This window comes from Xiphophorus hellerii, chromosome 21 (genome assembly GCF_003331165.1).
Source record: "Xiphophorus hellerii strain 12219 chromosome 21, Xiphophorus_hellerii-4.1, whole genome shotgun sequence".
In the NCBI taxonomy this organism is placed as follows: domain Eukaryota; kingdom Metazoa; phylum Chordata; class Actinopteri; order Cyprinodontiformes; family Poeciliidae; genus Xiphophorus; species Xiphophorus hellerii.
The window spans coordinates 5,544,197-5,616,285 of record NC_045692.1 but is presented as its reverse complement, the minus strand read 5'-3'; the positions used below and the strand labels follow the sequence as shown (position 1 = coordinate 5,616,285).

Here is a 72,089-nt window from a genome sequence, read left to right as displayed (position 1 = left end):
GAGATGGAGGAAACAGATAAATAAAATTTATTGATGAACAGATCAACAGTAGTGAAATGTGAGTAAGTTCGAGCCCCCACTGGATCCGGGGCGTCAGTGATCTGAGGACTGGAGAGATGACAGGTAAGTGGGTAGTAGGAATTATGGGGAAGGAGGAATGGAGCGGGCTTACTGGGAGAGATGAAGAGGTTTCGCCAATGAGGTAGTCGTAGAGAGGCTGGAGTCCGGGTTCTTGCACAAGAGAGGGGTTCTGATGGCGGGGAGTAGCCGAAGGGGGGCATGTCGGAGGGCGGGCAGGTAGTCGGACCGTAGTCGACCGAGGGACGGTTCCACGGGAGGAATCCTGAGAGAAGGTCAGAGGAAAAAGGTTCAGATTAGCAGAGTACACAAATTAATTCTCAGAGAACTACGCTCAGAGGGGCTCAGGGTACCAAAACAGGTATAACACTCCGGCGCCGGCAAACTGGCCACCCGCTCCTCTTATGCTGGTGTTGATGAGGCTGACAACGCACAGGTGCGCGGTGACCATCCTCCTCCAGAAGCCTCCTTGTGGCTCCCCCTGGTGGACAAAACAGCTCTCTACAAAAACTCCAGCCTCTAACAAGAAAACTGCACACTGACTGTGAAATGGCTTTTCCTTTTATTTTTTTTTAAACCAAAGACAAAAGCATGTATGATGAAGAGTTTTGTTTTCTTCTTCCACCAAAGTGTCTTTTGTGTATGCTTTCATTGTTCAGCTGGGCCGGCATTTAATCTAAATTAAATTCTCTGATGAAATTCTTAAGTGCTACAATTCTTGTGCTAAAAAAAAAAACTTAAACCATTTGAGATTTTATACGCCCTTCGCATAGACTTTTGTGCTGCTGTGCCAGTGAATATGCTACTGTTGATGCACAATAGGTTGCAAAAATATTCACACATCTTAAACTTTCTGGATTTTGACACGGTACAATCACAAACGTCACTATTATCCATTTGGATCTTGTGTTACACGTTAAAACAAAGTAGTGCCTCATTAGGAAGTGGAAGAAAAACAAGGATGCAACGTTTTGAAATTGTTTTAGACTTTTAAAAAAAATCTCAAAAGAGACGTATTAATCAGTCTCTAACAACTTCGTAGCGTCTGATGAGCTTTGCAGATTTCAGATGAGCTTTTTCTTCAACAACACTTCAGATCAGGAAGAGTAATGCAGTGCACTAGTTGTGTAATACTGTGCTAATGCACTACTACTTCCATTTTTCTTCAGATAATGAACTGAACATTGTTTAAACCTTAGGATATTCTAGATACTTAGGACCTAACCCTGCTTTAAGCTTCAGCAGAACTCTATCATTGACTGCTGTGTTTCTGTTCGCTGGTGTTCTCCAACAAACCTCTGAGATGGACTGTTTTCTAATTACATGACTTCTGAAGGCAACTGGTTGCACTGCGTTTTCCTTTTTAGTGTCACAAAGTATACAAATGCTTGCCGACCTCTTATTTGTAGAACATTTTGCAACCTGCTACTTTCTGTTGGTTTATTATTCTATAAAATCACGATAAAAAACATTAAAATGAGTGGTGGGAATGTGGGATTTTTTTTTTCTTCTTTAAGTTCAAGAGGTATAAATCCTTTTTCGAGGCACTGCAATACTCAGTTTAATCTCAAGCACAATAAATCCCAGATTTTGAATAATTGTTTGTTTGATCTCTTCTATTTTTGTATGAAACAGCCACAGCTTTCATCACGTTTGTATGGTTTAAAACCATACAAACGTGATTAATGCGATCTTTTAATGCGATTTTTATAGTTTTCAATCAAGTTTTGTATTCGCTGCTTCTCCCAACACCGGTGTTTTGATATTCTGCTGCCCCCTGGTGACAAAGAATGATAACCGCAGCCTCATGTTTTATTCCCCCGCCTAAAACATCAGCAGGCTGATACTCTGAGGAAGACAACATTAAGACATGACGTGCTTTTCATTGGTTGAATTTGATGCTGTAACAAGGGTTAATAAGAGTTTTAAATGCAACTTCTTTTAAAGTTGCTTTCTACTGACTACTAAAGCAGTCAGTAAAAGGGCTTAAAACGCTGCTAGTGTTTGAAAAGTGATGATGAAAAAGGATATTTTTTCATATTTTTATCCAATAAAATCTTCTGTTGAGTTCTACTGTGTTTTATGAAAGCTTTCCTCTTCTTTTAAAGTTTTATATATATATATATATATATATATATATATATATATATATATATATATATATATATATATATATAGCTTCAACTTCAGCTTTAAAAGAAGATATATATTTATATATGTATATATGTGTGTGTATATATATATATATATATATATATACATATATATATATATATATATATAGGCTTGTCAGATTAATAGTACCTTTCGAAAATAACTTTTTAGCAGGTATTAAACATGCTATGAAATATAAATATGTTAAAACATCTAATTAATCATATAATGTCTTACTTGGTGATGGAACTACTAACAAAGAAACTTTTCAGTCATATTCTAATTTATGGAATGTGTATTTGCTGAGTATATTTGCTTTAATATAGCAAATATTAAAGACCCAAAAACCTTGTTTTGGCTCTGGTTTGGGGCTGTCAGTGAGTAAAGTGACCATCGATGTTACTGGACTCTATAAAATGTGGCTTAAAGCTGAGATGCTGATGTTTGGACATGTAAAATGTATATATTCTCTCTGCATATGAATCTATAAATAGTTTGGTTTCTGTCAGTTCTGTAAAGATACAAGAGAGAACCAAAGCGAATTTCTCTTTTACATGACCAGTACTTTAATTTTACTTTGCTGTAAAAATAACCATTAAATGGTTTCAAATTTAACAAACTCTATGCTTTAGGAAATATTTCGCCCTATTTGATGTTTGATCTGAATTGATTAGCTACTTAAGCACCTGAACTTCTGATTATCTGTCAGAAAATGTGTGCAGTTCACCTTATTTTGTGTTAATTGAACCGTCACTGCGTGTGACGTTAAGCTGACAGGCTGACATAAAAAACACCCTGTTTTCACCTGGACAAGTTGCATCATTTGTTCATAGAACGTGGCAATATTCAGATCAATCATCAAATAGGATGAAATATTTCATAAAGCATAAAGAGCCAAAGTTTGTTAAATTTTAAACCACGACTCCTGCTAAGTAAAATTAAATGATGGGCCATTATAAAGAGAAATTGGCTTTGTTCTCTCTTGTTTCTAGAGCTGACAGAAACCAAACTATAGATTTATTAGCAGAGATAAAATATATTTTACATATCCAAACATCAGCATCTCAGCTTTAAGCCACATTTGATAGAATCCAATAATAACTAAATAAAGAGTTAACTGCCCCAACCAGACCCAAAAAAGGTTTTGCGTCTTTATTATTTGCTATACTAAAGACACATCATATCTTAATTTATTGCATTCTCATGTAAGTTTTGGCTTTATTCTTAGCACTAGAAAAGAAAAGGTCGTCCAGTGACTGTGGGTGCATCAGCACCCCCCCACCCCCACGCCCCACACTTCATCCCCACCAACTTGCAACACAAAGTTACACCCTTAGCCTAAAAACTTTTCCTGAATAGTCAAAATAATCGGGGCACCAGGAGAAAAACTTTGCATCCAATCCAATCATCAATCCATTCATCCAATTATCCAATTGATAGTTGTTACCGTCCCTCATCCTGAGCAGTCAAGTAGAGAGGAACAACTCCCTTTTAACAGGAAGACACTCCAGCTTAGAGAGACTGATCATATTCTATGACCTGTTCAAAATTAAGACGACTAAGAAAACAGAAAATATAGAAACATTAGGACTGGAAGCCATTTTATGAGGCCATGTAAGGAGTGTGTGCTAAAAAGAAACGCATTAAGAATCTGAACTAGATAAGTTCATATTCTTTGTATCTCTAACAGGCAGTGAGTGAGACACAGAGCTAAATTTAAAAGACACCAATTGACCTAATCACTTTTTCCCCGAAGGTAGGAAAAACCGGAGCACCCGGAGAAAACCTATGCATTGAGTTTAAAGTGTGTCCATTTAAAGAATGTCTCCAAATGTTAGTGAGTGAGAGACTAAGGTAAATTTAAAAGAGACCAATTAGCCTAATCACTTTTTCCCCGAAGGTAGGAAAAACCGGAGCACCCGGAGAAAACCTTTGCATTTAAAGAGATGGGATGCATATCAGGAGGCATCCTAACCAGATTTTCTGGCTCAAGAACTCAATGGCCTTGGATTTGGAGGCACCGATCCTCATCCCGGCCACTTCGCACTCGGCTGCGAATCGCTCCAGTGAAAGCTGTAGATCACGACCTGATGAAGGCAGTAGGACCACATCTTCTGCAAAAAACAGAGATCTGATCTTAAGGCCACCAAATCGGATCCCCTCAACACCTTGGCTGTGCCTAAAAATTCTGTCAATAAAAGTATTGAATAGAATTAGTGACAAAGATTAGCCTTGGCGGAGTCCAACTCTCACTGGAAACGAGCCCGAGGTACTGCCGGCAATGAGGACCGGACTCTGGTCTGTTCCTGAGCTTCTGTAGCTCAGGATCAGATCACCAAGGTCCCAACCTTCAGCTGCCATCCTTTTGACTCTGCACCCCACCAGTTTGTCTCCCCCAAAGGTGGTGAGCCCGTGTGAAGAGGGAATCATGTCTCCTCTTCGGCTGTGCCCGGCTGGGCTCCATGGGTTAAAGCCCAGCCCCAAGGTGAATACGCCTCTTCTATGTGATGCTCACAAATGCACCTCATAATATTTTGTTGCCTTTAACCTCTAATGAGGGAACTTTAATGTTCCCATCAACTGTGGCACGCCTGCCTGATTGACCACTGTTTCTTCTTTGCTCAGGTTCCCTGAGGACAATCTTCCTGCCTGAAAGTTTAAATGATGGCATTTCAAGCTTCTTTTTGCTAGGGGGTATTGGGCTATGGTTTAACTTTTCTATCGTTATGAGCTTGTCTTCTTTGAATTCTGGATCTAACCTGCCTCCACCCAGAGGCAAGGTTCCTTTATAATGAACTGACTTTCCCTCAATGGACGGTAGAAATTTGGCTTGCTGTTCGTTGGTCTGTGTTTCATTTTTAGGTATTTCCGGAGCAGTATTACCTTGTACCTTTGTCTCTTTGCTCTTTATGGATTTATTTAAATCCTTGTATTCCTTCTTCTCCCTGTAGTGCTTAGTATTCATCGTAGACACTTGTTCAGTGAGTTTTTTAATGCACTCTTGATCCCTATGTCTGTTTTGAGTTAGTGCCTGTATCTGACCATTTAAGGACTGAATTTTCTCCTTCAGCCTTTTCCAATCAAATTCTGTGCGGTGAAAATTTCTTTCCTTACCCATGGCTTCTTGCTGTCGTCGTGAGTCTTCTTCCTGTAGTTTTAAATTTTCTTTCTGTTGTGAGGCTGGGAGCATTGAGCGGCTCTCGGCCTGCTTCTTCAAGGGTTTTTCCTCCTGGAGAGCTCTTGCCTTCTGATATGTTGCTAATACCCTGTTTTGCACTTTTTTCTGAAATAATACGGTGTCAGAAAACGTGGCACTTGGTTCATTCTTATATTCATCTCCCACCAGAGTTTTTGAAAGTCTATTCCCAGGAATTTTCATTTGACTCTTTGCCTCATTCAACTGCTTTTCCAGATCTTTTACCTTGCCCTCAAGACTTCTGGACTTTTCTTTTTCTCTCTTAATTTCAGTATTCTTCTGGTCAACATAGTTGCTCTTTTTGTACAATTCCAACCGAAGTTTCTCCACTTCATTTTCCTGCTTTTCAACATCCATTTTGTTGGCTGTGAGTTGAGACATCGCTTCTCTTTTTTCTGCCAACGTCCTCTCAAGCTGCAGTTTTGAGTCCATGAGGTCATTTAAAGAGGTTTGAAGGTCTTCGAATTTAGTTTGGTAGTTTTTATTCACAGTCAACAACTGATTCCTGTGGGACCTCTGGTTCTTTATCTCTCTTTCTAACTGTGGGATTGTCTTACAGTTCAGGTTGTTGTTTTGTCTTTGAGACTCATCTAGCTGTTTCTTGAGTGAATCAATGTTCTGATTTAGATCCAAAATTTCTTCCTGAGCTGCTTTCAACTCTTCCTCCACTGCGGTTCTACTCCGATGCTCCTTAGCTATTTTTTTAAACCTTTGTATGAAATCCAGATTCACGGAGATCAATTCATCTCTACTCATTTCTTTAATTTCGCATTCTGTTAAAAAATAAGTCTTAATTGGCAGCATTTTGGCTGTTCGACTGATGTATCACAAAAGCTATGAAAAAATGCAATGTTCAATTCAATATGGAAAACCCAACGTCCGAAACTTGACTTCTGCAAGTTTGATTCAGACGCTGGATATTCAAGGCATCTGTTCCTTGTGATGTCATAAGGGACAGTTGCCTTGTCCCTTATGACATCATCACACTTTGGCATCATCAGATTACATCAGTGGAATAATGTCATGTATGCTATGTTGCCAGGCAACAGCAAAGCCAGCTCACTTTCCACCATATTCCTGGGAGGCTTACTGTGTGAAACGATTCTAAAATTCATTAACTCTTATTTGAGGAATTGTTTAAGAGAAGTAGTACTGCTCAGCACGCCACGCTGCCAGAACTCTCTATTCCTGGGAGGCTTACTGTGGAAACGATTATGAGTCTTACTTCCGGCGCCCACCGGACGTAGCGGCATTTTACTGTAATTTGTAGGGTTTTTTGTTCATCTATATTCATGATAGAAGTTACATCTCTCTTTTCAGTTACTGTACAATGTTTGGTAAAACTTGTTCACGGAGACGCTGTCTGCCATCAGAGAGCTGCTCAGTTCAGAGGACAGTTTGTGAGTTTAATCACGGGGAGCGACAGGAACACAGCGTTAAGTTTGGTAATGGAGTGACGGTGAATTAGCAGCGCTGCTAGCAGCTCGTCTCTCTGAAGAACCGACTTTAACAAAGAGAAAAGCAGAGAAGCTGGTCAGAGTTCTGAGCTGCAGGTTTGTGCCAACAGTGTAAAACAGCAGAAATACATAATATTAGCTTGGTGTGATGTGAATTTGAGTTTTCATTTGGATTTAAAAAGTCATAAAGTTCATGATCTGAATCTTTATCATTATGTTTGGGCCAGCAATACATTTCTATAGTACAAAAAAATATATTTGGATTTATTTACCCCATCACAACCAGAACGTCGAGGTTCTCCGTTGCTGAGTGTCGCTGCAAATAAGCGGAGAAAAGACCGCAGCTGTCCGTAACCCGGAGAATCTCTCCACTGGACCTGAACCGAACCGAACCACACATTAATCTGTTCTAGAGAACAACTTGCCACTAGAAAGGGCCGTAAGATGCCCCTGTGGAACTCGGGTAACTGCTGTGCTCTAATAATTAGACCAAACTTAATTTGTGGCAGCAACAGGTGTGTTTTGAACGTGCTCCCGAAACCAAAAAGACAGTGTTTCTGTGATAAGAGGTAGTTTTCATAACCTACCGACAGATAAGGAAACAAAAAGAATTCGGCTAAAAATTCTAAACTTGGAGAGAGAACCCAAAATGCTTTATGTGCTCGTTTCATTGTGTGGACAAAAAGCCAATGGAAGAAAACCCTCATAGGCATCCGAAGCAATTGAGTCAGTGAAGTAGCTAGATATGCTAACATTGAGTGAAATAAATGAAATTTTCGTATTCAACATTATAAGCAAACAAAAAAAAGCTCCTTGAATAGAAAAGAAAAAGAAAACTAAGTTAAACTGATTACCACAAAATGATGTTGAGCAGCAGGTCCTGTTACAAAGTCTACATCTCCACCTTAGTCAGTATAGGTACCTTCCAGTCCGATTTGGCGTCCATCAGTAGGCCACCGTCCCGGCTCCCCTGGCTTGATCAATCTGCAGCCACAGACGATTTCCCTCCTCCCAGGTTTCTTTGGGTAGCATTTTAGCAAACCGGATGCCCAGTTCTTTGCAATAAGTGGATTTTTTGGTCTTCTTCCAGATTTCTTCCTTCAATAATCTTCGTGTAAATAGCACAATAACGGTTCTGTGTTTGTTCTCCATCCTTCGTCCCAGTCGATGAACAACATGCACGTCCCCCTTCAGCCTTGATGCAGATTCAGGAACGATGTGCTTCAGAGTACATATGACTAAAGTCCTGATGTCTTCATCTTTCTCCTCCTTCAGACCTTTTATGCGAAGGCTCCATTTCATTCTGTACCTTTTCTCTGAGCCTCTTCTTAAGACCAGCATTCTCCTCTCGTAGTTTTTCACTTTGCTTTTCCAGCTCTTTACCTTTTGCGGCCCGTGTATTTTCAGGCAGTTCGTTTTTTTTTGTTTGAAATGAAAAATGAAAAAACGAAACTAGACTAGTTTTTCGTTTATTAAACCAAAATCGGATGACGGCTCGTTATCCAATTTCCCACTTAGTGAACAAAACGAAAATGGAAAAACCGGATAACGAGCGCTCAATTTCGATTTTCATGACAACATTTTTGACAAGATATCTGACCCGGAAGTTCTCTCTGTCAGGCTTACACAGGGTCCCTATCACACATAGACTTTATACAAGCTGCAGAAAGACGATCTGCCAAGCGCAAGTCAGTTTAAGTAATGCTCCTGTGAGAAACAAACAATACCGGACACCTGGCCTCCGAGAAAAATGGTTATCCTGAGTTTTTATTTTGAAAAGCCAGAGCGCGAGGGCGAGGCTTTCCACACCATCCTGCAGTCGTAACTCCCTCGTCTCTGGACCAGCAAGATGGCGTCCATTGCAATGTGCAACCAGCACCGGTAAATAGAGGTAAGTACCCTATTAATTTGCCACAAAAAGTAGTCCTTATAGCTTCGTCTATCAACTTAGTTCATCCAAAATTAGGCTTCTTTGAAATACGCTCCGGAGTTTTCGGAGCAGCGTAGCTCCGCTGACGGGGCCAGGCGGCGTGTGTTTTCCCCGCTAACCTCATTTCGCCAAGTCCCTCTGTTGTTTTCCGCTGCCTGTTATCGGTTCGTAGCGGCTCAAAGTGTGATATGAAGAGTTTAATGTGTTTGTAGGCTATATGGACCGTTAGATACCTGTATCAAAATAAAATACTCTCTTTTTTTTTTTAACTTTTTTATTCAGATTTTCCAGTGCATGTCACATCTCACACATCTTACAGTGTAGAAGACTGTGTGCGTCTAAACAGGCGCTAAATCCAGATTTCTCATCAATCGACTCTTCCTCGGTCAGAAGGACTAGGGCAGGGGTCGGCAACCTTTTCTACTCAAAGAGCCATTTGGGACCGCCTCCCAATAAAAAAAAAGCACTCGGAGCCACAACCCATTTTGACGTCACATATATATATATATGACGTCAAAATGGGTTGTGGCTCCTATATGCTATGTACAAAAATCGATATTATGTTGCGTTTATGAAATCAACGAACTGCTGCAGAGAACACAAAATTTTATTTCTGCATGTAACAAAACGCATTTTACACTTTGTCAATGCTCAATTTCAAACAAAATACCCTCTGTCTATTTGGGACTTTGTACTTAAGAAATAAAAATCGAAACTTACCCAACCCGCACTGAAGGAAAAATAGAAATAGAATGCAGTCACCTGTCCTCATCTTATTCAGGAAATAAAAATCAAAACTTATCCAAATATTATCCACCGGCACTGAACGAGCCAAGCTAACCAAAAAATGCGCAGTCTGCTTCTGTGTCCCATCGCGCGTGTGCGGTCACCTGTCCTCCTGAATTAAAAAAAACAAACTATTTCACTTAACAATATATAGTTATGTATTTATATTTGACTGTTATATTCCAGACAACCACGCACACATATGTAAAACAATAGCTAATTAAAATATTTATTTTACCTGGTTAATGTGATTTTTGCTCCTGAACCTCGCCGCACAGCGTCTTCACGTCAGGGCTGTAAGATGTCACCTTCAGCTTCAAACAGGAGCGTAAGCTGACGTCTGTGAGGCGTGAGCGGTGCTTGTTTTTAATAAAGTTCATGTTGGAGAAGACCTGCTCACAGATATATGTGGATCCAAAGATCCACATATATCCGCATACCTCTTCATGTTGATGTAGCTGTCGGGGATGGCATTCCATGTTTCGAATACAAGTTTGTCCTGTTTGGGAAGGTTTGCAACTTCGCTCCATTTGTGATTCTGAGCGAGAAAGGCCTTCTGATGGCACACATTTTCAAGATCAGCTGTCAAACTCTTGAACTTTGACACCCAGATGTCTTTGTCGGCGATGTCGGCCAGTTCCATCTCTAGATCAGGTTGACTTACACCTGGAAATGCAGTCATATTCAACAGGGATGGATCGATGCTTAGAGGAGTGACAGGGAAAGATAGAGTGTTTTTTTCCTCTCTGAACTCAGAATCGTTTCCCAAATGATGCTTGCATTGCAGTAATTGCAGATTGCAAATACTGCGTATTTATCACATTCCCACCTTGTTGGTATTCTCTCAAAGAGGGGAAGTGATGCAGTGCGACTCGCTGTAAATCCTTGGCCAACACTGTTAGCTTGCGCTCGAATCCCAGCACCTCTTCCAGCAGGTGCAGAGCTGTGCCTCCTTTCCCCTGAAGAGATGTGTTCAATGTGTTCAGGTGCGCTGTCATATCGACCATAAAGTGTAGCTTTTCCAGCCACTCTGGCTGTTCCAGCTCAGGAAAGGTGAGCCCTTTGTTGCTGAGGAATGTTTTCACCTCTTCTAGACACGCTGCAAAGCGTTTCAGCACTTCCCCTCTGGACAGCCAACGGACTTTGTTATGCAGCAGGAGATCAGAGTACTTGGTGTCCATCTCATCTAGTAATGAGCGGAACTGACGGTGATTTAAACCTTTTGCCATTATTTTGTTGACAATCTGAATGACAACATCCATTACTTCTGTGCATTCCGGAGGAAATGTTTGCGCACACAGTGCTTCCTGATGCAAGATACAATGGAAAGTCAGCAATTTTCTATCCAGTGACTAATGGAGTAAAGTTACAAAGCCCTTCTGCGCTCCTGTCATGCACGGTGCCCCATCAGTAGCTACTGACACCAGGTGAGTGGTCTTTATTTCTTTATTTCTCAAACAGTCCAATACAGCCTCACATATGTCCTCCCCCCGTGTTTGGTCTTTTAGCGGTATTAAATCAATCATTTCTTCCTGTGGCCCGGTAGCGCTCACGTATCGGCAGAACAACGCTATTTGTTCAATGTCATTTTTGTCTTTTGACGCATCACAGGCGATTGAGTAGGCCAAAGCTGAATTGATATCTTCAATCTGCTGTCTGGTGACGTTTTCTGCCATCTTCACAGTTCTGTCCTGGACAGTTTTGGCAGAGAGAGGCATGTCTTTTATTTTCTGCAAAATTTCATCTTTGTTTCTGAAGTCCGAGAAAAGATGTTCTGAAATCTTAACAAATGTTTCTTTGAGATAATCTCCATCTGTGGCATTGGTCACACTGACTTTCTTAGAGATGAGAGAGCAATGTTTATAGTGATACATTTGTTGTACCTGGTGTTTGAAAGCCAATGTCTTTGAAACGTTTTTAAAGTTGCACATAACATGTGCAAGTCTTTTGAATGGATTATGCTTTGCTTCAAATCGCATGCACCAAAGTTTAGACAGAGGTCCAAAACGAGCCATTATCCTTGGATAATGTATCATAAAATGATGTTTCGGTGTGAGATTTTTCTCATACAGCTGCTTGAAAAGAGTATGATGCTCAATTATCAATTGTTTTAGAAACACAGCAAGCCCTTTGGTAACCACTGGTGCAAAAATAATGCTGCAGATCTCATTTAATAAAACAAGTAATTTCCAGTGTTGACTCTTTCTGTTCACAAGATCTCCAAGTAAAAAGGGCAAGGCGAGCAAAAGACACCACATTTGAGAAGCCGACTGTTTTACAGGATTCTCGCTAGCTCTCAGATTCAATATGACACTTGGCTTATTTTTTACATTTGCACTTCCATAATGAAAACCTGAAATTCTGTCATTCAGTTCTTCCAATGTAATTAACTTTTCCACGTGAATGAAATGTTGCAGCATTAGTTTAACCTCTAGGGGGGCTACACCTTCAAGAACATCATGCATGACATCAACACTTGAGTTTTCTGTTACATGAAAATACCGCAGCTTATTCAAACAAGAGTCTCCTTTCACACCTGTTTTGCTAGGTTCATGTAGTTCAACATGGTCCTGATCATTTTGTTTTGTTCGCAGCTCCACTTTATCCTCATCAAAGATACCCTGTGCATCTGCTTTGTCAATCATACAAAAGTGACAAAATTTATTTGAAGAAAAACTTTCCAAATAACCACCAAGAGTATGCAGTGCAAGGTTATCTGCTGTTAACAAGCAGACAGTCCCATAAATGTGATGGTTTTGTCCATTTAACTTTAATGTTATACCATCATCTTCAAGAAGTTTCAAGTCCTCTAAAAGTGGCTGCAAAATCTTGTCAAATCCGTATACCTCTCTGTCAATTGAGTTGAACAGAAGACATAAATGAATATTTGCAAGTGTTGAATTGCAGCTGGTTGGTAAATTCCTTATGGTAAAATACATAGCTCCAAGCTTATGTATTTTTGTTTTTGATCCCAAAGGGTTTGCTGTCTCCAGATCGTCATAGTAAAGTTGTATTTGCAAAGCATTGGGAGACTTTTGAAACCGTGGATGTGTAGAGAAATGTGAGCCATCACAATAGTCACGCAGATTATCGTCTGTGCTCTTGTTCTCCAAAAGAAAGAGGGCCTGCATTTCTTCATGTTCAAATAAAAACATTAAGGTTTCAATTATTGATATGTACTGGAATGTGTCTGCGACTAAAACTTGGTTTATTTGACCATTTTTTCTTGCTGTATCAGATCTGTGACCTAAAAATATTTCCTTTGGTTTGACAAGTGAAAACTTCGCAAAACATTTTTTTATTTTATATTGTGTGTCAAGATCATCAAATATGTGCTTGGCATCTTCAAACTCTTTCATCAAAGTATCACTGTCACCAGGTACTTGCAAACTATTATTAAAAAAAGAGGTAATTTAATGCTAGCTTTGGACAAAAAGTTTTGGCTCTTCCTCTTTTCTCCCCGAGTCCTTGGCGAGTGACGTTATCCGTGGGCGACGTGCAGCGACCGCGTGCTGCTAAAACGAAACAACAACAAAGCGTGTTGACGTCACAGATCGCAGAGTTTAATTCCATACAAAGCAATCACAACAAAGCTGCAGAGGAACAGAGATATGCATTTTCTCATAAGAATAAAGACACACAAGGGGAGACAAACGAACATAGAACACAGACAAAAAAAGCAAAAATAGCGGCCGCTCTCTCTCTGGATTTTTTCCTAACACGGAGTTTTAAACTAAAGAGGTGTTTCCCTATTTAATATATGCAGTCAAGGCGTTCCTCATGCTGACCTATTAGAAACTCCCTCAGCACTCAGAGAACTTGGAAACTCCCCTCATTATGGCAAAGGTGTCTGTTTTTTGTCCAAGCAAAAGGGCGGACCACTTAGGTGCTCATCGCTGCCTGATACGGAAGATCCCTGGCGCCAAACGTCCTAAGATGAGATTTCACAGACACCTCCGAAGTCCCCTCTCCCATTGGAATGTAAATTTTATTGCTCTGTCTGCCAGCGGGGGAGGAAAAAGGGCCCTGCTTGTTTAAATGTCTGCTATTGTCAGCTCCCACATGCTCCACAGAAAACTGTTCCAAATAAAAGTGTTGGCTATACCTTTACACATGTCGTATATTAGCTGTATTAAACACCAAAAAATAATCATTTTTCTTAACACTATTCAACAAAGTTGTAGTTGATTGCTGCAACCTGTCTACAGTTCTAGTAATTAGCTCCTTTGCACAGTTCACATTTTTCATGACATCAGAAAAAGTTACATTTGAAGATGAATACATCTGGGAAACAAAAGATGCTGCACAATTACTGAGCTCAATGTAATTTTCTGATTGTGGAGCTGCAACCATAATATTGGGTGTATCCAAATTATCAGTATGAGTTTGTTCTCCACTGTTTGAACCCTCGCTTGGGAACAAGGATTGCACAACAGGCATATCTTTTGTACCCATCTTAAAATGTACTCTGTGTAGATGCCTAGTAAATGAATTCAAGTTATAATATGTTCTTGGACAATTTTCCTGAGCACATCTAATTTTTATATTCTGTCCATCTGATAAGCAGTGTATTTCACGGAGGTGCCATAGGAGATTTTTCACCTCTTTGAAACCAGTTTGTCTACATTTTGGACAACAATACATTTCATTTACAAGCTTTAAGTTGTGCAATCAATTCAATCACCCTTGTTTTTCTTTGTGTGGAGAATGGAAGATCGTAGATGTACTCAAAAAATGTAAAGACAGGTCCGAGTTGGGATGGATAACACAAGTTAAACACCCAGTACAGCTTAAAAAGCTTGTCCACAGCACATGTGAGTCCATCGTCCAGGGGGATGGTGACTTTGTCATTTTTTGCAACGATGACATACTGCTTTGACGACCGCAGATTACCGATGCAGATGAGCTGGGGCTGATGGTTTGTTGATGAAGTAGCAGAATCATTGCAGAGGGATGCTATTCTTGTTCCAGTCTTAGAAACAAAAATTAAGAAATAAAACAAAACACATTTGTTGGTGAAATAATCAGGAATTCAATGTAATTTCTGTTTAAAATAATATTTGTCAAAGGATAAACACCTACCGGCACAAAATCTAGAAGGTGTGTTATTGTATCCTTGACGCTACATTGTCTTCCACTAACATGGGGCAGAAGGTGTGTTAGTACCACGAGTGTTCTGTAACAAGCCTCCTCTGAAAGTGAACAAAAACCAAAACATTAAAAACATCTTCTTATTACTGTGATACACAGTAAATGTACATCAACCATAAATACCTTCAGTCATGTTTTCAAATCCTCTCAAAAGAGTGCTGAGTCCAGGTTCCATGGCAGCCACAACTCTAAGTTTTGGCATGATGTTGGTCTCCCATCTACGAAGGAAAAGGTCTGTCTTTTCACCTGTCAACCTTCCAAACTCAGAGTCCAGCTAAAACGAGGCAAAAAAAAAAAAAAACACCCACAATTTTTTTTTTTAGAAATTTCCAAGTATAACATAGTTGGTTGAGTCAAATAGCAGGTAGGAAAAGGAACAAACCTACCAGACTCGGCATGTCCATAAATCGTGGATATTCACGCAATATTTCTGCAAGTGTGGGCGATTCCCTTGTAATCCATGCTCTGCGCTGTGTGAATGTTTTTTCCATCCCAGACTTTATTACTGAAAGGTTTTCCGAAGAGGGCCGCAATCTCTTGATCAAGGTTACCCATTCATTCATGGTATTATCATTTTCGGTCTCGGTTGCACTGGATGTTTGTGCATCCTCCGGGTAACTGGTTACTTTTCGCTTTCTGTAGCGTCTTTCATGTTGTTGTAGATTCCGCCGAAGGTTACGCAATTTTATCTCAATGAATCCACTGTGGGATGCTGGATCATAGAAATGCTCCTGATAAAGAAAAAAAAAATCTATATATTTTTTCAAATTCTGAAGAAATATACCAAAAAAAAAAGCAACTGAACCCGTTACTTTGGATCCCTATTGAAAAATAATATATTATTTCACTTTTTTACTTACAAATCCCTCCCCTTCTCCAGCCACCTGGATACTCAGAGATGGGAAGATGGTAATGATGCTCTTCGCTAAGGCTAACTTGTCTCCACTAAGAGGATAACTGGAAATAAAACAACTTATTCTCAATCATTTGCTCAAGTTACTCACACAAAGATCACATTTCAAAAATCACATTTAGATGCATCAGTTCAGAGGCTGTTAAAGTGTAAAAATCCACATTTATAGAAAAAAATGGCAAAGTGTCAACAAAAAATAATACTTACTAACCACACCTCTGAACTAGGTCTCCCACGCACATTTTCACTATACATTTTCTTGACTTCCCTGACAGGAAGCCTGTGTTTTCATACTACTCCTCAAAGATTTGTGGTGCTTTTTTCATTAGGAGCGATTTTAGAGGCTCACTGTCTTCTCCTGTATGGGTCTGACCGTCTTCTCCTGAATTAGCATGGGGCTGTAGAGAGTAACAGTTATGTTTAATATCATCAAAATAACCTTAGAGAACCTAATAACGGAATAGGAATTTGGTTTGTGTTTAAATTAGCAAACTTATCAACCACAACCAATTTCTCACAATTTATTTGTGAAATCACAAATAAATGGCAATGAAACTGAGTCACTCACAATAAATGAGGTATTTTTTAAAAAGTGTTTTTATTATATCAACATAAGAACATTAAGGTAATATTAATTTGTCCAATACAAATAGTACCTGGTCTGGAATTTGCTCCTCACGAGACACTTCTACCAGGGGCCCTCCAGTTGATAGAAACACGTAGAATCTGTCCAAGTCCTTAATTTCAACATTAATGTCAACATCAATGTACTCCAAGAAGTCAGAATTAAATTTCTGTAGCCTGTCCAGCAAAAATCCAGAATGGTTGGCAAGAATCTCCTCAACAAGATTGCTGGCAGTTGAAACACTGAAAATGTTTTTCGAAGTCTCTTTTTCATTTTTGAATGTTGTTACAAGAACTCTCGCCATTTCTTGATTGTCAAATGAGAGCTGAAAAGATAAATACACCAAAAAATACAATTAGAATATTTAAATTGAGACCATATGCAAAAACAAGCTCTCCTTTGTTGGAGTTCATTTGAAGACTGTTACAATCAAAAAAATGTACTCGAGAAAGTTTAACCTGAGAGTCATGTTTTTGGACTGTGGGAGGAAGCCGGAGGAAACCCACGCATGCACAGGGAGAGCATGCAAACTCCATGCACCCAGAACCCAGAACCTTCTTGCTGCAAGGAAACAGCTCTACTAAATGCGCTACTGTGCAGAACTGGTTTTCTGTAAGAATGTCATACAGAAAATTTTTCCTGAACTCTACTGTGACTTTTCAGTAGTTGATTTTATGTATACCAATGAGTTTTAGCATAAAAGATTAAATCTCACAGCCTGTTAGCTTGAATGTTTTAAGTACTAGCATAAAGAGCTGCATTTTTGTGTACAGTGCCCACTAATCCAATGTTTTAGTTTTTAGCCAACAGGTCATGTTTAATGAATGTACTAAATCTGGTAGCATTGCGGTTGAAATTAATGTAAAAATTTTAGCACGGCTGCATCAGTACACACGTGCATCATGCTAAACACTTTTTATGGAACGTTACCATGGAAGTTATGATTAGTTAGCAAGTAACGTTCCAATTACTTCTACGTTGTTGTTTTTTTGTTTGTTTTTTTTCGCCACCGGAATTTTACCGCAGTTCAATTTAAGGACGTCCGCGAACAGCCCATCTTAATATTTCAATTAATTTAGAAGTACGCCGTTAAATACAACCACATACATTTTACTTGATCAAAACTCCGGTATGACACTCAACGTCAGTTCCACTCGAAAGTGCTAACATGGCTAACATCTTACAAATACTTCTATGTCTGTTTTGTTTTTTGTTTTTTTCGTCAGCTGAGCTTTAAGGTAGTTCGCCAACAGCCCATCTTAATTTTTGAGTTAAAACAACAGTAAATATTACCGTGTCAGACCAACTTTCCGACATCTCCGGAGGACTGGCGCTTCCACTCGAATATCAACTTCCGTTAAGAGCTCCAACCGTTAGCGTCTCCTTCACTGCCAAAGTGAATTTACAGAACCGTTAACTTACACGTTTACTTACAGAAAAGTTAACAGCTTTATTGTAAACTGTTAACTTCCAGTTTACAGGAAAACAGGCATTTTAGATTACAAAGGCTTCCGATTTTAATTTAAAGCTAAATTATTTTACAATATTACACTTATGTACAGATGTTTTCCCGAAAATGAATTAAAGGTGTTATTTAAAAAAAATACGTTTTGTCTATATTTTATATCTATATTTTTTGTCTACATTGCATCTAAAAATTCTCACTGCAATATTCATCATGTATTGTACATTTATTCCAAAGCTTCAACAAGCTCCCTTTAACATTTAATTTTAAAATTTTACCCTCTTCAATAAACTTTGGACAAAAAAAACAACAAAAAAAGACAACTGTAACAAATGATAAAATAGTGACTCCATCTCACGTGCCACAGTGAGATAATTAACGTTACAACTTTGCAGACCCTGTAGAAGCACAAAAAAAATAACGTTTTTTCCAACCACTGAGTCCTCAAATTCTAGACTATATTTATGTGTTTAAACAGATTTAAAACTTACCGAAGTTGCATTTCATAAGATCTCCATATTTGCCTCCTGCGTGTGTTTGCTTACTCCGTGCGGGGAATAAAAATCCAAACTTGATCCTTCATCTGGTGGCCACTTGTGCTGATTTGAGGTTGTTCTTTGATGTTTGATTTGATCAACTTTCCTTGCTCAAATATATTTTCTAATTAATATATGTAATAATTGTTATTTATTGTAAATGTTAAAAAATTAAAAATGAATAAAAATTAATAAATAATAAAATAATAAAAAATTAAAAAATAATAACCATGTATTAAAATTATGTAAGAATAGTAGTAATTTAATGAAAAGTGATAATCAATCATTATGTGTTGATTTACTCCCCCCAAAAATACCTCTGCATCATTTTAAAAATTATTAAATCTCATCACAACCCTAAATTAACAACCACAGTTTAAAAATAAATTAAAAGGAAATAAATTAATTAAAAGGAAAATTTATTGAGATGAATTACCATTTGAATGGCAGATTAATCAGATTCATGGTTGTGTACCTGACAAACACAAACTAACACAATTATGTGTTGAAATATTCAAATAAATATTCAACACATACTGCGTGTCATATTATATTCATTTTAACACACAATGTGTAAAATTAACACAAAATATGCTTTTAATTTAATAACACATTTTTTGTGTTATTTTTTAACACATCTGTTTTTAGAGTGTTAGTGTTAAAAGAGGAATGATAAACTTGACTAACCCAGCTGCGCCTCAGTTTCACGTGGTCCACGTTCTTTAGGTGTGTCTCTTGAAGGAAAGCTATTTGTGCCCCCAATCGTTGCATATGATGTAATACCTTACTACGCTTCACAGGATTGTTGAGCCCCCCTGCAGTTAAAGCTGGTGAAACGGATCTCTCGTCCTACCGCTGTAGCTGGTGTCAAGTGAAGATCAGCCATAGGTCAAAGTAAAACACAAAAGTAAACGAGAATCACCCTGGTCAACTGAAAAAAAAGAGACCCAGTAAAACACACACCCCTGCCACCTGAAACCCTCCCTAAACCAACCCATTCGCTGAAGCATTCCCCCAAACGGGATGCGCGAAAACCCATCAAAAAGAAAACAAAAAACAGCATCCAGCTTACTAGAGGCTGAAAAATGAAAGTAGTCTTAACTACTGACTACTCTCCTGGGAATGTGATGTAAATATAACAATATGTGAAAAATGCACCATCTAGAGAACAACAGGTTTGTAGAAACATGAAATATATTATAAGGCATGTAGAACTAATGTGCAATCGGACACACAAAGGCCCCCTTGTATCAACAAGAACAAGAAAATAAAAATACATTTCCAAACTAGGAGTTAAATCCACAGTGTATCCAGAGTACTCGAAAGGCACTGTTGAGAACCACAATGCATTAAATAATAATTGTATTGTACAGAGTATTACAGTTCCCAAACAAAGTGTTATCCCATCACTGGGTAGCGGCCCCTCTGGAATTCAACTGTGGCCGGAACAACCACATTTTTAATGTTTTTCTCAACAAAGTCTGCAGCAAGGGCTGGGTCCTCAAACTTACCAGTCTGCCCGTTGGGAAGAGTGATCCGTAATATTGCAGGGAAAAGAAGCCCAAACTTGATTCCGGGGCAAGAGTGGAGTTCCTTCTTCACTTTCGTAAACCATGCGCGTTTTTTAGCAACTGAGGTTGAATAATCGGGGAAAATGAACACACGTTTTCCTTCATAGAGTAAGGGAGACGACTCACGAGCCCTCCGTAGAATTTCACTCCGTTCTTGAAACAGGTTGACACGGACTACGACCGGGCGCGGTGGGTCCCCCTCTGCTGGCTTGGCCCGCGATGTGCGATGAGCCCGGTCAAGGGCAGGCTTAGAGTCGAGGCCGAGCAGATCCTGAAGCAGCTTCGATACAAACTTCGTCGGCTGTTGACCTTCGGATCCCTCCGGTACGCCCACAAGGCGGATGTTATTTAGTCTGGAGCGACCCTCCAAGTCTTCACATTTCTTGGACAGTGTGTCCACTAATACATTTAACGATTTAACCGAGGCCTCCATCAGTGATGGGATTTTCAGCTCCTTTTCGAGATGCGGCTCTAATGGCTCTTCTTACTGTGGAGAGCCGGCTCTTTCGGCTCCCCATATATATTTTTGACATTATTAATTAATAGCTTAAACCTAATTTTATAATATTTTGTTTCATTATTGACATTGTTAAGCACTTATGATAGGGTGACCAGACGTCCTCTTTTTCCCGGACATGTCCTACTTTTCAGACCTAAAAAGATGTCCAGGGGGAATTTAAAAATCGTCCGGGATTTTGGTCAACTGCCTCAAAACACATTACATAGCTTACGGTGCATTGTGATTACATTGCCACTCCGTTCCACTACTCCATTCCAGGTTTCTTTGTATGGCAAATTAGTCACGCCCTTCTCCCCAAAACCAATCACGTTGCATTATGTGTGCGAGTGTGTGTGGGAAAAGTAAAGATAGCTGAGTTGACTTGTACACCGGCCGCAAGACTAGTTAAACCTTAAGTGTGACAGGCGATAGCACATGTGTGTCCGCCGATTCTACGGCAAAAATGCCTAAACGAAAGTGTACGTTTACGGAGGAATTAAAGAAAAGATTCCCGTGCTTTCGTCAAGGTCGTGATCCCTATGAGGCGGAGTGTTTGACGTGTAAGGCAGGCACTTATGTGTCTGTGGCAAATAAAGGTGCCAACGACCTGCAAGTGCACGTGAATTCAGCAAAGCACGCGAAGCAGCCAGGGGCGAAAGCTCTTCGGCTAAAGTCACAGATTTCTTGTGACATTTCCGAAATGTCCTGTTTTTTAAAATTTCCTTCATTGGACCATTAAATTTACAGATACTAGGGCACTGCGCACGGCGCTGCGTGTCACGTAATCCCTGAGCCGCGTCAGTGCGGGCAGCCCTGTTCTTAATCAAAAGGTAGATAGCGTGGCTGTCAGTGCGCCAACAACATGCCAAAGCACAAATGTATGGAGTTTCCCCGCTTTTACTATTTACTTATTTACCATAGTATGATACCTTCAGTACTTGTAGGTTCTGCAGAATAAGAAGTTCCTGAAGTTGTTGATGATGGTCCTGGCATATCTGGGTGTATTTCTAATACTCCCTCCCTCCTGAAGGAAAAAAATGTTATTTATGTGATAGGAAATGACATCCAGCTATATTACAGAATCAGTGATAGAAAATGTTTTCAAATATTTTATAAGGGCTAAATTTTTAAATTAACTGTAGTTGTAAAGCTCTTTTTTACATGTTGTCTGAATACTCGTACCATTTTTACAATACATGCCCTATTCACATAAAAACATATCCGTCTACCTTCCTAAAGAAAAAAAAATTATACACTAATACCTGTCACAACATTCACTGGCATGATAAGGAAGCACAGACTTCAAGAAATCCCTCTGGCAGATAGGGCAGCACTGCACAGAAAAATATTTTTTCAAAATAATAAAAATAAAAATATATATTTTTTGCAAGAATATTAGACGTTATTTGCTTTATTTTGTAAAAATAAATTACTTCGTGTGCAACTTTTTTAACAGGATCCTACCTCTCTTTCTTCCAAATCTTCAATTGTGTCTTCTGGCTCCTCCAATGTGTCACAGTCATCCTCATCAACCTCTATGGGTTCAGTCTGATCAGTCCGATTCTGTTTAAATTGGGAAACATTAATGCCAGTATTGCCACAGGCATGTGTGTCTGTGTATATATATACATATATATATATATATATATATATATATATAGAGAGAGAGAGAGAGAGAGATTAAAACCAAAGAGTTCAACATAGTAATGTTGATTGATTAAGTTATGGAGGAAATGAGGACAACTTACTTTTTTATTTTTTCTGCAAGACCCAGCATGTAACGCCAGCATCTGAAGAGGCATTGTTATACCACAAGTGACACAGGGCACCTGAGGCATTTTGGCAAACTCCTCCGCATCACATGGAAGTGGACTTGTCTCCAGTTCTTCCTGGAGGGGTACCAGGAAGAGGACTATTTTCCCATTATTTGAAGCAGAACGGAGCAGCTTGCCGCTGTGCCCTTCAGCATCCATTGGGATTATTGACAATTTCCTTTGACCACCTCCACCTGAGATAAAATAAAGATATGCATTTATTGGTGTAACCTGAACATTTTACAAATCAAAATAAATATGAACAATCTTATTAAAGAGGAATCATTTTAACCTGATGCTTTATGGAACATCCATCTTCCCTTCAGTTGTTTAAGTTTGATAAACTCGTCCTCCAACTGACTGACAATCTGTTATATATAATGCATACTACTATAAGAACACCAATACAATATAAATTATACATGAAATATTATGAGTAAATGATAATTATTGTCATTTATTACCTCCTCATGCCTGCTGTCGTCAGAAAAAGAAAGCACCCTTCTCCCTAACCCTGCATGTGCTAAGGGAAGCTCATCAGAACTTTTGGGGGTTAGATTGGTGGGGCCTGGCAAAACGTATATTCCAATGTTGGAGATTTTTGTAGAACGAGTTGAGGCGATAATCCTCTGTTTGCCTTTTTTCAGGTCTGACTTTTGAAACAGATTTGGAAATTGCCTTTGAGAATAAAGATAAAAATAATATTTTGAGACAAAACATCCAGTCAAGGCAGAGTCCATAAAATAAAAAAAAAAACAACAATGAAAAAACATATATGAAATAAATACATAACTGCTATCTACTTCGTTTCCAATGTTAAAAAGAAATTCAAATCTTACCGTTTTAATGCCTGGTTGACCCGTGTTGAAGAATTTGAAGCCAAAGGGCCAGAATTGTTGCCGATATTAGGGCATGAACTTGTTGAGGGAGAGCTTGTATTTCCCACAAGTTCCCTTGTGAGTGCTGTAGCCAAGGCATGAGCCATGTTTCCAACTATCTGCTTTTGAGACAACAAATAAATCTCAATTATATAGACCAATCAACACCTGAGTTGCTAAAAGTTTTGGAATCATAAATATAAAAATATCTTGTAAATCGAAAAATGTATGTTTTCCACATTTCAGTCAGTGTTAAATTTTTCACTTTATAAATTGCATAGTTGAAAAAGGACATATACAAATTAAATATGGAATATTTTATTAATTATCTGCCAGATAATTAATAAAATATAATTATAATAAAAGACGTCACCTAAGCCTACATTATTGTCGGCATCATAAAAATAGCTGAGCATGGTGATAAACGTAGACATAGCTGTAATGGGCCAGGAAGATACTGTTTTAAACTGTACCGATGCGTGATACTAATCGAGGACTAATAGTAGCTTAGCTAACGTAGACATGAGCTATTGCTAACATAGAAGGGCGAGAACTTTGGGTCGAACTACTTGAAACGTAAAACGTAATCTGAAATAATCTAAAAAATACGGTCAGTAAAACGTGCAAATTTTAACATCCACTTACTTCGGACGGTAGACCACGAACACGATCACTCGGCTGACCCGCCATTCTCTTGTTTCTTCTCTCAGTTTGAATGAATGCTTTTCCCAGTCAGAGCGGAATAAACTTCCACCACCTAGTGGTCGAATTTTTTACCCAAGTAATTACAGTTGTATAGGTCCCAAATGCGGATTCATATATAAACAATCTTATAGTATTAAAAAGTAGACGTGGGTGTAATGACATATGTATTTTTCTCTCACAAAAATATGTCTAAGCCACGAGACAAGTAAAGAGAGAAATACGTATTGAATTATGGAAAAAAGAAACAGTTCCGAAGAAAACTCAGATGTCCCAGCTTTTACTAGCATGTAAACGCACCATCTACACACAAATCTTGGAGCTTCCACCGAGGCGTGAAATGAGTCTCAAAAATAGTTGTGCACTCGTAACCGGATTTGTGTGTAACTGCAGTTTTGTGTGTGCGTACCAGGTGATTTGTGTGTACTTTTTCAACATGTATTTTATTTTTAAGGTTTACAAATCTTGTTACACACGCACAAATCTTTTTACGCGCACACAAATCTTTTTGACACTATTTTCACTCCATATACAGACGGCATGGAGTAGACGTGATGTCACCCACCACAGCAAAAAGATATACTTCGACCAAGATTACACCGCAAACATACAGAAGAAAAGCAAACAGGTCAGAGAAGTTATCAAGCAACTTTGGAGTCTTGGGTCTAAATGGCCGTTTTGGTCTAATTTTGAATTTACCCTTATATTTTCACCATAAAAACTATTTACCTTACCTTGTTTGGTATCATTATTTTCAGAACATCCTAAACTTTGTGATTTTACAGTGTTTGTTTCATTTTGACAAAATTTATTATCACATTGGAGCAAAAAACACACACAGAAACAAAATCCGAGTAGAAAAAATATTGATATTTTTACTATAATATTCACAAAAATGTTGAACAAACCATTTTTACAGCCTAACATGAAAAGTTTTTGGGTAAATTTTAAGAACTTTTGTACAAACTTAGTAAAAAACAAATTACTAGTCATATTTTCACCATATTGTGGGTAATTTCCCAGGCGTTTTTTTACAACTATTTACAAAATATGTCAATATCTCCATCACAAATTTTCTCCAACATCACAATGTCTCACCCCCCACCCCACTTTCAACTATTTACAATATTTGCAAAATGGGTGCCACAAGACAAAACAAATTACTTGTGCCACTGTGCAAAGCAGTTTCTGTCAATCAGAAGGCACAATGGCACATCACAGCCCTCACATTTCCATTGCGTGTCCTTCCTGACTTTGTTCACCCGGAGGCAGTGTCTGCACTGCAGTCTGCCGTTTCTGGCATTTTGCTGAGCACTAATGGGCACAGGAATGTGTTCAGCTGCCTTTCTCCTTGGAACACCTGCCATGTCCACACTATAAAGCTGACTGGCCATCTCCACATTGAAGTCTTTGTGTGTCATGGGCTTCACTCCTTTGGCTTTGCACAACTCTTGGTGTAGGATGTAGGCATTTGCTGTGGCAATGTCAACCAAATGCATAAGCACAGTCTTGTACCAACGATAAGTTTTCCGTTGTGCAGAGTAATACTGGATGAGTTGATCAGACAGGTCAACCCCACCCATGTATTTATTGTACGCCATGACTGGTGTAGGACATGGAATGTCTTTCACAATCCAGCGTTTCACTTCATTCTTCACCCTCCTTTGCACCGTCTCACCTGAAAACGCAGGATGGATAGTTGAGCAGACAGACACCTCCCGTGTGTCCATCCACTTCACAAAGACCACTGGGCCCTCTCTGATCCATCTCACTGATCCTCTTCCACTTTTTTTAGTGAGAGCATTTGGCCTCCCTTTAGGGCATCCCTTCCTGGATTCCCTATAAGTGCCACAAGCTCCAAACTTTTTGCTGGCCAGGTCCTTGAACAGTGTAGGACTGGTATAAAAATTGTCCATGTAAATATGGTAGCCGGTGCCAAGATAAGATGGCTGAATAAGTTTCATTACCATATCATAAGACAGCCCATGCTCACTTGCAGTGTGAGTCTTGCCAGTGTATAAGCTAAAACTCACAGTGTAGCCACTGCTTGACTCGGCCAACACAAAAAGCTTTATTCCCCATTTAGTTGGCTTGTCTTTCATATACTGGGTCATGCCAGTTTTTGCCTTTGTTGGCACCATCCTTTCGTCAACTGCCAGCTCCCTCTTTGGTTGGTAGTAAGCCTGACAGGCATTGAGGATGTCATCATAAACAGGCCGCAGTCTTGATAATTTGTCGTAGCCTGGTGTTCCCTTCTTTTTGTCATTTTTGACATCCTCCTCAGGATTACTTGGGTGCAAGTTCCACATAATGGTCCTGAACCTGTCCCTTGTCATGACCTTAGCTGGAGTTGGAACAGACAAAAAATGATTTTGTCTCCAGTAGTCCTGGACACTTGGTAGTTGCACCAAGGACATATAGATCAATAGACCAAAGAACCTATACAGCTCCTCTGTGTCTAATTCAGCCCATTAAAAAAATTTATATTTTTTTCCATTTGCTTGATTTTTTGCAGCATATCTGTTTGTGTTGTCACAGATGGTTTTGACTGTATCAGCTGCCAAAAACAACAAAAACAGCTCACTTAGACTGTGGTTGGACATCAGATCCATCTGTGGTCCTGGTGTTCTCCTTGGTTGAAAGCGGCTTACAACAGGGGCTGCATCTGCGTCCTCTTCAGTGTTCCACTGTCCAGCCCGTGTTTCTGGTGCTGCCTCAGTCAGAGGAGATCTGGATCTTGTCCGAGTTCGCTGCGCTCTCCGTGGTGTCCTCTGATGTGTGGGCCTCAACTGGACAGAGCACGTGGGAGTTTCCTCCTCCTCCTTCTCCTCCTCCTCCCTGAATAGAATGGAGGGATCACCAAGCTGGAGATGGAAATTAGCATATAATGTGTTTCAGTGTGCATCTACTCCGATTATAATAATTTACTGTACATATCCCATGCCAAACAAAGAAATAAAACAAGAAAAAAAAAAAAAAAAAAACCTCATCGTCAAGCTCAAACTCCGAGTCCGAACCTTCTGGCAGCGCGCCTTCATCCTCTTCACATTCGTACATGTACTTCAGGGCTTGCTGCGCAGTCATGTAGCGACTCATTTTGACACACACTAAACACTAAAAACCGTCTACAAACACTACACACAAACACTAATGCACACTAACTAACACACGTATGATCTAAAAATCTAATACAAAACACTACTTCCAAAAAATCTAATACAAAACACTACTAGTAAAATCCGAAATCTCAACAGCGCACCGTTCTCTTCCGCCACAAAACTCTCTCCCCGCGCTGCTGTTCCGATCTCAAGTCAAAATGCCCAAAAATGCTTTCTGATTGGTTGCTTCGGAAATGTGGTGCACTTGGAGGAACTCGGAAAAATGGCTTTCATGTTGCATTCGTTCACTTTTTGGTCATAAAACAACTACTGATTGCACTCAACATGCGTAAAATGCGCACTACGCTATGGCTAAAATGATCGATCATATTCCTGGTTTTATTTGGAAGTAAATATAAAACAAAATCAATATAAAAACACTACTTTTACAAAGTTTGAAGTCTCTACTGTCCAACAGAAATGAAATGCACACTTCTCATGGCGTCTTTTTTTTATACAGAAGTCTTTTAAATGCATGACGTCATGCCCGCCACAGGGCGGGCGTCGACCTCAAAAGACACAAACGTGAGAGCGGTGTCACCTTTCCCAGCTCAGCTGAAAATACACCTGGACTCCGGTGTGAAGACCTTCGCAACACTTGCAAGAGCAGCCTCAACACTGGAGAAGATGGGAATTCATGTCAAGATAGATGAGCGTGAGAGATACCGAGAGGAACTGCTGGGTGAACCCTGGACCACGGTGCCAGGAAAAGCAGGAGAGGAGATGCTGAACGTGGCGGAAATGCGGGCGCTTTTACAAGGTGATGACTAAATCAAGGATTTGAGAGTAATATGTGGACGATTAAATCTGATCTTAAAATATCACATTTGGGATCAAATGACTTGAAAGAAGGCTAGTTTAGTAAAAATATGATACAGTTCTGAATACCAGGAAATTTCCTCACCACGGGAACGGTAGGATGATTTATTTGTTTTATTTTATTTTATGTATACTTATTTTTGGAAAGGCAAGTCCGGGAACAGACTTTTGTTGTTGGACTGCTATTACACAGCGTGTCCAGAGGAAGGGACTCTGTCACACTCTCTTCGCTGCCATGGAGATCGGTTTTAAGGTCGCATTGGTATTTAGTTCAATGTTTGGAAGTCTGTTTACTATAAAGTTCAAGTATGTTCTAATGTTTGTAAACCTTACCTTTACTAATTTAACAAATGTGCAATCACATCGTATAAAATACATATTTCACAATAACATCGATACTTACAGGATTAGTAATATAAAAAAGGTACTCATAATTAAAAGGTACATATGGAAAAACTAACAATCGTATCATATAATGTCCATGGCTTAAACCACCCAATAAAGAGGAAAAAAATCTTTAGTCAACTAAAAAAGATGCAACGCTCCATTGCCCTACTACAAGAAACCCATTTAAACGAGTTAGAACATAAAAAATTAAGACGGGACTGGGTAAATCAAACATATAGTGCATCATATGGAAATAGGAGAGGAGTCTCTATTTTATTTAACAGATCATTGGCCTTTTCTGCAGAAAAAGTCATTCAGGACAGGATGGGGAGATTAGTCTTGGTGCTGGGTCGGATGTGGGAGGAGGAGATATCTATTTTAAATGTTTATGCTCCTAACGAATGTGACGAATCCTTTTTTAAAGAAATAGCTCATATAATTGCAGAGAACGCTAAAGGCATAGTAATAGTTGGAGGAGACTTTAACGCAGTACAGGATGGCAAAATGGATAGGACACCGGCAGAGATGGGGGGACAGAGCAGAAAAACAAAAATACTTAAAAATATGATAACTGAACTGGGACTGGGGGATCCATGGAGATCTAAAAACCCAAGCAAAAAGGATTTTACTTTCTTTTCGAAAATTCATAATAGCTATTATTAAGGAAGAATAATTTAAAATTAACTTTGGACAAAACGTTTGGCTCTCTCTTCCTTAAATCTTCCGGGTCCTCAGCGGGCGGCGTGCAGCGAGCAGGGAAACAACAACACTGCGCGTTGACGTCACAAAATCACAGAGTTTAATCCCATACAAAGCAACGCATGAATCAATCAACAAAGCTGCAGAGGAACAGAGATATGCATTCTTTACCTTATACAGACAAAGACAGACAAAAAACAGAACATAGACAAAGACGCGTCTTTGGAGAGAGCCGATGCAAAAAAAGCAAAAATAGTGGCAGCTCTCTGAATTTTTTCTCCTGACGCTAAGTCTTATATTAAAGGTATGTCTTGTCTTTTTAATATATGCACTTAAGGCGTTCCTCTAGTTGACCAACTGGAAACTCCCTTAGGCACTCAGAGAAACTTAGGAACTCCCCCTATTTTACGGCAAAGATCAAAGGGCCATCTGGTCTCTGGTAAAACAAAAGAGCGAACCGCTTCGTCCTGACCCCCTGTGGTTCCACGGCCATCCTAGCAAAGAAAAAACATGAGATAAGACTTCACACCATCCCAGATGCTGGCCTCCGGCAGGCCTCCTCCAAGCTCAATTTATTGCCCTGCAGGAAATGCTAATTTTATGGCCTCCTATGCTGTGGCCGCTTGCCCATCTGGCTTAATTTTGAATGCTTAACACAAACCTGTTCAAACTAAAGAAATTTTGTTCAAAATAAGAGTGTTGACTATACCTTTTACACATGCCGTAAGATTAACTGTATTAAGCACTAAAAATAATCATTTTTCCTCAACAGTCCCCCTTTTGAGCTCTGAAAAAAAACAAACCTCACAAAACATTGATTAAGCCTCCTAATACAGAACCAAAAACTATGTATTATACTAATAAAAAAGAAAAAAGAAAGAAAAAAGAAAAAAACCAAAATAAAAAAAACCCCAAAAGAGTAGCCTAATTATATAACACTATTCAAGGATAGACTTCTTCTGCATACCTCAAAAATACTTTTATAAAGTAATTGACTGTGGTATTGAATCAATAACTCCGAGTGATCATGCTCCAGTTACCCTACAATTAAACTTAAGTAAAGATACCCCCCTTTAGATACTGGAGACTAAACGTATCATTGCTCACTAATACATCAGTGATTCAAGAACTGAAACAACATTTGATTGAATATTTAGAAATAAATGATAATGGATCAGTAACTCCACCTATGATGTGGAGTGGAGCTAAGGCAGTATTAAGAGGAAAAATGATACAGATATCTTCCAGACTTAAGAAACAACGCACGGAAGAACAAACAAGACTTGAAAATAAAATAAAACAACTAGAAATTGAACATAAGCATAAAGGAGGAGATGACATTCTAAAGGAACTAAAAGAGATTAGAAAAGAGCTTGATGAAGTTCTTACATACAAAGCGGAGGGAGCACTGAGGTTCTCCAAACAAAAGTTCTATGAGATGGGAAATAGAGCCAGCAGATTGTTATCCTTCCAGCTTCGAAAAACACAATCAGACAGAATAATACACAAAATAATAGATCCCTCACGTAAAACAACCTTATTCCGCCCGATAGAAATTGCCAACGCCTTTGCATCCTTTTATATAAACTTATATCTGGAACCAAACCAAATCAACAACGAAGTAGAACACCAAATTGAGATGTATCTTACTAGGCTAACACTTCCTACTCTATCTGAAGAGGAAGCGGCTGATATGATATCAGATATAAGAGAAACAGAAGTACAGGAAGCAATTAACAAATTGAAAAATAATAAATCTCCAGGGACTGATGGACTCCTGGGGGAATTCTAAAAAATGCTTCAAAAACATCCTATCACCAATACTAACTAAAATCTTTAACTATGCACTTAAAAAAGGTGAAATCTCAAACTCCTGGTCTGAGGCCATCATCTCAGTTATTCATAAGGAAGGGAAAGACGCAACAATTTGTGAGGGATACAGACCGATTAGCCTGTTATGCACAGATCTAAAATGATTAACTAGTATTCTAAGTAAAAGGATACAGAAATATATTAAAAACTTAATTCATCCAGATCAGACGGGTTTCATCCCAAACCGACATAGTGTTAATAACATAAGAAGAACCCTGAATATTATAACACAAGCCAAAGAAACCAACCAAGAATCCATGCTAATTAGTTTTGATGCACAAAAAGCATTTGATACAGTTAACTGGCAATTCCTATATAATACATTGTTAATTATGGGCTTTCACCCACAATTCGTGGACTGGATTAAAATAATATATATGAATCCTAAATCACGTGTTAGAGTTAATGGATTTTGCTCCAATTTTTTTATGCTTGAAAGAGGGGTTCGTCAAGGAGATTGCCTTAGCCCCCTACTCTTTGCATTAAACATTGAACCTCTGGCGGCAGCGATTAGAAGGAACAAGCATATTAAAGGCATTAGAGATAAAAATAATACGGAACACAAGATTTCACTTTTTGCAGATGATATTTTGACCTACATAAGTGACCCGGCGAATGCTATCCCTTCACTCATGAAGGCCATAGAAGAATATGGTAAACTTTCGGGTTACCAAATCAATCAATCCAAATCTGAAGCGATAGTATTACACGGTCAATTACCCGTAAAATTAACTGATAGATTCAAATCTAAAATTTCTAATCAGGGATTCAGATACTTAGGAATTTTCATAACTCCTCAAACTTCACAACTTTTTAAAACTAACTATGGAAAACTAATGGATGAGATCAAGACAGACCTTATGAGATGAAAGATTCTACCCCTTTCATTAGTAGGGAGGGTTGAAACCATCAGAATGAACATCCTCCCAAGACTCCTATTCCTTTTTCAGACATTACCTATAAAAATACCCATGTCCATATTTAATACTCTGAATAAATGGCTCTCGAAATTTATCTGGCAAAACAAACGTCCCAGAATTAGATTGAAAACTCTTATGTGTTCTAAAGAACATGGGGGACTAAACGTACCAAACCTTAAAAAATACTACTGGGCCGCACAAACTAGATCAATAATAACATGGATACGCCAAGATGAAGAATCAATTTGGTATAAGATGGAACAAGGTGACTCCCAGGACATGCTTCTTGATACTGTTCCAGTTGTTAGTCAAAACACATGAACAAAGAATAAAATTAATAACGAATGGGTTAAGTTTACTCTATTAACATGGGCAAAGATTAAAAAGATACTAAATCTACCCAATTCCTTATGTAGACTTATACGGCTCAACCATAATTCTGAATTTCTTCCTACATCTGGACTACAAAACTGGGTTGAAAATGGATTGATTCTAATAGATCAAATGTTTGAAGGTGGAAGCCTAATGTCCTTTCAGCAACTTCAACGAAAATATAATCTTCCAACCCATGACCTGTATAAATATTTACAAATGAGACACTACCTGCAGAAACATAAGGAATGGGAAAACATACAAATGCCCCCCTCAAACATAGAAAAATTCTTTCTCTCTGTAATAAAAGGAAATATAACCACCAAATTCATATCCTATATTTACAAAATATTGCAAGAGGAAGTAATCACAGATACAAAAGATATCAAAGGGAAATGGGAACTAGAAATGAATATCATAATTAATGATGAGGACTGGGAAAAAATGTTTAGGGAGGGTCATAGAATATCAAATAGTCCAATGTTAAGAGAATATGAATGGAAAATCAAAATTAGATTTTTCAGGACTCCTCTTCTTATAAGAAGATAGATATATCTAGATTTAACCACACTTCTGATAAATGTTGGAGAGGTTGTGGGCTAATTGGAGACTTCACTCATATATTTTAGGACTGTCCAAAATTATCAACATATTGGAAAGGAATACAAAAGGAAATTAATAATTGCCTGGGCATTACAATTCCCCTAGAACCATCCTTTATAATACTAGGTATTTTCCAGAATAAAATCCAAGATCACAGTAAAAAAAACATCAAAAAAACCCCCCAGATCCAATGAAATCGTTTTATTTTCTTCCATCCTGTTGAAGTTACTCATTTCCTGTGTGCTCTATGCACACAGGAAATGAGTAAGATCTTTAAGATCTTTAAGATCTTTAAGACTTACATCTTAAAGATCTTACTTGCTCTCGCAAAGAAAATGATTACGGTCTCATGGCTGAAGCCTCAGCCCCCAACGATTTCCCAATGGAAGAATAGAGTGAGGGAGGTTTATCATATGGAACAAATTACGGCAAAACTTCAGATGAAAAGTGATATCTTTATAGAAAAATGGTCCTCAATTCAAACATTCATTTCGAACCACAACTGATGGAAATTACGATTAATGAATGGGAGATTCCTCTTTGTATTTTTATTTTTTATTTATTTATTTTTACTATTACTATTGTTTTTTCTTGTCTTCTCTTTAAGACCTTGGACAAACAAACCACTTTTTTAGAACATAACGTGAATTTCTACATGTAACCTGTAGTATGTAGTAAAAGTCCGTCTGTTTGTTTAGCACTACATTACCCAAGATGCATCTGTTCTTTTGTGGTTCCGTTTCACGTAGCTGAGTGGCTTGTTTTTCTGTGCTACTGTGTGGCTCGGTGGCATGGAAGTGGCATCCGCTGACGTCCACCATCTATCTATCTTGGGTCCTTTGTGTATGAAACCTGTGTGCGTTTTTATGATGTAAGTGTGCAGTTTCATGTTCTATATTTGTGTTTGTGTCGGTTGTTGGCCCAGGAGGTGATGGCGTCCTCGTGTTTCTCTGGCTGCCGACAATGCAGGCGTTTAATTATGATAGCTCAGGTTATACTATACTTTACCAGATACATATTGTTATTGTATTAGTATATGAGGGAATTACCATTCATTTCATGTGTTCTGACGGTTTTTGTCATTTGTATGTTTGTTGCATTTACCTGACTGTTCATTTGTAGTGTTATGGTGCCCTCCGGTGGATTTCTGTGGTGCTGCAGGCCATTCTCGTCCTGTATCTACGTGTATCTGTGTTTTGCTTGCATGGGTATTAATATGTACCTTTATTGTTTTCTTTTTCAGATAACCACACCCACACATACACATACACACACCCACACACACTCATATACGAAACATCAATAAACTTCTGAGCTGCACCGTTGGAGTCGCCCTAGTCCTGACCGAGGAAGAGTCGATTGACGAGAAATCTGGATTTAGCGCCTGTTTAGACGCACACAGTCTTCTACACTGTAAGATGTGTGAGATGTGACATGCACTGGAAAATCTGAATAAAAAAGTAAAAAAAAAAAGAGAGTATTTTATTTTGATACAGGTATCTAACGGTCCATATAGCCTACAAACACATTAAACTCTTCATATCACACTTTGAGCCGCTACGAACCGATAACAGGCAGCGGAAAACAACAGAGGGACTTGGCGAAATGAGGTTAGCGGGGAAAACACACGCCGCCTGGCCCCGTCAGCGGAGCTACGCTGCTCCGAAAACTCCGGAGCGTATTTCAAAGAAGCCTAATTTTGGATGAACTAAGTTGATAGACGAAGCTATAAGGACTACTTTTTGTGGCAAATTAATAGGGTACTTACCTCTATTTACCGGTGCTGGTTGCACATTGCAATGGACGCCATCTTGCTGGTCCAGAGACGAGGGAGTTATGACTGCAGGATGGTGTGGAAAGCCTCGCCCTCGCGCTCTGGCTTTTCAAAATAAAAATTCAGGCTAACCATTTTTCTCGGAGGCCAGGTGTCCGGTATTGTTTGTTTCTCACAGGAGCATTACTTAAACTGACTTGCGCTTGGCAGATCGTCTTTCTGCAGCTTGTATAAAGTCTATGTGTGATAGGGACCCTGTGTAAGCCGGACAGAGAGAACTTCCGGGTCAGATATCTTGTCAAAAATGTTGTCATGAAAATCGAAATTGAGCGCTCGTTATCTGGTTTTTCTATTTTCGTTTTGTTCACTAAATGGGAAATTGGATCACGAGCCGTCATCCGATTTTGGTTTAATAAACGAAAAACTAGTCTAGTTTCGTTTTTTCATTTCAAACAAAAAAAAAACGAACTGCCTGAAAATACACGGGCCGCAAAAGGTAAAGAGCTGGAAAAGCAAAGTGAAAAACTACGAGAGGAGAATGCTGGTCTTAAGAAGAGGCTCAGAGAAAAGGTACAGAATGAAATGGAGCCTTCGCATAAAAGGTCTGAAGGAGGAGAAAGATGAAGACATCAGGACTTTAGTCATATGTACTCTGAAGCACATCGTTCCTGAATCTGCATCAAGGCTGAAGGGGGACGTGCATGTTGTTCATCGACTGGGACGAAGGATGGAGAACAAACACAGAACCGTTATTGTGCTATTTACACGAAGATTATTGAAGGAAGAAATCTGGAAGAAGACCAAAAAATCCACTTATTGCAAAGAACTGGGCATCCGGTTTGCTAAAATGCTACCCAAAGAAACCTGGGAGGAGGGAAATCGTCTGTGGCTGCAGATTGATCAAACCAGGGGAGCCGGGAAGGTGGCCTACTGATGGACGCCAAATCGGACTGGAAGGTACCTATACTGACTAAGGTGGAGATGTAGACTTTGTAACAGGACCTGCTGCTCAACATCATTTTGTGGTAATCAGTTTAACTGAGTTTTCTTTTTCTTTTCTATTCAAGGAGCTTTTTTTTGTTTGTTTATAATGTTGAATACGAAAATTTCATTTATTTCACTCAATGTTAGCATATCTAGCTACTTCACTGACTCAATTGCTTCGGATGCCTATGAGGGTTTTCTTCCATTGGCTTTTTGTCCACACAATGAAACGAGCACATAAAGCATTTTGGGTTCTCTCTCCAAGTTTAGAATTTTTAGCCGAATTCTTTTTGTTTCCTTATCTGTCGGTAGGCTATGAAAACTACCTCTTATCACAGAAACACTGTCTTTTTGGTTTCGGGAGCACGTTCAAAACACACCTGTTGCTGCCACAAATTAAGTTTGGTCTAATTATTAGAGCACAGCAGTTACCCGAGTTCCACAGGGGCATCTTACGGCCCTTTCTAGTGGCAAGTTGTTCTCTAGAACAGATTAATGTGTGGTTCGGTTCAGTTCGGTTCAGTTCGGTTCAGGTCCAGTGGGGAGATTCTCCGGGTTACGGACAGCTGCGGTCTTTTCTCCGCTTATTTGCAGCGACACTCAGCAACGGAGAACCTCGACGTTCTGGTTGTGATGGACTAAATAAATCCAAATATATTTTTTTGTACTATAGAAATGTATTGCTGGCCCAAACATAATGATAAAGATTCAAATCATGAACTTTATGACTTTTTAAATCCCAACGAAAACTCAAATTCACATCACACCAAGCTAATATTATGTATTTCTGCTGTTTTACACTGTTGGCACAAACCTGCAGCTCAGAACTCTGACCAGCTTCTCTGCTTTTCTCTTTGTTAAAGTCGGTTCTTCAGAGAGACGAGCTGCTAGCAGCGCTGCTAATTCACCGTCACTCCATTACCAAACTTAACGCTGTGTTCCTGTCGCTCCCCGTGATTAAACTCACAAACTGTCCTCTGAACTGAGCAGCTCTCTGATGGCAGACGGCGTCTCCGTGAACAAGTTTTACCAAACATTGTACAGTACCTGAAAAGAGAGATGTAACTTCTATCATGAATATAGATGAACAAAAAACCCTACAAATTACAGTAAAATGCCGCTACGTCCGGTGGGCGCCGGAAGTAAGACTCATAATCGTTTCCACAGTAAGCCTCCCAGGAATAGAGAGTTCTGGCAGCGTGGCGTGCTGAGCAGTACTACTTCTCTTAAACAATTCCTCAAATAAGAGTTAATGAATTTTAGAATCGTTTCACACAGTAAGCCTCCCAGGAATATGGTGGAAAGTGAGCTGGCTTTGCTGTTGCCTGGCAACATAGCATACATGACATTATTCCACTGATGTAATCTGATGATGCCAAAGTGTTATGATGTCATAAGGGACAAGGCATCTGTCCCTTATGACATCACAAGGAACAGATGCCTTGAATATCCAGCGTCTGAATCAAACTTGCAGAAGTCAAGTTTCGGACGTTGGGTTTTCCATATTGGATTGAACAGTGCATTTTTTCGTAGCTTTTGAGATACATCAGTCGAACAGCCAAAATGCCGCCAATTAACACTTATTTTTTAACAGAATGCGAAGTTAAACAAATGAGTAGAGGTGAATTGATCTTTGTGATTCTGGATTTCATTCAAAGGTTTAAAAAAATAGCTAAGAAGCATCGGAGTAGAACCGCAGTGGAGGAAGAGTTGACAGCAGCTCAGGAAGAAATTGTGCATCTAAATAAGAACATTGGTTCACTCAAGAAACAGCTAGATGAGTCTCAAAGACAAAACAAAAACCTGAACTGTAAGACAATCCCACAGTTACAAAGAGAGATAAAGAACCAGAGGTCCCACAGGAATCAGTTGTTGACTGTGAATAAAAACTACCAAACTAAATTCAAAGACCTTCAAACCTCTTTAAATGACCTCAAGGACTCAAAACTGCAGCTTGAGAGGACGTTGGCAGAAAAAAGAGAAGCGATGTCTCAACTCACAACCTGCCAAATGGATGTTGAAAAGCAGGAAAATGAAGTGGAGAAACTTCGGTTTGAAATGTACAAAAAGAACAACTATGTTGACCAGAAGGATATTGAAATTAAGAGAGAAAAAGAAAAGTCCAGAAGTCTTGAGGGCAAGATAAAAATTCTGGAAAAGCAGTTGAATGAGGCAAAGAGTCAAATGAAAATTCCTGGGAATAGACTTTCAAAAACTCTGGTGGGAGATGAATATAAGTATGAACCATGTGCCACGTTTTCTGACATCGCATTATTTCAGAAAAAAGTGCAAAACAGGGTATTAGCAACATATCAGAAGGCAAGAGCTCTTCAGGAGGAAAAACCCTTGAAGAAGCAGGCCGAGAGCCGCTCAACGCTCCCAGCCTCACAACAGAAAGAAAATTTAAAACTACAGGAAGAAGACTCACGACGAAAGCAAGAAGCCATGGGTAAGGAAAGAAATTTTCACCGCACAGAATTTGATTGGAAAAGGCTGAAGGAGGAAATTCAGTCCTTAAATGGTCAGATACAGGCACTAACTCAAAACAGACATAGGGATCAAGAGTGCATTAAAAAACTCACTGAACAAGTGTCTACGATGAAAACTAAGTACTACAGGGAGAAGAAGGAATTTGAGGATTTAAATGAATCCATAAAGAGCAAACAGACAAAAGTACAAGATAATGCTGCTGCAGAAATACCTAAAAATGAAACACAGACCAACGAACAGCAAGCCAAACTTCCACCATCCATTGACGGAAACTCAGTTCATTATAAAGGAACCTTGCCTCTGCGTGGAGGCAGGTTAGAGCCAAAATTGAAAGAAGACAAGCACATAACGATAGAAAAGTTAAACCATAGCCCAATGCCCCCTAGCAAAAAGAAGCTTGAAATGCCAACATTTACACTTTCAGGCAGGAAGATTGTCCTCAGGGAACCTGAGCAGAGAAGAAACAGTGGTCAATCAGGCAGGCGTGCCACAGTTGATGGGAACGTTAAAGTTCCCTCATTAGAGGTTAAAGGCAACAAGACATTATGAGGTGCATTTGTGAGCATCACATAGTAGAGGCGTATACACCTTGGGGCTGGGCTTTAACCCATGGAGCCCAGCCGGGCACAGCCGAAGAGGAGACATGATTCCCTCTTCACACGGGCTCACCACCTTTGGGGGAGACAAACTGGTGGGGTGCAGTGTCAAAAGGATGGCAGCTGAAGGTAGGGACCTTGGTGATCTGATCCTGAGCTACAGAAGCTCAGGAACAGACCAGAGTCCGGTCCTCATTGCCGGCAGTACCTCGGGCTCGTTTCCAGTGAGAGTTGGACTCCGCCAAGGCTAATCTTTGTCACTAATTCTATTCAATACTTTTATTGACAGAATTGTTAGGCACAGCCAAGGTGTTGAGGGGATCCGATTTGGTGGCCTTAAGATCAGATCTCTGCTTTTTGCAGAAGATGTGGTCCTACTGCCTTCATCAGGTCGTGATCTACAGCTTTCACTGGAGCGATTCGCAGCCGAGTGCGAAGTGGCCGGGATGAGGATCGGTGCCTCCAAATCCAAGGCCATTGAGTTCTTGAGCCAGAAAATCTGGTTAGGATGCCTCCTGATATGCATCCCATCTCTTTAAATGCAAAGGTTTTCTCCGGGTGCTCCGGTTTTTCCTACCTTCGGGGAAAAAGTGATTAGGCTAATTGGTCTCTTTTAAATTTACCTTAGTCTCTCACTCACTAACATTTGGAGACATTCTTTAAATGGACACACTTTAAACTCAATGCATAGGTTTTCTCCGGGTGCTCCGGTTTTTCCTACCTTCGGGGGAAAAGTGATTAGGTCAATTGGTGTCTTTTAAATTTAGCTCTGTGTCTCACTCACTGACTGTTAGAGATACAAAGAATATGAACTTATCTAGTTCAGATTCTTAATGCGTTTCTTTTTAGCACACACTCCTTACATGGCCTCATAAAATGGCTTCCAGTCCTAATGTTTCTATATTTTCTGTTTTTTTAGTCGTCTTAATTTTGAACAGGTCATAGAATATGATCAGTCTCTCTAAGCTGGAGTGTCTTCCTGTTAAAAGGGAGTTGTTCCTCTCTACTTGACTGCTCAGGATGAGGGACGGTAACAACTATCAATTGGATAATTGGATGAATGGATTGATGATTGGATTGGATGCAAAGTTTTTCTCTTGGTGCCCCGATTATTTTGACTATTCAGGAAAAGAAGTTTTTAGGCTAAGGGTGTAACTTTGTGTTGCAAGTTGGTGGGGATGAAGTGTGGGGCGTGGGGGTGGGGGGGTGCTGATGCACCCACAGTCACTGGACGACCTTTTCTTTTCTAGTGCTAAGAATAAAGCCAAAACTTACATGAGAATGCAATAAATTAAGATATGATGTGTCTTTAATATAGCAAATAATAAAGACGCAAAACCTTTTTTGGGTCTGGTTGGGGCAGTTAACTCTTTATTTAGTTATTATTGGATTCTATAAAATGTGGCTTAATGCTGAGATGCTGATGTTTAGATATGTAAAACATATTTTATCTCTGCTAATAAATCTATAGTTTGGTTTCTGTCAGCTCTAGAAACAAGAGAGAACAAAGCCAATTTCTCTTTATAATGGCCCATAATTTAATTTTACTTAGCAGGAGTCGTGGTTTAAAATTTAACAAACTTTGGCTCTTTATGCTTTATGAAATATTTCATCCTATTTGATGATTGATCTGAATATTGCCACGTTCTATGAACAAATGATGCAATTTGTCCAGGTGAAAACAGGGTGTTTTTTATGTCAGCCTGTCAGCTTAACGTCACACGCAGTGACGGTTCAATTAACACAAAATAAGGTGAACTGCACACATTTTCTGACAGATAATCAGAAGTTCAGGTGCTTAAGTAGCTAATCAATTCAGATCAAACATCAAATAGGGCGAAATATTTCCTAAAGCATAGAGTTTGTTAAATTTGAAACCATTTAATGGTTATTTTTTACAGCAAAGTCAAATTAAAGTACTGGTCATGCAAAAGAGAAATTCGCTTTGGTTCTCTCTTGTATCTTTACAGAACTGACAGAAACCAAACTATTTATAGATTCATATGCAGAGAGAATATATACATTTTACATGTCCAAACATCAGCATCTCAGCTTTAAGCCACATTTTATAGAGTCCAGTAACATCGATGGTCACTTTACTCACTGACAGCCCCAAACCAGAGCCAAAACAAGGTTTTTGGGTCTTTAATATTTGCTATATTAAAGCAAATATACTCAGCAAATACACATTCCATAAATTAGATTATGACTGAAAAGTTTCTTTGTTAGTAGTTCCATCACCAAGTAAGACATTATATGATTAATTAGATGTTTTAACATATTTATATTTCATAGCATGTTTAATACCTGCTAAAAAGTTATTTTCGAAAGGTACTATTAATCTGACAAGCCTATATATATATATATATATATATATACATACACACACATATATATACATATATAAATATATATCTTCTTTTAAAGCTGAAGTTATATATATATATATATATATATATATATATATACATACACACACATATATATATATATATAAATATATATCTTCTTTTAAAGCTGAAGTTATATATATATATATATATATATATCGTCAATCTCAAGTTGTGATAGCAGTTGCCGTTTGCAGATGTTGGAACACTGAGCTACTAGTTGTTTAGCGCTTAGTGTTGACCGGGGATGTCGAAGTAACCATTCCTTCACCAGTCTTTGCATGTAACCTCTCTGATTAGGGTTACTTGAGTAGTAGCATTCCTTGTTCCAGTAGCCCATTTGTCATCAAGGTGCTCTGGTTCCCCAACACCTGACGCAGACCTTGTTTGGCCGGGTGACGTCTGAGCCGGCATGTTATGCATATTAGTATCTCTAATGGTATGAGGTAGGCAGTAGCTTGAAGGGTCTTGCCTAAGGACCCAGACTGGATTCGAACCCCGCCCTCTCGGGGCTCTATTGAGCTTATCTATTGATAAGCTCAATAGACCTTATCTATTGAGCTGTCCAGTCAGCTGATAGATGCCAGAGCTAAGATCCTGTGGGACTTCCAGATCCAGACAGACAAAATGGTAATGGCGAACCAGCCAGACATTGTCGTAGTGGATAAACAACAGAGGAAAGCCGTTGTGGTAGATGTAGCAATACCGAGCGACTGCAACATCAGGAAAAAGGAGCACGAGAAACTAGAGAAATACCAGGGCCTCAGGGAGGAACTGGAGAGGGCCTGGAAGGTGAAGACCACAGTGGTGCCTGTGGTCATCGGGGCCCTCGGGGCAGTCACCCCCAAACTGGACCAATGGCTACAACAGATCCCAGGAACAACATCAGACATCTCAGTCCAGAAATGTGCAGTCCTTGGCACAGCCAAGATACTGCGCAGAACCCTCAAGCTCCCAGGCCTCTGGTAGAGGACCCAAGCTCAGAGGATAAGAACCACCTGCGGTGGGTGAGAAGGGAATTTAAATTTATATATATATATATACATACACACATATATATATACATATATATACATATATATATATATATATATATAAAACTTTAAAAGAAGAGGAAAGCTTTCCTAAAACACAGTAGAACTCAACAGAAGATTTTATTGGATAAAAATATGAAAAAATATCCTTTTTCATCATCACTTTTCAAACACTAGCAGCGTTTTAAGCCCTTTTACTGGCTGCTTTAGTAGTCAGTAGAAAGCAACTTTAAAAGAAGTTGCATTTAAAACTCTTATTAACCCTTGTTACAGCATAAAATTCAACGAATGAAAAGCACGTCATGTCTTAATGTTGTCTTCCTCAGAGTACCAGCCTGCTGATGTTTTAGGCGGGGGAATAAAACATGAGGCTGCGGTTATCATTCTTTGTCACCAGGGGGCAGCAGAATATCAAAACACCGGTGTTGGGAGAAGCAGCGAATACAAAACTTGATTGAAAACTATAAAAATCGCATTAAAAGATCGCATTAATCACGTTTGTATGGTTTTGAACCATACAAACGTGATGAAAGCTGTGGCTGTTTCATACAAAAATAGAAGAGATCAAACAAACAATTATTCAAAATCTGGGATTTATTGTGCTTGAGATTAAACTGAGTATTGCAGTGCCTCGAAAAAGGATTTATACCTCTTGAACTTAAAGAAGAAAAAAAATCCTACATTCCCACCACTCATTTTAATGTATTTTATCGTGATTTTATAGAATAATAAACCAACAGAAAGTTGCAGGTTGCAAAATGTTCTACAAATAAGAGGTCGGCAAGCATTTGTATACTTTGTGACACTAAAAAGGAAAACGCAGTGTGATGTGGAAAAATTACAGTTAGGTTACACCTGCTAGTTGTATTGCTATATGTTTATTCTAAGTTCTGTATATTCCCACCAAGTTAAAGCTGTTTTGGTTACATGTACAAGGTTGGACGTTGTTTTTCCCCAGCTGCATGGGAACCAGTCTGTTTCCCATGCTTAGGATCCCTTATCCCTTTGTACAAAACTCATGTGTTGTCTCTGCCTGGCAGAGCTTTTCATCCAGACTTGCTTCATTACTGATTGTCCTACAAGCTCTCTGTATTGTGCACAATATATGAATAAACCTGACTGAGTGATTTCACCTGAACAGTGCTTGGAAATAGTATTTTTTCCACGACAGTTTGGTGCCGTGACCCGGATCCCTCGACTGGACATCCGAGGACGTCGACGAGCAGCGTTTGGCCAACCTGGACTACACTCCAGCCTCAAAGCTCGATTTAAGAGAGGAGAGCTGTTGGTCGGCTCCACGGCTCCAGCGCTGGGATCAACGAACTCAAAACCACTGTTATCAGGTGGGATACTCACTCAGGCTAATAAATTAATTTTGCAAATTCTAAATAATTAAATCTAAAATAGTGAAGGATCCGATAAACCTTTCACCCTGGGGAATAGAGATTGACGGTGTTAACAGGAAACGTTGGGTTAAAGTCCCACGGGGAAAATAAAAATGAAAAAAATGAGAAAACAACGGATGGGAAAGAGTCCCTCCGGAATTGTTTGAGTTTCAGTCTCAAACGGAAGAAAAAAAAGGGAACCACGGGTTTCTAGGCTGAGGGTCCTAGTGAAAGACCTTATCGGTGAATAAGGCGGGTATTTTCTTAAGTTTTGGTTTTCTAAATTGGGGGAACTAAACCTTTAGAGAATCCTAAAGACCTTTATCGGAAATAAAGGCCCCTCTTAAAGGAGTAAGAGGCAGAGCGACCACAAAGCTGATTTGTTGGATTCTGCGAAGACGTTTGCAGTCTAAAGAGGATATCCCACCCAATTCAAGAAGAATGGGTCTACGTGGTTCCAGAACGCAATCTCCTCCTCAGGCTGAATTGTTTGACTATATGATAACAAAATATGGAGAAAAAAGTGTGTATGGAGTGCATGAATGGATAAAATGTGGTGTTTTCCCTGCGGGTGGTTCATTGAAACTCTCTGTTTTGAAAAAAGTAGAAAGAGAAATAGAAAATAGAGAACGTACTTTAAGAGACAAAAAACAGATAGAGACTAGGAGTCTTGTTGATCTTGAAAAACATACAGAGAGTTTGGAATGCTGGATGAAAGGATGACACAGACAATGACAATTATAAAACAATGCTCACTGGACTAATGGATGCCATAAAGGCTACATTTCCTGTCCGTATAAACATGACCTCCATCTATACATGCAAACAACGACCGGATGAGACAACTGATGACTTCATTCATCGCCTTATGGACACCGTTACAACATACGGAGGCCATGCCAGGCCAGACACCTTCAACAATCAAGCTCCACCTGACCTTTGGGAAAGTATTACCTGTGACGCCATAATTAAAGGATTGCTTCCAGACATCTCAAAGGAACTGAAACAGAGCTATGTGGGTTGGGCTGAGCAACCTCGTTTGGAAGATATCAGGCGTTATGCCAGACATGCACAGCAGCAATTTGACTCGTCTGCTCTTAACTATGTATATGAATGGAAGCTTCCAAATTCAACTCTTTCACAACAACTTCTTGCAGAAGTGAAAACTTTAATTTCTCCTTCTTCTGATTTTAAACAGCCTGATGACTTAAGCTGCATTTCAAATGCTTCATTGGGAGCTAATTGTGATTATGAGAAGCGATGGCTCCGAGCTCCTTCTGAGAAACTGTCAACATCTGCTTTGTTTTGGAACACACACACAGCGGGTCTGGCTGCAAAATCACAAAATTTGGAGTGGAATGATGTAGGGTCATTTATTCATGCGTGTAAAAATGAGACTGATTGGATTCTTTCACCTACTGACCCAAATCTAATGTTTTCTGAGCGCATGTCTGCCTTCAAAAAAGTTTTTCATTGTAAAAAAAACTGTGGAATTGGTTCCTACCACAGATCCCAATTTTGAAGCATGCTTTTTATCTCACACAGATCTGTTTTCACTACCACAAGCCCTATCTAAAGTTCCTGATGATTTTGGGGCTAAAAGCAAATGTGATGTCGGTCTAATTAAAGGTTGTGAACCAGTTGTTATTACCCCGACATCTGATTTCCGTCCATGTCAAAAACAATATCCCCTAAAACCTGAAGCTGTTGAGGGCATAAAACCAGTTTTTGAAGCTTTACTAAACGCCGGCATCATTATTCCCTGTAATGATTCTCCAGTTCGCTCACCAATATTTCCAGTAAAAAAGGCAAGGATCCCTGGGGAACGTCAGGAGTGGAGATTTGTGCAAGATTTAAAACTAGTAAATAAATCAGTTTTACCACGTGCAACAATAATGCCAAATCCTCATACGATCCTCTCTCAGATTCCCTCAAATGCTCAGTTCTTTTCGGTGATTGACCTTTCAAATGCATTTTTCTCTGTCCCTGTGGACCCGAAAAGTCAGTTCTGGTTTGCTTTTGAATTTGAAGGAAAATTACGGTTGTGTCAAGGCTTTTGTGACAGCCCCCCTATCTATAATGCTGTGCTGAAGGCTAGCTTGGATTCACTCCAACTTTCACCTGGTTCTGCTCTTATTCAGTATGTTGATGATCTTCTGTTATGCAGTCCAACTAAAGAGCAATGTGAAAAAGCAACAGTTACCTTGCTAACGCATCTTCATGCTGGGGGTCACAAAGCCAGTCTTTCTAAGCTTCAGTTTGTCAAAGAAGAAGTGACCTTTTTAGGTCATGTTGTGTCAAAAAAGGGTCGTTCCCTTTCACCTAAACGTGTTTCTGCTGTTCAAAACATACCCAGACCAGTCACAAAGAAACAGCTTCTGTCTTTTCTGGGTATTACATCTTACTGCAGAAACTTCATTCTGAATTACTCAATTCTGGAGAGTCCTTTGAGAGCCCTTAGTAGTGGTCTTCAGGCTCCAGGCACTGTCCAATGGACTCCAGAGGCTGAAGCTGCTTTTACTCAGCTAAAGCTGACACTACAGACTGCTGCTACACTTGGCATTCCTAATCCCAACAAACCGTTTGTTCAAACAGTGGATGAAAAAAAAGGCTGCATGACATCCGTCCTGCTGCAATCACACGGAGGAAAATTAAGACCTGTGGCATATTTTTCAGCTAAGTTAGATCCTGTTGCTGAAGGGCTAATTGGTTGTTTACGTGCTGTGGCTGCTGCAGAAAAAGCTGTTCTTGCATCACGTGACATTGTGGGTTATGCCAACCTCACCTTGTTGGTTCCACACTCTGTTTCTATCATACTTTTAGAGCAGAAAACTTCTCATCTTTCTGCTGCGCGTTGGCTAAGATATACAACTGTTCTTCTGGATTTACCGAATATCACCGTAAAACGTTGCACTGTTCTTAATCCAGCAACTCTTTTGCCGACTCCTGATGATGGTGAACCTCATCATTGTGAGGCAGTCTTGGAACAAGTTTGCACACCCAGACCTGATTTATGTGACACACTTCTAACTAACCCTGACTTAGTGCTGTTTGTTGATGGCTCTGCATCATGTGATCCTATTACTACTACTAACCGTGTTGGCTTTGCTGTTTGCTCTTTGCATGAAACGCTAGTTTCTGGCTCCTTACCTAAACACTTTTCTGCATAAACTGCTGAGCTTGTAGCACTAACAGAGGCATGTAAACTGGCAGCTGGTAAGTCTGCCTCGATATTTACTGATTCAAACTATGCATTTAAAATTGTGCATAGTTTTGGAGTTCTTTGGAAACATAGAAGATTTCTTAAAGCAGATGGTAAACCTATTCTGAACTCTTCTCAAGTTGCAGATTTGTTGGATGCTATCATGTTACCTTCTGCCATCTCTGTGACTAAATGTCAGGCTCACACAAACTCTGCTGATACCGTTGCCCGTGGCAACGCAAGAGCTGATATGGCAGCGAAACAGGCTGCACAGCGGCCTTCAATGATGAACTGCCCCTCCTTCCACACTTCTCCACCTTCTCCCCCCTCCCCTCTCTGATGTTGAAGCACTACAGTCTTTTGCTTCAGGAACAGAGAGGCGTGTTTGGAAATCCTCATCTGTTTATGATAATGGAATATGGATGGGTCCGAATGGCAAACCATGCCTTCCAAGACATTTTTTTCCGCACTTCGCAAAACTGACTCATGGTTTTGACCATGTTTCGAAGTCTGGGATGATTGCTTCACTTACAGCACACTGGTTTACTAAGGGATTCAGTTCTTTTGCACAAAGACACTGTCAGGCATGCATGATCTGTGCAACACACAATACGGGGAGGGGTGCGAGCACATCTCAGGCTGCACAACCTCCGCCTGACAGACCTTTTGACTATTTGATGATGGACTTCATTGAACTGTCCCCTGCTGAGGGGAAGAAATTTTTGCTTGTTATTGTTGACATGTTTAGCAAATGGGTGGAAGCTTTCCCATCGAAGCATGCGGACAGTCACACAGTAACTAAGGCTTTGCTGACTGAAATTATCCCTCGTTGGGGTGTTCCTGCCAGAATTAGCAGTGATAATGGCACACACTTTGTTAATGCAGCATTAACTGAAGTGGGAAAGCTTTTAGGTACGACTTTGAAAACTCATTGCGCATATCACCCGCGAAGTTCTGGCGCTGTCGAACGCGTCAACGGCGTTTTGAAGACCAAACTAGCTAAATGCTGTGAAGAAACAGGTCTGTCTTGGGTTAAGGCCCTACCGATCGTTTTGACTTACATGAGGATGCAGAGGAGAGCCAGGATTAACCTCAGTCCATTTGAGATCCTGTTTGGCCGGCCTCCTAATTTGGGTTTAGGGCCTCAGAGAAAGGTCCTTCCTTCCACTTCTATCTGTGATGATGCCATGTTGTCTTACTGTCAAAACCTGTCGAATGTGCTTTCTCAAGTTTTTCAGATGGTGAAAGACGCATTGCCGCGTCCTGCCGAGTCACCACTCCATGCCATCAAGCCAGGTGATTGGGTCGTGGTGAAAGACTTCAGGAGGACGCGGTGGAACTCCAAACGCTGGAGGGGACCCTTTCAAGTGTTGCTCGTCACGCTTACAGCTGTTAAGGTTGCAGAGCGGGCGACGTGGATTCATGCCAGCCACTGTAAACGGGTGCCGGAGCCTCAGGAGGACGCTCATCCTGACGGGGAGGAAGTAGTCCACCAGTCGTCAGAACGACAGACCGAGGAGGACGACGCGCATCTTTCTGAATGAGGATAAATTACTTAACTGCTGCTGGTGTTAAGTGCTAGTAACCTCTGACACCGCAGACAGCCACGTTTGATTTCCTGGATCGCTGAAAAAAAAACAAACCTTCATTATAATTGGTGTTAAGTGCTAGTAACCTCTGACACCCAAAGAGGAAAGTCCGCACAGACGGTATACGGAAGAGGCGGAACATAACAACGAACATTGTAGAAAAGCAACATTGGTTGCTTTTCTACGTCAAAAGGCTCCCCAACCAAAGAACTATTGCTGGTCCACTGGTGAGTGGTCGAAGTGGGGTGTGAAGATTTAAAATAAATATTAAGAGTTCCTGAGTGATGCGACTACAAGTGTTTCACCATGATGTCTTCATCTTGTTCCAATTACAGACATTTGTGTTGGCTGTTTTTGCTTTTTGTTGTTTGTTTGTGTCGCTCAGGTGGTGGGTTTTGTTTCCCTCTGATGAGGTGGGAAGTTTTCTTCTACGTGGACTGAGGGATGTTGAATGGCTGCATGAGGAGGTTAATGTGTAGAAAGTTTTTTATAGTCTTTACTTAGTAATAATCATGTGTATTTTCCAGCTAGTGTCCTAGCTTAGCTTTCCTATCTGCTTTGCTCCTCATAGAAATGTCTATGTTTTACAAAAACAAATGCCTGTCCTTTCTACATCTTCTGCAAATCCATTTTATATTTAGATTTTACATTTCATTTGATCTAGCCTTCTGGGTTTTTTTTTTTTTTAAGGTTTAGTTAGAGTGGAGTTTTACCTTGTTGAACATTGTTGTTGTGACATTGATTTTAAATTACTCGACGTCATGTGTATGAATTGTTTTTCTAGCTACTTATAAGGGTGTTTTCTACTGAGCTTAACTTTGACATTGATTTTTTGTTTGTTTGTTTTTTGCTATTTGATGTTGTTTCTTTTGTTTGTTTTTATGTTACCTTTTTTTTATTACAATAGTTATTCGTGATTTTTTTCGTATCTTCATTCGTTGGTGTGATGCCTCCGTGTTTATCCTGGTTAGCACATATACAGAACCGTCTCCCTGGCAAGGAGGGGTTGCAAGATAAGTTTTCCTACCTAACACAGTGATATTGTTGCAGGGTTGAGTAGGTGTCTGCCGGTAGGTTTTTCGTATCTTGTGTATATGTGTTTGTTTTTTATTTTGTTTTTTTTTTTATTATTTTTGTTTTCATTTTCATTTTTTTTCTCCTTTTCTTACATCTTCCAGGATAGTTTTATGTTGTATCTTTTAACCTCGGAGGGAAATGATGATTAATATTAAATATTACATATTTACTTATAATCAAAAGGGGGGAAATGATGTGGAAAAATTACAGTTAGGTTACACCTGCTAGTTGTATTTCTATATGTTTATTCTAAGTTCTGTATATTCCCACCAAGTTAAAGCTGTTTTGGTTACATGTACAAGGTTGGACGTTGTTTTTCCCCAGCTGCATGGGAACCAGTCTGTTTCCCATGCTTAGGATCCCTTATCCCTTTGTACAAAACTCATGTGTTGTCTCTGCCTGGCAGAGCTTTCATCCAGACTTGCTTCATTACTGATTGTCCTACAAGCTCTCTGTATTGTGCACAATATATGAATAAACCTGACTGAGTGATTTCACCTGAACAGTGCTTGGAAATAGTATTTTTTCCACGACAGTTTCCTTATTTATTGTTTCCTTAAAACTGTTTAAGGAGTGTTGATTTCATCCAAAATTTTAAGAGATTATAAAGGATTTAAAGTTAAAAAAAAAAAACCCAATGAAAATGTACTACATGGCATGCATTTGAAGCTTTGACCCAACACAGGGCAGGCTGTACACTGTGATGGAGATATTTGTCTCTTTAAAGATCTGTTCCAGGATCTTTGACACCTTTGACCACAGCAGCTGGTCCAGGCCACAGCCAATTCTGAGGGGGGAGATACGAGACAAGCAAATTGTTTAATAATTCCCAATAAAGAAGAAGATTTAAGGGTATTTATTATAGTCATTTATTCACAGTAGTTCCTACAAACCGGGGTATTGATATCCTATTGACACCATTTTCTAAGCAGTGAGATTTCATGTCTTCCAGACTCTGTCTTAGGTTGACATACGTGGGTTTCTGGCTGGCTTTTTTCTTTGTGATCTGAGACACATAATAGGAAAGATACAGTTACCAGATTGAATAATGAAACAACTTTTGGTCCTATGCAGTATAATTGAGGTACGTTTACCAGATAGTAGATGAAACGTTGATCATGTGTCAGGACAGCACACTGCCCTGGAAGCTTCTCTATTAGGACATACATAAAAAAATACAAAAACAGGATATGATTTAGCACTTGCTGTTGAAATCAGACATTTGAACAAACTGCAAAAAAAAAAACATAAAACATTTTTTTTCCAAAACAAAGACTTTAGTAACTAGTCTGACTCACTCTGCTCCTTTAACTCTGAGACTCGACCAAACTTCTTCTTGAACATCACCGCTATGCCTGCTCCCATGCGACAGTCTTCACTGATGCAGTGGGCCAAGGATTCATCGCGTGGACAGGAGAACAAATCTCCGGTGAGATACTTGAATGTCCAGTTGGTTGATCGATAGAGTTTCTCAGTTTTGCACATGTTCATACTTTCTTCAAGCGCGACTTGGAGAAAACTATAACCACAAAGTACCAAGTTGGTAACGGCGCTTACTACAGCCTTGCTTATCCCCTCTACATGTGGCCCCACACTAGGCTGTGTCTCATTGTTCCTTAAAGCATCACCCACTTTAGCTGAATTTTTTTTTCCAAATTTGTCCGGGGGTTGTTAGTCCCAGTAAACTACAATAAGCTGGATTTTCTGTTTGCCTCAAAAATGAATTTTGATGTTACAAAAAAATAAAAAAATAAAAATACCAATCTTTGCTTTCATCCACCATAAAACATTGCTCATTATTTCTCCTCAGTCCAATCCGATGGTCAAATTTCAATTCAGTTGATTTATAAAACGCTAATTTACAATAGGTAATCTCAAAACCATTTACAAAAAAGTCATTTCCATCCTACTTATCAAACAACGCAGCAATTTAAAAGTATTAAAGTCAGTAAAAAACAAAAAGTTTAGTTATCCGAGTTAAAAAGGCAGAATGCATCATGTCATTGACTCGTCATTGACTTGACTTGTTTATACGCTTCTCCTTCTTCAAATTACTTTAACCCTACAATGACTGATTTGATCCATATTTTCAGGGGAAGCCGGTGGAACCAACATGTACATTTGCTGCTTTCTATCTTTGTTCTTTCTTAGACTAGGACCACCACAAAATGAATAACCTCGCTGATTGAACTCTAAAATGAATAAAAAGTCATTCAGTTAATCATTCAGTTACTCAGAATCAGCACAACATTGACTCTTTCCATCTTTAAGATGACTAGAACAAACTCCTCACTGTTGAATCCGTGGTGTTGGCGTCACTTTATTACAAATGATAGTAAATAATTGGAAATATAATTTTACCAAGATAGAACTTAATCCGCTATTACCGGACACAACTGGAACTCCATAAAGTCTCGTAGTAAAAGTCACATTAATACACAATCAGAGCGCATCATGCTAAACCGATCCTCCGCAAAAATACAAAAAAACAAACAAACAAACAAACAAACATTTGTTTAACATGTCAGAATTTTAACAAGAAAGAAAAACACAGAGTACAAGCGATAAAATTGTTGTGTTATTAGATGCAGGTCACAACAGTTGGAAGTGTACATTTTATCTTTAGGATTTTATGTAACACCGTACTAATAAGCTACATTATTGTTGGTGAATAATATCACAGTGAACACAGATCCTAATCATCCATCACTAGTGGATCTGCTCTTCTCTTCTTCTGCAGCCCCTGGATGAACAGGAACAACTGATGTTTGTTTGTTCTGTAGGACACAATTTCCCTTTAAGGAGAAAAAAAATCAAAGTTTAGTTTGTTTGACATTGTTGTTTTTCAGCACACGCAAATGATAGAGCACTTAATAAATTAAAATAAAAGTTGTTCATTTACATTATATTCATTTAGACCAAAAAGGAAAGTTATTAGTTATATTCTACAATTCAGAGTAGAATTCAGTTTTTAACGAGATCCAATTTTTTTTTAAAGTTTTTGACAAACCTTAAAGTGTCTTCAGCTCGTGGAGCCGTTTCAGTGAAGTTAGCGTTCATGGAGGGAAACTTGCTGCTGCTGTTCTGCTCGGTCAGAATGTTGCTGATGTCAGAAAAATCTGCTGTCATGTCATGAGCTGGAAAAACAAAAAATGAACAAACATGTTTGCAAAAAGAAGTGGCATCGTGTTTTCACTTAAGACTTATAAAATAGTTTCATGATTTTGGTTATGCCTGTAGAATTTAAACTGAGGTAACACTGAACAATGAATCGTTGGGTAAATAGTTTGAAAAAGAAAAGATATTAAAGACACGCTAACCTAAATGGCTGCAAATGCAACCATTGCTGAAAATGAATCAGACTCATGTGTAATGTTTTGTCTTAGTGTAATGTTTCATCTCTCTGCAAAAATTTGAGTCACTAAGCTTTATTCTGTTTTAAACCTTTGCTATTTGATCAGTTTGGTTTTAGAAGGGGAACAATGACTTTTTTTATTATTTATAACAGAAACATAAAATCTAGTCTTTTTACATCTTTAAGATGACTAGAACAAGACTCACTGTGAACACTGAGGGCGACGAGTTCAGCCAAAAGTAAAACATTCAGGATTCCCAAACAGACAGCCGTACGGAGGCAGAGCCTCTCTTTGGAGCTGCTCCAACCTTAACAAAAACCTCAACCTTAGCAAAATTGAATTCAATACACACTAGATTTCTCTGTAACTTCGTTCTTACCTGTGTGATTTGATGCAGTTTGTCCAACAGGTTCCATATTGACGTAAATTTCCTCCATCGCTTCAGACTCTGTGCTGGCTTTAAACATTGACTATAAAATCCACTGCAGTAGTGGAACAAAGTGAAAAACTGTGGGAAAGAGATGAGATGTCTGGTGTTCAACAAAACAAAAGGTAAACGTATTTTAGAGATAACGACCAAATAAAGAAATTCATGAGCGCAGATTCAGTATTAGTTTCTTAAATATCTTACACAACATAAAATTCTTGAAGGTTTCAATAGTTTCATAAGTTCATATTTGCTGATTCGGTTCTGTATCAATGAATATTTATTTATCCTTTTTCTTTGTTTTCCTTCAGCTTGGTTAATCCTACTCATAATAAACACATTACACTTTTCCATGGGTGAAAAAATAATTGACTCTTTCCATCTTTAAGATGACACAAAATTAAAAATAGTTTTAAATCACTGATATAAGGATGAAAAAATACATCTGATGTTGTGATGTTCTTGCTTCATCTTGCTCCTGCAGATGGCCGTGTCCAAAAATATTTCCTAAAAGCTAATAAATTGTTGGAGCAGATGACTGGTTCCCTCCTTGGTCATATGGACCCAACAGTTTTACAGGTCTCATTCTGTCCTGATAACTAGTCACAGCCTTGCTCTCGGTAAAAACAACTATCATCTTCGTATTTTGCTTTCTAAATCCTCTTTTAACCCTGTTTCTTGTCCAGTAGCAGAAACACTTACATTAAGAAACCACAGGTGTTGAACTGAAATCCTCCTTTAGTCCAGAAAATGTAAAATCCCTGAATTGCATTATTACAAAACTTCTATAGCCGCTGAAATGAATAATTATGGAATTGTACGTATTTATTCATATTTTAAAGATATGTACTTTTAGGACTGCCATCTAGTAAAAAACAAGCTGCATGAGCTGGCTAGTACTGTCTAAAACTCTGTCACCATATCTTCTAAAACAGCCATGAGGCAGATCAACAGTTTGACAAACGGTTTGCTTTGTGAAGCACCGCCTCACTGGGAGGGAATCAAAAGGGAATCAGGTGCAAGTTGGGCGGGTTAAAGTAAGAGAAACCAGATACTGCATTCAAAGCATGATGAAGACCAGCAAGCAAAACAATCACAGAGTGGATATAGTAGAATATCAGAGTTCAGGAGATACAGGATAGAAGATTTGACTGAATCAAGACATTGCCCAGAAGTTCAGACTGGGAAGCTAACTGGCAAATTACTAGCTAAGTATGTGGAGCAGGAAAATAGGTCGTATTTACTTTAATTTATGCAAACCAATTGCCTCAAAAAGATTCAATTACTGCAACTTATAAAAGACAAGTGTAGTTACACCGTGTGATTTTGGCAAACAATATTCTTAAACTCATCCAAAATATTATTCTCCGCAAAACTTATTTTATTTTCTGCCTACAGCAGCAGCAGCAATATATTTGCTACATAGATTAAAGATTCATGGTCTCATCATTTGACATGGTTGTTCTGTTCAAAACCTTTTGGTTTGCTTGAGCAGAAATGGCGTAGTGTCTGGGCATGTTAAAATGTTCAACTTTTACCACCCTAAATCCTCACTACTTTCCTATAGCTCACTTTTTATTTTATTTTACTTGTTGCATGGACTCAACTTAAATAGATTAACTTATAAAGCTTTTTTTTTTTATATTCAAACGTTCCTGCCACTTGTTTAAGATGAGTACAAACAACAAGTTGATGATAATTAAATGATGTTCACTTGAACTTTTTTTTTTTTTAAGTCTAATGTTTTATTTTACAGTGAGGAAGGCCGGAGTCTAGCTTTAGCAGATGGCTGAAGGCATCTGATCCGCTTCAAACTCAGTACCTGTTTGCTCCAAGGCAAAACTTTGGTAAGGTTAAATTTAATCGGCTAAAGAAAGTCAGACGGTTTATTCTCCAATGTGAGAAATCCCTTGAGGTAGTCAGGTTTCTTGTTTGATCAGATCTTGTTAGTCATTTACATAGTATGATTACTAATTAACGGTTGATTCTTTTGTATCTAGATGCAATGTAATCATTCAATTCACAATTGAAGTTCTATTATGGGGATTCTGCAAATTAAATATTTCATAGTATATTTCACTGATTCCTTTCATACAGTCCAAGTTCCCTGACAAGGAGAAATGACCTTTCAGAGAAACATAATCTTTATTGCTTTGAGTATAATGATATTTTACTTAATCTGACTGATATGATCTTCTTTAGCGCATACTGATGCTTCGCATTGATCATTTATAAGCTTATCGATTACAAGAGTTGTACTGTCTGTTAGAGAACATTAGTGAACAGCATCATTAGGACCAAGGAACAAAAGCTGCAGATCATTTTTAAGGTAACAAAACAATTCACCATTTTGTGAGCAACTCATGGAGCATGGTTGTGTAGTGAGCAGAGGTGTGACCAAGTCACTGTGTTGCAAGTCTCAAGTAAGTCTCAAGTCTCTGTCCTCAAGTCCGAGTCAAGTCTCAAGTAAAGAAGGCAAAAGTCGAGTCAAGTCTCAAGTCAGGAACCTTTAATTTCAAGTCATTTCGAGTCATTTTTATTTATTTTTTTTTTAATAATTTGCAATTATACATAAAATTCAAATAATAGACCATTTGTTCTTTTTAAAATATGTATTTATCTCAAATGATAGAACATGTGTAGCTGAACACAAAGTATAAAAAACATTTTTAAATTGGACCACTTTATTGCCCAGTTCTGTTAAACTTGATATTCAATAAAAAAAGATGAAAATGCTGACATTTCCACAGCACAATACAAAGAACCATAACAGCAGTTTTTTCCTCTTTTCTCTGACCTGGTCACTGAGTGAACATGTATTTTTATGTGTCCATGTTTTGAGTGACATAAGAAACAAAACAAATATATCAACTGAACAATTAACAGAAATCTGCAATTGAGGATACTGTATTTCAGTTAACTATTCTGCATTGCATTTGCAAAAGACCAAACTGAAAAAAAGTCTGTCTGTCATTTGTGCACGATGAGGACGTAAAATGATGCCACCATAGCTGAAGACACGCTCCACTGGAGCACTGCAAGCAGGCACTGCCAAAACTCTGGTGGCCACATTAAACAGTGAAGGAAGAATGTGCATGTTCATTGCCCAGAACAAGAGGGCGTTCTGTCCATCAGCAATATGGAGGTAATGACTTAGCTGTAGTGCTGGACTTGTCTGGACATCCTTCTTCTGCCTCTTACAATAAGCGGCAAACAGTCCTCCATCTTCACAGTCCTTTTGATCTTTATCACCAGGAGTCACGTGTTGCTCCAACTTTGCAGGATCTGCAGCATTTTCCAGCATCAGATCTGAGAAAACATCCAAGTAACAGCGGCAAAAGAGCCTGTATTAGAATTTTAGACAATAAATAAATAATACAGAAAAAGAACACCAAATACAGTCTTTACCTTAAACTTTTTGTGTCACTTCTGTCTTCATGTCCTGACTGCCCAACACATGGTGTTCCACCCACAACAGAGAAAACGCTGGATCCAAAGCAGCTGCTTTGAGGTACACTGGATCTGAAAAGGGTGCAGTGATCCCTTCTTCTGCTCTCGCCATTTGCACACTGATAAAAATTCCAAGAAATCTTTTGTTCAAAGATGCCTGGAGACTGCTGACCAGACCACGGTGCACATTATTTGTGGAGGCATTTGAAGGACCGGATTTATGGTAAATCATCACCAATTTAACCCGGAGTACACATGCTAACACGAAGTTAGCTATAGTCAACCATCTTACAGCAAAAGAAAAGTGCCACCTACCGATCTTTGTGAAGCTTCAAATGCCGGACAAAGTTGGACGTCGTGGCATCTCCATCCGATATTCTCTTCTTGCATGTTTTACAAGTTGCAGTTCGTTTTTTAGTCGAAAGTTCATAACCTACGTAGCCAAAAGAAATTACTCGCGGAAGCATATTCGAGCGGTTATTTCGTATTTCGTTCCCTGAGCTCTGTAGCTTTGCCGCGTTTTTTTAAACCTCCAAATCCTGTTAATTTGATTGGTTGTGCTGCAGCTACGTACACATACATACATAAGGAGAGAGGAAAACCATAGTGACGGTCTGCGCATATTGATACGGAATGAGTGAAATTAATTAATGACGCCACTTTATAAATAATGTGTTTTAAATTTTAAGACTTTGAGTAAAAAATATCAAGTCTTTTCAAGTAAACAGCTTCAAGTCGAGTCAAGTCCCAAGTCAATGGCATGAAAGTCAAAGTCAAGTCCGAGTCTTTGAGCATTTTTTCAAGTCAAGTCTCAAGTCGTGATTTTAACGACTCGAGTCTGACTCCAGTCCAAGTCATGTGACTCGAGTCCCCATCTCTGGTAGTGAGTATGTTTAATTTTTATTTTTAGGTAAAGTGTACCAATAGCAAACTTAGTCAATGTTATTATAAGTTGGGCTAGTTGTCAGAAGATGTAAGTAAGTCTCGGTGAGAGGGAGTATTTAAGAAAAAACACAAATTCACTGATTAAATTGTTGGTTGATAGCCAGCATATATTTGAATTTGTGCAACAAACACCAAAAGAAAAAAACTATATAAAACTGAATGGCCATTCAGTTTGATAAAATATTTACACATTCAATAAATCAATAGAAATCCAAGGGCACACATTAAAACATCAAATCTAAATAAATAATATGAATTATATTAACTATTTTAATACAGACTGATGGTTCACATTGATCATTTAAAAGTTTTAGTAATGAAAAATTTCAACTGTAGTGAAAGCTGAAAGATACATATAAGTATCCTCACCGAGGCCTGTTTTGTCCCTGTCAGATATTCTTCAGAAATAAATTTACAGATGAGGAACTTTTACTAACATGTTTCACACTAGCAAGTGTTACAGAAAAAAAAAGAGTTTCAAATGTATTTAAACCAAGATTTACTATTTTGGAGAAAATATGAAGCAGTGGGAAGATCAGTGTTGATTCAACAGCGTGAAAAAAAAAACTGAACAAAATCATTCACAGTGATGCCAGGACAAATTCTGGAAAAGTCTGGACAAATTCTTTAACTGCGGAAAGATAAAAGTTCAATTTGAGCAGCCTCACTTAGGCCTGTTTACTGTCTGTCACATGTTCTTCAGAAGTACGTGTACAAATGAACATTTACTGACATGTTTCACACTAGCTAGTGTTACAGAAAAAAAAAATCTATAAGAGTTTAAAATTTAAGTGATGAAGGAAATCACAAACTCATAGTCAGCACTGACTAATCGTTCTACCATAAAATAAAGCAGTAAAACAGTTAAAACTCTAGGCTTTCTGTAGAGGTATGTGTTCAGTCTTACAGGTGCGCACACACAGATGGCAGGGGCTGGGGTCAGCCCTGCACCCACACACACACACACACACACACACACACACACACGCATCCAGAGTAAGAGGGCAGGGGAGGGGGTCACTGCTGACCCTCAGTCCTTATGTCCTACACACACACAAACACACGCACACACAGACGGCATGGATAAATCTAAACTTATCTAGGAAAGGTGACAATCTATGTATTAATCTTGATACTGATGATCACTTATTGTTTTTTTGTGCTCTAATTGTACTGTACTTTAATTTGCTCACAAGTGGTCACATGTGCCACTGGCACACAGATGGAGTGCTGCAGATCCTGAGAGCTGATAGCTGATAATCAATAAGCATGGCGACCAAAGCCCATCCAGACGGTTGAGGTCTGTGAGCTGATGTTTTAAGTTGTACTGAAAATTTGTTTTCCGAAATTATTCTCAATCATCTAACACTTATTGTATTTCTCTTAAAACTCATAATGTTTATTCATTCTTTAATTATATTATTTTAAAACACAGAGGTCAGAAGGTGAAGGAATATTGGATGGGGTTTGGGGAGGGGGGCGGGGGGTTGACTGGATGGGGGGAGGGGCATCATGTGACCGGAAATTAAAATCAATTAATGATTAGGGTCATAAATCACTCATCAATCAAACTCCGATTAAAATTTGACAGAAGGGGTCCTATATACCTCTCTATCAGCGCAGCACTGAGAAATACTTAGATTCTGGGAAGCTGCATCCAAACCGGGAGCTGAGGCCTCTCCTCCTGAAGAGCCGCCTGTCTGAAACAATAAAAAATAAATATATTCTGTGACGGAGGAGCCGTCACGAGCTGGGACTTAGAGTCCTTGTCAGCATGCCCGCGCACCCACGCCGACAAACACGTACACAATCACTAACTTACTTTTGTTGCAGCTTGGACTGGGGCGGTTCGTCGTGGGTGCACACGCGGTGTTCCTGCTTCAGTTAAACATTCATTCTAACCTATTTTTAGCATTAAACGTTTTCCCGGTTCTGTTTTCAAGTAGGGTGTTTCCGGATTGTGGCGTGCCGGGAGGGAGTCACATGAGGTGGTGATGTCATCAGAGCGCACTGGGTGTTGTCTATTAAATTGAGTATTGTATTTTGTTTACAAGTTTATTTTATTTATTTATTTTTTCTATTATTATTATTATTATTATTTTGTATACTTTACAAACTTCAAACTGATTTGATGTTTGATTCAAATCAGAATCAAACTTCTGATTTGAGTTAGAAGTAATTTGTATTTTTGCTAGTTTGGATTGTCTGTGGGCGGAGCCTGTGGCTTTAAAAGCAGGGCTCTGCTCCACAGGAGGCAGTCTGTGGTTAGACTACTGAAGAAGTCACGCTGGAGGTGATGGACTACTGCAAGTGAAGGTACTAATGATTATTTGATTTCTAACCTGCTCTGGATGTCCTTTGTGTGTGGTCTGCACCTGCCATCTTTGTGAGAGCTTAATAAATCCTCTAAAACGATCTCCGACTTGGAACAGTCATTTTGTTTGACTAAATCATAAGAGAACCCCGTCACATATTCAAAAATGTTCACACTGCACGTAAGAAGTCAATCGAAGGGAAGAATATATTTCACGCACACACAAAAATATGAATTTACAAACTAAAAAAATCCATAAGGCAATATTAGCAACTGGAATTCGAAGAAAATACTGGGCAAAGTTGAGGAGATAATATCTTCAGAAGTGTCGAACTCTCTAGAAAGAGTATTTTATTTTGATACAGGTATCTAACGGTCCATATAGCCTACAAACACATTAAACTCTTCATATCACACTTTGAGCCGCTACGAACCGATAACAGGCAGCGGAAAACAACAGAGGGACTTGGCGAAATGAGGTTAGCGGGGAAAACACACGCCGCCTGGCCCCGTCAGCGGAGCTACGCTGCTCCGAAAACTCCGGAGCGTATTTCAAAGAAGCCTAATTTTGGATGAACTAAGTTGATAGACGAAGCTATAAGGACTACTTTTTGTGGCAAATTAATAGGGTACTTACCTCTATTTACCGGTGCTGGTTGCACATTGCAATGGACGCCATCTTGCTGGTCCAGAGACGAGGGAGTTATGACTGCAGGATGGTGTGGAAAGCCTCGCCCTCGCGCTCTGGCTTTTCAAAATAAAAACTCAGGATAACCATTTTTCTCGGAGGCCAGGTGTCTCACAGGAGACACCTTGTTTCTCACAGGAGCATTACTTAAACTGACTTGCGCTTGGCAGATCGTCTTTCTGCAGCTTGTATAAAGTCTATGTGTGATAGGGACCCTGTGTAAGCCGGACAGAGAGAACTTCCGGGTCAGATATCTTGTCAAAAATGTTGTCATGAAAATCGAAATTGAGCGCTCGTTATCCGGTTTTTCCATTTTCGTTTTGTTCACTAAATGGGAAATCGGATAACGAGCCGTCATCCGATTTTGGTTTAATAAACGAAAAACTAGTCTAGTTTCGTTTTTTCATTTTTCATTTTAAACAAAAGAAACTAACTGCCTGAAAATACACGGGCCGCAAAAGGTAAAGAGCTGGAAAAGCAAAGTGAAAAACTACGAGAGGAGAATGCTGGTCTTAAGAAGAGGCTCAGAGAAAAGGTACAGAATGAAATGGAGCCTTCGCATAAAAGGTCTGAAGGAGGAGAAAGATGAAGACATCAGGGCTTTAGTCATATGTACTCTGAAGCACATCGTTCCTGAATCTGCATCAAGGCTGAAGGGGGACGTGCATGTTGTTCATCGACTGGGACGAAGGATGGAGAACAAACACAGAACCGTTATTGTGCTATTTACACGAAGATTATTGAAGGAAGAAATCTGGAAGAAGACCAAAAAATCCACTTATTGCAAAGAACTGGGCATCCGGTTTGCTAAAATGCTACCCAAAGAAACCTGGGAGGAGGGAAATCGTCTGTGGCTGCAGATTGATCAAGCCAGGGGAGCCGGGAAGGTGGCCTACTGATGGACGCCAAATCGGACTGGAAGGTACCTATACTGACTAAGGTGGAGATGTAGACTTTGTAACAGGACCTGCTGCTCAACATCATTTTGTGGTAATCAGTTTAACTGAGTTTTCTTTTTCTTTTCTATTCAAGGAGCTTTTTTTTGTTTGCTTATAATGTTGAATACGAAAATTTCATTTATTTCACTCAATGTTAGCATATCTAGCTACTTCACTGACTCAATTGCTTCGGATGCCTATGAGGGTTTTTCTTCCATTGGCTTTTTGTCCACACAATGAAACGAGCACATAAAGCATTTTGGGTTCTCTCTCCAAGTTTAGAATTTTTAGCCGAATTCTTTTTGTTTCCTTATCTGTCGGTAGGCTATGAAAACTACCTCTTATCACAGAAACACTGTCTTTTTGGTTTCGGGAGCACGTTCAAAACACACCTGTTGCTGCCACAAATTAAGTTTGGTCTAATTATTAGAGCACAGCAGTTACCCGAGTTCCACAGGGGCATCTTACGGCCCTTTCTAGTGGCAAGTTGTTCTCTAGAACAGATTAATGTGTGGTTCGGTTCAGTTCGGTTCTGTTCGGTTCGGTTTCCGGTCCAGTGGGGAGATTCTCCGGGTTACGGACAGCTGCGGTCTTTTCTCCGCTTATTTGCAGCGACACTCAGCAACGGAGAACCTCGACGTTCTGGTTGTGATGGACTAAATAAATCCAAATATATTTTTTTGTACTATAGAAATGTATTGCTGGCCCAAACATAATGATAAAGATTCAGATCATGAACTTTATGACTTTTTAAATCCAAATGAAAACTCAAATTCACATCACACCAAGCTAATATTATGTATTTCTGCTGTTTTACACTGTTGGCACAAACCTGCAGCTCAGAACTCTGACCAGCTTCTCTGCTTTTCTCTTTGTTAAAGTCGGTTCTTCAGAGAGACGAGCTGCTAGCAGCGCTGCTAATTCACCGTCACTCCATTACCAAACTTAACGCTGTGTTCCTGTCGCTCCCCGTGATTAAACTCACAAACTGTCCTCTGAACTGAGCAGCTCTCTGATGGCAGACGGCGTCTCCGTGAACAAGTTTTACCAAACATTGTACAGTAACTGAAAAGAGAGATGTAACTTCTATCATGAATATAGATGAACAAAAACCCTACAAATTACAGTAAAATGCCGCTACGTCCGGTGGGCGCCGGAAGTAAGACTCATAATCGTTTCCACAGTAAGCTCCCAGGAATAGAGAGTTCTGGCAGCGTGGCGTGCTGAGCAGTACTACTTCTCTTAAACAATTCCTCAAATAAGAGTTAATGAATTTTAGAATCGTTTCACACACTAAGCCTCCCAGGAATATGGTGGAAAGTGAGCTGGCTTTGCTGTTGCCTGGCAACATAGCATACATGACATTATTCCACTGATGTAATCTGATGATGCCAAAGTGTGATGATGTCATAAGGGACAAGGCAACTGTCCCTTATGACATCACAAGGAACAGATGCCTTGAATATCCAGCGTCTGAATCAAACTTGCAGAAGTCAAGTTTCGGACGTTGGGTTTTCCATATTGGATTGAACAGTGCATTTTTTCATAGCTTTTGAGATACATCAGTCGAACAGCCAAAATGCTGCCAATTAAGACTTATTTTTTAACAGAGTGCGAAATTAAAGAAATGAGTAGAGATGAATTGATCTCCGTGAATCTGGATTTCATACAAAGGTTTAAAAAAATAGCTAAGGAGCATCGGAGTAGAACCGCAGTGGAGGAAGAGTTGAAAGCAGCTCAGGAAGAAATTTTGGATCTAAATCAGAACATTGATTCACTCAAGAAACAGCTAGATGAGTCTCAAAGACAAAACAACAACCTGAACTGTAAGACAATCCCACAGTTAGAAAGAGAGATAAAGAACCAGAGGTCCCACAGGAATCAGTTGTTGACTGTGAATAAAAACTACCAAACTAAATTCGAAGACCTTCAAACCTCTTTAAATGACCTCATGGACTCAAAACTGCAGCTTGAGAGGACGTTGGCAGAAAAAAGAGAAGCGATGTCTCAACTCACAGCCAACAAAATGGATGTTGAAAAGCAGGAAAATGAAGTGGAGAAGAAACTTCGGTTGGAATTGTACAAAAAGAGCAACTATGTTGACCAGAAGAATACTGAAATTAAGAGAGAAAAAGAAAAGTCCAGAAGTCTTGAGGGCAAGGTAAAAGATCTGGAAAAGCAGTTGAATGAGGCAAAGAGTCAAATGAAAATTCCTGGGAATAGACTTTCAAAAACTCTGGTGGGAGATGAATATAAGAATGAACCAAGTGCCACGTTTTCTGACACCGTATTATTTCAGAAAAAAGTGCAAAACAGGGTATTAGCAACATATCAGAAGGCAAGAGCTCTCCGGGAGGAAAAACCCTTGAAGAAGCAGGCCGAGAGCCGCTCAATGCTCCCAGCCTCACAACAAAAAGAAACCTTAAAACTACAGGAAGAAGACTCACGACGACAGCAAGAAGCCATGGGTAAGGAAAGAAATTTTCACCGCACAGAATTTGATTGGAAAAGGCTGAAGGAGAAAATTCAGTCCTTAAATGGTCAGATACAGGCACTAACTCAAAACAGACATAGGGATCAAGAGTGCATTAAAAAACTCACTGAACAAGTGTCTACGATGAATACTAAGCACTACAGGGAGAAGAAGGAATACAAGGATTTAAATAAATCCATAAAGAGCAAAGAGACAAAGGTACAAGGTAATACTGCTCCGGAAATACCTAAAAATGAAACACAGACCAACGAACAGCAAGCCAAATTTCTACCGTCCATTGAGGGAAAGTCAGTTCATTATAAAGGAACCTTGCCTCTGGGTGGAGGCAGGTTAGATCCAGAATTCAAAGAAGACAAGCACATAACGATAGATAAGTTAAACCATAGCCCAATGCCCCCTAGCAAAAAGAAGCTTGAAATGCCATCATTTAAACTTTCAGGCAGGAAGATTGTCCTCAGGGAACCTGAGCAGAGAAGAAACAGTGGTCAATCAGGCAGGCGTGCCACAGTTGATGGGAACGTTAAAGTTCCCTCATTAGAAGTTAAAGGCAACAAAATATTATGAGGTGCATTTGTGAGCATCACATAGAAGAGGCGTATTCACCTTGGGGCTGGGCTTTAACCCATGGAGCCCAGCCGGGCACAGCCGAAGAGGAGACATGATTCCCTCTTCACACGGGCTCACCACCTTTGGGGGAGACAAACTGGTGGGGTGCAGAGTCAAAAGGATGGCAGCTGAAGGTAAGGACCTTGGTGATCTGATCCTGAGCTACAGAAGCTCAGGAACAGACCAGAGTCCGGTCCTCATTGCCGGCAGTACCTCGGGCTCGTTTCCAGTGAGAGTTGGACTCCGCCAAGGCTAATCTTTGTCACTAATTCTATTCAATACTTTTATTGACAGAATTTTTAAGGCACAGCCAAGGTGTTGAGGGGATCCGATTTGGTGGCCTTAAGATCAGATCTCTGCTTTTTGCAGAAGATGTGGTCCTACTGCCTTCATCAGGTCGTGATCTACAGCTTTCACTGGAGCGATTCGCAGCCGAGTGCGAAGTGGCCGGGATGAGGATCGGTGCCTCCAAATCCAAGGCCATTGAGTTCTTGAGCCAGAAAATCTGGTTAGGATGCCTCCTGATATGCATCCCATCTCTTTAAATGCAAAGGTTTTCTCCGGGTGCTCCGGTTTTTCCTACCTTCGGGGAAAAAGTGATTAGGCTAATTGGTCTCTTTTAAATTTACCTTAGTCTCTCACTCACTAACATTTGGAGACATTCTTTAAATGGACACACTTTAAACTCAATGCATAGGTTTTCTCCGGGTGCTCCGGTTTTTCCTACCTTCGGGGGAAAAGTGATTAGGTCAATTGGTGTCTTTTAAATTTAGCTCTGTGTCTCACTCACTGACTGTTAGAGATACAAAGAATATGAACTTATCTAGTTCAGATTCTTAATGCGTTTCTTTTTAGCACACACTCCTTACATGGCCTCATAAAATGGCTTCCAGTCCTAATGTTTCTATATTTTCTGTTTTTTTAGTCGTCTTAATTTTGAACAGGTCATAGAATATGATCAGTCTCTCTAAGCTGGAGTGTCTTCCTGTTAAAAGGGAGTTGTTCCTCTCTACTTGACTGCTCAGGATGAGGGACGGTAACAACTATCAATTGGATAATTGGATGAATGGATTGATGATTGGATTGGATGCAAAGTTTTTCTCTTGGTGCCCCGATTATTTTGACTATTCAGGAAAAGAAGTTTTTAGGCTAAGGGTTGTAACTTTGTGTTGCAAGTTGGTGGGGATGAAGTGTGGGGCGTGGGGGTGGGGGGGTGCTGATGCACCCACAGTCACTGGACGACCTTTTCTTTTCTAGTGCTAAGAATAAAGCCAAAACTTACATGAGAATGCAATAAATTAAGATATGATGTGTCTTTAGTATAGCAAATAATAAAGACGCAAAACCTTTTTTGGGTCTGGTTGGGGCAGTTAACTCTTTATTTAGTTATTATTGGATTCTATAAAATGTGGCTTAATGCTGAGATGCTGATGTTTAGATATGTAAAACATATTTTATCTCTGCTAATAAATCTATAGTTTGGTTTCTGTCAGCTCTAGAAACAAGAGAGAACAAAGCCAATTTCTCTTTATAATGGCCCATAATTTAATTTTACTTAGCAGGAGTCGTGGTTTAAAATTTAACAAACTTTGGCTCTTTATGCTTTATGAAATATTTCATCCTATTTGATGATTGATCTGAATATTGCCACGTTCTATGAACAAATGATTGCAATTTGTCCAGGTGAAAACAGGGTGTTTTTTATGTCAGCCTGTCAGCTTAACGTCACACGCAGTGACGGTTCAATTAACACAAAATAAGGTGAACTGCACACATTTTCTGACAGATAATCAGAAGTTCAGGTGCTTAAGTAGCTAATCAATTCAGATCAAACATCAAATAGGGCGAAATATTTCCTAAAGCATAGAGTTTGTTAAATTTGAAACCATTTAATGGTTATTTTTTACAGCAAAGTCAAATTAAAGTACTGGTCATGCAAAAGAGAAATTCGCTTTGGTTCTCTCTTGTATCTTTACAGAACTGACAGAAACCAAACTATTTATAGATTCATATGCAGAGAGAATATATACATTTTACATGTCCAAACATCAGCATCTCAGCTTTAAGCCACATTTTATAGAGTCCAGTAACATCGATGGTCACTTTACTCACTGACAGCCCCAAACCAGAGCCAAAACAAGGTTTTTGGGTCTTTAATATTTGCTATATTAAGCAAATATACTCAGCAAATACACATTCCATAATTAGATTATGACTGAAAAGTTTCTTTGTTAGTAGTTCCATCACCAAGTAAGACCATTAGATGATGAATGAGAGGGGGTAACATAGTTAGATGGCAGAGCATGGGTAAGACCGGCGAAAAAGGGAGGGGCGAAAGGACGAGGAAGCGGACAAGCCGAGAGAGAGAGAGAGAGAGAGAGAGAGAGAGAGAGAGAGAGAGAGAGAGAGAGAGAGAGAGAGAGAGAGAGAGGAGACAGACCACACACAGAGATATACATATATAAATATATATCTTCTTTTAAAGCTGAAGTTATATATATATATATATATATATATATATATATACATACACACACATATATATATATATATAAATATATATCTTCTTTTAAAGCTGAAGTTATATCTATATATATATTATATCGTCAATCTCAAGTTGTGATAGCAGTTGCCGTTTGCAGATGTTGGAACACTGAGCTACTAGTTGTTTAGCGCTTAGTGTTGACCGGGGATGTCGAAGTAACCATTCCTTCACCAGTCTTTGCATGTAACCTCTCTGATTAGGGTTACTTGAGTAGTAGCATTCCTTGTTCCAGTAGCCCATTTGTCATCAAGGTGCTCTGGTTCCCCAACACCTGACGCAGACCTTGTTTGGCCGGGTGACGTCTGAGCCGGCATGTTATGCATATTAGTATCTCTAATGGTATGAGGTAGGCAGTAGCTTGAAGGGTCTTGCCTAAGGACCCAGACTGGATTCGAACCCCGCCCTCTCGGGGCTCTATTGAGCTTATCTATTGATAAGCTCAATAGACCTTATCTATTGAGCTGTCCAGTCAGCTGATAGATGCCAGAGCTAAGATCCTGTGGGACTTCCAGATCCAGACAGACAAAATGGTAATGGCGAACCAGCCAGACATTGTCGTAGTGGATAAACAACAGAGGAAAGCCGTTGTGGTAGATGTAGCAATACCGAGCGACTGCAACATCAGGAAAAAGGAGCACGAGAAAACTAGAGAAATACCAGGGCCTCAGGGAGGAACTGGAGAGGGCCTGGAAGGTGAAGACCACAGTGGTGCCTGTGGTCATCGGGGCCCTCGGGGCAGTCACCCCCAAACTGGACCAATGGCTACAACAGATCCCAGGAACAACATCAGACATCTCAGTCCAGAAATGTGCAGTCCTTGGCACAGCCAAGATACTGCGCAGAACCCTCAAGCTCCCAGGCCTCTGGTAGAGGACCCAAGCTCAGAGGATAAGAACCACCTGCGGTGGGTGAGAAGGGAATTTAAATTTATATATATATATATACATACACACATATATATATACATATATATACATATATATATATATATATATATAAAACTTTAAAAGAAGAGGAAAGCTTTCCTAAAACACAGTAGAACTCAACAGAAGATTTTATTGTATAAAAATATGAAAAAATATCCTTTTTCATCATCACTTTTCAAACACTAGCAGCGTTTTAAGCCCTTTTACTGACTGCTTTAGTAGTCAGTAGAAAGCAACTTTAAAAGAAGTTGCATTTAAAACTCTTATTAACCCTTGTTACAGCATAAAATTCAACGAATGAAAAGCACGTCATGTCTTAATGTTGTCTTCCTCAGAGTACCAGCCTGCTGATGTTTTAGGCGGGGGAATAAAACATGAGGCTGCGGTTATCATTCTTTGTCACCAGGGGGCAGCAGAATATCAAAACACCGGTGTTGGGAGAAGCAGCGAATACAAAACTTGATTGAAAACTATAAAAATCGCATTAAAAGATCGCATTAATCACGTTTGTATGGTTTTGAGCCATACAAACGTGATGAAAGCTGTGGCTGTTTCATACAAAAATAGAAGAGATCAAACAAACAATTATTCAAAATCTGGGATTTATTGTGCTTGAGATTAAACTGAGTATTGCAGTGCCTCGAAAAAGGATTTATACCTCTTGAACTTAAAGAAGAAGAAAAAATCCTACATTCCCACCACTCATTTTAATGTATTTTATCGTGATTTTATAGAATAATAAACCAACAGAAGGTAGCAGGTTGCAAAATGTTCTACAAATAAGAGGTCGGCAAGCATTTGTATACTTTATGACACTAAAAAGGAAACGCAGTGTGATGTGGAAAAATTACAGTTAGGTTACACCTGCTAGTTGTATTGCTATATGTTTATTCTAAGTTCTGTATATTCCCACCAAGTTAAAGCTGTTTTGGTTACATGTACAAGGTTGGACGTTGTTTTTCCCCAGCTGCATGGGAACCAGTCTGTTTCCCATGCTTAGGATCCCTTATCCCTTTGTACAAAACTCATGTGTTGTCTCTGCCTGGCAGAGCTTTCATCCAGACTTGCTTCATTACTGATTGTCCTACAAGCTCTCTGTATTGTGCACAATATATGAATAAACCTGACTGAGTGATTTCACCTGAACAGTGCTTGGAAATAGTATTTTTTTCCACGACAGTTTGGTGCCGTGACCCGGATCCCTCGACTGGACATCCGAGGACGTCGACGAGCAGCGTTTGGCCAACCTGGACTACACTCCAGCCTCAAAGCTCGATTTAAGAGAGGAGAGCTGTTGGTCGGCTCCACGGCTCCAGCGCTGGGATCAACGAACTCAAAACCACTGTTATCAGGTGGGATACTCACTCAGGCTAATAAATTAATTTTGCAAATTCTAAATAATTAAATCTAAAATAGTGAAGGATCCGATAAACCTTTCACCCTGGGGAATAGAGATTGACGGTGTTAACAGGAAACGTTGGGTTAAAGTCCCACGGGGAAAATAAAAATGTAAAAAATGAGAAAACAACGGATGGGAAAGAGTCCCTCCGGAATTGTTTGAGTTTCAGTCTTAAACGGAAGAGAAAAAAGGGAACCACGGGTTTCTAGGCTGAGGGTCCTAGTGAAAGACCTTATCGGTGAATAAGGCGGGTATTTTCTTAAGTTTTGGTTTTCTAAATTGGGGGGAACTAAACCTTTAGAGAATCCTAAAGACCTTTATCGGAAATAAAGGCCCCTCTTAAAGGAGTAAGAGGCAGAGCGACCACAAAGCTGATTTGTTGGATTCTGCGAAGACGTTTGCAGTCTAAAGAGGATATCCCACCCAATTCAAGAAGAATGGGTCTACGTGGTTCCAGAACGCAATCTCCTCCTCAGGCTGAATTGTTTGACTATATGATAACAAAATATGGAGAAAAAAGTGTGTATGGAGTGCATGAATGGATAAAATGTGGTGTTTTCCCTGCGGGTGGTTCATTGAAACTCTCTGTTTTGAAAAAAGTAGAAAGAGAAATAGAAAATAGAGAACGTACTTTAAGAGACAAAAAACAGATAGAGACTAGGAGTCTTGTTGATCTTGAAAAACATACAGAGAGTTTGGAATGCTGGATGAAAGGATGACACAGACAATGACAATTATAAAACAATGCTCACTGGACTAATGGATGCCATAAAGGCTACATTTCCTGTCCGTATAAACATGACCTCCATCTATACATGCAAACAACGACCGGATGAGACAACTGATGACTTCATTCATCGCCTTATGGACACCGTTACAACATACGGAGGCCATGCCAGGCCAGACACCTTCAACAATCAAGCTCCACCTGACCTTTGGGAAAGTATTACCTGTGACGCCATAATTAAAGGATTGCTTCCAGACATCTCAAAGGAACTGAAACAGAGCTATGTGGGTTGGGCTGAGCAACCTCGTTTGGAAGATATCAGGCGTTATGCCAGACATGCACAGCAACAATTTGACTCGTCTGCTCTTAACTATGTATATGAATGGAAGCTTCCAAATTCAACTCTTTCACAACAACTTCTTGCAGAAGTGAAAACTTTAATTTCTCCTTCTTCTGATTTTAAACAGCCTGATGACTTAAGCTGCATTTCAAATGTTTCATTGGGAGCTAATTGTGATTATGAGAAGCGATGGCTCCGAGCTCCTTCTGAGAAACTGTCAACATCTGCTTTGTTTTGGAACACACACACAGCGGGTCTGGCTGCAAAATCACAAAATTTGGAGTGGAATGATGTAGGGTCATTTATTCATGCGTGTAAAAATGAGACTGATTGGTTTCTTTCACCTACTGACCCAAATCTAATGTTTTCTGAGCGCATGTCTGCCTTCAAAAAAGTTTTTCATTGTACAGTGCACTGTAAAAAAACTGTGGAATTGGTTCCTACCACAGATCCAAATTTTGAAGCATGCTTTTTATCTCACACAGATCTGTTTTCACTACCACAAGCCCTATCTAAAGTTCCTGATGATTTTGGGGCTAAAAGCAAATATGATGTTGGTCTAATTAAAGGTTGTGAACCAGTTGTTATTACCCCGACATCTGATTTCCGTCCATGTCAAAAACAATATCCCCTAAAACCTGAAGCTGTTGAGGGCATAAAACCAGTTTTTGAAGCTTTACTAAACGCCGGCATCATTATTCCCTGTAATGATTCTCCAGTTCGCTCACCAATATTTCCAGTAAAAAAGGCAAGGATCCCTGGGGAACGTCAGGAGTGGAGATTTGTGCAAGATTTAAAACTAGTAAATAAATCAGTTTTACCACGTGCAACAATAATGCCAAATCCTCATACGATCCTCTCTCAGATTCCCTCAAATGCTCAGTTCTTTTCGGTGATTGACCTTTCAAATGCATTTTTCTCTGTCCCTGTGGGCCCGAAAAGTCAGTTCTGGTTTGCTTTTGAATTTGAAGGAAAATTACGGTTGTGTCAAGGCTTTTGTGACAGCCCCCCTATCTATAATGCTGCGCTGAAGGCTAGCTTGGATTCACTCCAACTTTCACCTGGTTCTGCTCTTATTCAGTATGTTGATGATCTTCTGTTATGCAGTCCAACTAAAGAGCAATGTGAAAAAGCAACAGTTACCTTGCTAACGCATCTTCATGCTGGGGGTCACAAAGCCAGTCTTTCTAAGCTTCAGTTTGTCAAAGAAGAAGTGACCTTTTTAGGTCATGTTGTGTCAAAAAAGGGTCGTTCCCTTTCACCTAAACGTGTTTCTGCTGTTCAAAACATACCCAGACCAGTCACAAAGAAACAGCTTCTGTCTTTTCTGGGTATTACATCTTACTGCAGAAACTTCATTCTGAATTACTCAATTCTGGAGAGTCCTTTGAGAGCCCTTAGTAGTGGTCTTCAGGCTCCAGGCACTGTCCAATGGACTCCAGAGGCTGAAGCTGCTTTTACTCAGCTAAAGCTGACACTACAGACTGCTGCTACACTTGGCATTCCTAATCCCAACAAACCGTTTGTTCAAACAGTGGATGAAAAAAAGGCTGCATGACATCCGTCCTGCTGCAATCACACGGAGGAAAATTAAGACCTGTGGCATATTTTTCAGCTAAGTTAGATCCTGTTGCTGAAGGGCTAATTGGTTGTTTACGTGCTGTGGCTGCTGCAGAAAAAGCTGTTCTTGCATCACGTGACATTGTGGGTTATGCCAACCTCACCTTGTTGGTTCCACACTCTGTTTCTATCATACTTTTAGAGCAGAAAACTTCTCATCTTTCTGCTGCGCGTTGGCTAAGATATACAACTGTTCTTCTGGATTTAC

At 39.4% G+C, this 72,089-nt stretch overlaps 2 protein-coding genes and 4 long non-coding RNA genes across 7 annotated transcripts in view; 1 reads left to right on the top strand and 5 right to left on the bottom strand.

Annotated features, from left to right (window-relative positions):
* LOC116711734 (uncharacterized) overlaps positions 1-6,988 on the top strand; it is an 11,055-nt gene extending 4,067 nt beyond the window's left edge. The window contains exons 2-3 of the long non-coding RNA XR_004337320.1: positions 124-127; positions 6,976-6,988. This is a non-coding gene — a long non-coding RNA (uncharacterized LOC116711734). The remainder of the gene's footprint in view (positions 1-123; positions 128-6,975) is intronic.
* Positions 6,989-13,142: 6,154 nt separating this feature from the next.
* Positions 13,143-15,011, bottom strand: LOC116711733 (uncharacterized). The gene is made up of 3 exons (XR_004337319.1): positions 14,876-15,011; positions 14,684-14,793; positions 13,143-14,573 (listed from the first exon to the last, which is right to left on the bottom strand). It is a non-coding gene; the product is annotated as an uncharacterized LOC116711733 (long non-coding RNA).
* A 93-nt stretch (positions 15,012-15,104) lies between these two features.
* On the bottom strand, positions 15,105-16,114 carry LOC116711735 (uncharacterized). The gene is made up of 3 exons (XR_004337321.1): positions 15,873-16,114; positions 15,613-15,709; positions 15,105-15,483 (listed from the first exon to the last, which is right to left on the bottom strand). It is a non-coding gene; the product is annotated as an uncharacterized LOC116711735 (long non-coding RNA).
* A 5,467-nt stretch (positions 16,115-21,581) lies between these two features.
* On the bottom strand, positions 21,582-24,244 carry LOC116711731 (uncharacterized). The gene is made up of 7 exons (XM_032551199.1): positions 23,699-24,244; positions 23,015-23,175; positions 22,640-22,853; positions 22,468-22,543; positions 22,110-22,369; positions 21,826-21,924; positions 21,582-21,694 (listed from the first exon to the last, which is right to left on the bottom strand). The coding sequence occupies exons 1-7, from the start codon at positions 23,741-23,743 to the stop codon at positions 21,617-21,619; spliced, it is 933 nt and encodes a 310-aa protein (XP_032407090.1). The 5' UTR covers positions 23,744-24,244; the 3' UTR covers positions 21,582-21,616.
* A 170-nt stretch (positions 24,245-24,414) lies between these two features.
* On the bottom strand, positions 24,415-26,244 carry LOC116711730 (piggyBac transposable element-derived protein 4-like). The gene is made up of 2 exons (XM_032551198.1): positions 24,917-26,244; positions 24,415-24,828 (listed from the first exon to the last, which is right to left on the bottom strand). Coding segments are annotated over exons 1-2 (1,257 nt in total). The 5' UTR covers positions 26,173-26,244; the 3' UTR covers positions 24,415-24,827.
* Positions 26,245-49,749: 23,505 nt separating this feature from the next.
* LOC116711609 (uncharacterized) lies at positions 49,750-50,802 on the bottom strand. Of its 2 annotated transcripts, XR_004337285.1 has the most exons (3): positions 50,201-50,782; positions 50,000-50,112; positions 49,750-49,893 (listed from the first exon to the last, which is right to left on the bottom strand). It is a non-coding gene; the product is annotated as an uncharacterized LOC116711609 (long non-coding RNA). The 2 variants fall into 2 exon arrangements; XR_004337284.1 differs by lacking the exon at positions 49,750-49,893 and having other exon boundaries at positions 50,038-50,112; positions 50,201-50,802.
* Positions 50,803-72,089: the final 21,287 nt, after the last annotated feature.

Coding starts and splice junctions, on each gene's coding strand:
- LOC116711731 (XM_032551199.1), bottom strand. CDS start 23,743: ATGGCGGGTCAGCCGAGTGATCGTGTTCGTGGTCTACCGTCCGAA. Junction 23,176..23,698: donor TTCGTGGTCTACCGTCCGAA/GTAAGTGGATGT, acceptor TTGTCTCAAAAG/CAGATAGTTGGAAACATGGC. Junction 22,370..22,467: donor GATGTTCCATAAAGCATCAG/GTTAAAATGATT, acceptor ATTTTATCTCAG/GTGGAGGTGGTCAAAGGAAA.
- LOC116711730 (XM_032551198.1), bottom strand. CDS start 26,172: ATGTCCTTGGTGCAACTACCAAGTGTCCAGGACTACTGGAGACAAAAT.